Source organism: Melospiza melodia, unplaced genomic scaffold, assembly GCF_035770615.1.
Source record: "Melospiza melodia melodia isolate bMelMel2 unplaced genomic scaffold, bMelMel2.pri scaffold_34, whole genome shotgun sequence".
In the NCBI taxonomy this organism is placed as follows: domain Eukaryota; kingdom Metazoa; phylum Chordata; class Aves; order Passeriformes; family Passerellidae; genus Melospiza; species Melospiza melodia.
The window spans coordinates 4,462,834-4,534,605 of NW_026948659.1; the positions used below are offsets into that span (position 1 = coordinate 4,462,834).

Here is a 71,772-nt window from a genome sequence, read left to right on the forward strand (position 1 = left end):
TAGGATCATAAGTCCGTATACTCTCCTTTGGTGGTTTTCATTATAATGAATCTGACCTTTCTGAATGGAAGGGTGTCCTTCTTTGTGTGTAATATCTAATACAAAGGTAAAACTAATTAGGAATCATTTCAGGCATTGGCATTCATGACCATAGCACTCCAGGAAGGGGCCAAGTTAGAATCCATGTGTTTTTCAATACAACTATTGTTCTGGAAGCTTGAAACATCACTGAAGTGGACAACTGGGAAATGACTTTGTCCTGCCGCCTTATGGTGCTTCTGTTTTAAGAAATTCATGTGTGAAATTGTAACTAACCTGATGTCATTTGTATTTTTAGAGGAAAGAAGGGGTCATTAAGGGTAACTAAGTCCTATCCATAAGACATTCTATAAATCTTTAGATTATTGAGCCCCAAAGGATAAGTTAGCATGGTATACCATGATAAAGGTATCAACTTTATCAACATCATATGGACCACCCCTTATCTGGCCTTTGGACACTCAACTTTTCAACTACCTCATACAGACGTTCATACACACAGACAAGTGTACAAAAAGTTTTCTCATCTGACTCCACCAGATCACTGGTTCTGCAGAGCAGTCAGAAAGTACACATAGAGTCTAATGAGGAAACAGGGTACTTTGGAACAGTGCAGGCACCAGGTGCAAGGCAGGGCCTTACAAGCACACAGATCAGCATTTGTCAGCATCTGTCAACATGACTGACACCACTTATTTTATTATTCCTCTATTTTCCTATGTCTATTTCTCTCCAAACCACCTTAATCCCTCCCTTTTCCTTCTTTTTTTCTTCCCCTAACATTCCACATTAAGTCTAGTGAAATTCAAAAATGCTGCTTCCTTGCACCTCAGTATTAACCCTGTAACACTAGGCAGTAATACCAGTCATTCCGCAAAGCCTTTTGGAGAGCCACTCTGCTGACTCATGGTGATAAGTTTTCTTCCCAGATCATGAGGCTGAGGCTCTCCTGGAACAGCTGAGAATGTTTTTATTTATTTATTTGTAAATGTATTTTTAAAATTAATGTATTTTATTTATTTATTTAACATCTTTTACCATGGTCCACATGTTCCATATGGCATACCATGTCCCCTGCTACAGAAGACTCCAGTATCAGAGCTCTTACTTTCAAAATGAAAACAATACTGAATAAACTTCTGTCCTTCAGTGGAACCCAACTACTGACAGAGTCTTATGTGAATCTCTCCTGGTCACCTTGTTACAGTGATTGACAGGGGTGTTGGCCAACTAAATATCTCCCAAGGCTGCAGCCATCATTTGGCAATGTGGAACAGGTCTTGGACCACATAAGCCATGTTGTAAAACTCATCCCCTGGCTGCCCCACCTGGCTGGCCTCTTCCTTTGCTGACAGCTCTGCCTCCTGCCTGCCTCTGCCTGCCCACACAAAGCCTTGGCCTGACCCAGGCTCCTTCTGGGGAATGTGTTGCACCACAGCCCTGCCCTGGGAGGGTAATTCCTGTATCCTCATATCCAGTCTGGACCACTCCAGCTGCCATTTTTATTAATTCTTTCTTTTTCTGTCTTTTTTTGATGATGTCAAAAGGATCCACCATCTCTGAAACCAACCTTAAGACCCTCCCAGTGCTCTCCTCTGCTCCCCTCAGTCTCCACCCCACTGAGCACAGAGCTCCTCTGTCCCTGTACAGTGCTCATGTGCCTGAGGCCATGGGTGCCTGGACAAGAAGGACGGTTCTTTTCTACAGGAAGGAAATCACAGAGCCCAGTGGTTTGAAGGCAGATCTGAGGCACTCACCAGAGGCCAAGGCCAGCCAGACCTGTCTGTCCTTGCTGCTTTTGTCTAAAAGCAACCCTTGGATATTTGTGGAGTTTTGAAAGTGGAATTCCATTTCAGCCATGGGTACCTGGACCAGAATGACAGTTGTTCTCTACAGGAAGGAAAGGGCAGAGCCCCAGTGTTTTAAAGGCTTATTAGAGGCAGCTTCAAGCAGACGAAGGCCAGCCAGACCAGTTTGTCTTGGCATATTGTGGAGAGTATTATTAATAATTGGTTAGCTGAGAAAGGCCACACTGATATAATGCCACTGGTTAAGCTGAAGGAGAAAAGTCAGCAGTCAGTAAGCTGAAAGGAAGAGTAAGCAGCGACCTTGCTGCAACATGAGGATAGGGAGTAGAGATTAGTCCTGAATATATCCTAAGAATATGTAGAAAGTAACAAAAGTAGAACCATAGGAATGTAGAAGTAGGCGTAGGTGCTGATATGTAAGCTGACCAATCCTGAGCTCAACTTTTGCAATATGTATGAAGCTCATTATTAACTGTATTTAACCCGCCGTACTGATCAATAAAATTGAGCCTGTGATGATCAAACTGATGTCCTGGTTCCCTTCCATCGACATACTTGAAACCATAGCTTTGGAATATATATAAAGGAAACATGCTTATCTCACACCTTTACAAAAAAGAGAAAAGCAGCTTAAGAAAGGAAGATGAACATAAACTCGAGGATTTACATTTTTGACCATGGGAAGCTGGACATCATTGTTATGAGATTTATAGTCTCTGCAATCAAAAGGTGGACCCACATCTGGGGAGCTGGACTCCACTAGATGTGATCTGTCTTTCTTCTTTTGGAAACTGGACCACCACCATATGGGGATACTCCTTTTTGGCATACATCCTGAGAAAAACTAAATCACAATAGGGTATAGAATTACGACAAAAAATTTGGGAATAAAAACGGCTGATGAGTAAAAATTGGAATAGAAACTGCTGAGAAAGCTGATGAGTACCCCTATAAATAGCTGTAAGCCTCAACTATTTGTGTGCAGTTAGAGGGAAAACTTCCCCCATTGTACCCAGTGCTGTGTTGCTCATATTTACCATATTAAAAAATGAATTGATTGCTGCTTGAATATTGGACTAGTCAAGCTTCTCATGTATAACAGGCACAGGGCAGGGACAATGCAGGACAGCCTGGGCACAGGCTAGTGCAGCACCTGCAAAACAGCCCAGCCAGCTTGGGCAGCACTTTTGCCATGGCTGCTGGGCCTGGGCCTGAAGCAGGAGCAGGAGACAAGTGACCCTTGCAGGCCTGGGGCCTCATTGCCTCCTTGTCCCTGCTCAGCAGCCTGGCAGGGGCCGCCCCATGCTCCTGCCCTTGCCATTACACATCCCCACATGCCAGCGCCCATCCCGGCAAGAGCCCTGACCAAGGAGGGAGGGACAGCATCTGCCTGGCAAGAGTCTGGGCTCAGGCCTTGGCCCTTGGCATTCCTCAAACACATCCAGCTTTGCTCAGCACCAGAGACACCTTTGCCTTGTTTGTCCCCAGCTGTCATCACTGCCTCCAGTGTTCTGCTCTAACTAACCTGGGAACACTTTCTCAGTGGGACCCATTTAAACTTCAAGAAACTTCAGAGTTTATATTTAATTTTGAGTTCTTGAGAAGTTTTTTGAAGACTCTCTCAGGGACTGAGTCTGATGTAAAATACAGCAAAGCCCCAAGAGGCTCATTAAGTTCCTTGTGCTGTTTCTGTGCTGCTGAGCTTTACAGGAACAGCTCTTGCCAGGCCCAGCTCCTCTCCCAGCCCAGCAGGGCTGAGGGCGCTGCCTGCAGGCACTGAGGGGACAGGAGCCAGGCAGAGACAGGCTGAAGGCAATCAGGATTGGGAAGACATTGAGCTGAGACTTCACTTGGGGAAAGATCTTCACAGGCCTGGGCTGGGTGAGTGTGAGGGTGCAGGGCAATGTCCCCTGTGCTCCTGGAGGGATGTCCTGAAGCTGACCTAGGACAGGACGGATGTGACTGTAAGGATGCTCTGCTGCGGTTTCTGCTTTGGGGGAGGATGTGCTGCAGAGAATGTCTGCCCTGGGCACCGTCAGAGGGACAGGGCAGGACGGCTCCGGCTGCCAGGGATGGCTGCAGGGGGTGAAGCTGGGGCTGCAGCCAGGGCTGCTCAGAGCTCCAGCTCATGCCCAGGGTGACTTTTCATGAGCTCATTCAGGACAGGGTTTCCTGCTTGTGTCTCTGATTTCCTGAATCTGTGCTCCCACTTTTCCCTGGCTCAGCTTGGTAACAATAGAAAATTACCTGTGCAGGGTAGATCAGGGCCTGAGACACTTAAACCATCACCCTGAGGATTCCTGGGCACCTCAGCAAGTGCCTGCACCTGCTAGCCCCCAGATCCATGCAGCATCACCTTTCCATGGTGCCCAGGCTGGGGGAGCTGTTCTTTAATCCCTGCAGGGCCCAGCAGCTGCAGGGCAGGGCCGGCCCAGGGGCTGGGCTGGGCTCTGGCAGCTCTGGCAGGGAAGGAGCCCGGGGCCACAGGAGCAGCTGGGGCTGGGACAGCTCCAGCAGCAGAGCCGTGGGCAGGCAGGGAGGGAGGCAGTGCTGAGGGAAGCCCTGCTGCAGGGCAGATGTGGAACCTGCCGGGCCTGCCCTGCAGGGCAGACACTGCCCTGAGCAGCACAGCTCTTGTGTCCCCGCGCAGCCAGCACAGCCCTCAGCCCGGGGGCTCGGGGCCCTCAGTCCCTCCTGGGCCGGCAGAGCAGCCCCAGAGATGAAGGGCATCTCTGCAGCCGTGTGCCCATTCCCTGCTCTCTCTCTCCTTGCCTTGCCCAGGTGCTGCTGCCATTGCTGAGGGGCTCTCTGCAATGGCAGTTCCAGCTGCAGGGCCAGGCCCAGCCCTTGGGCTCCTCCTGTGCAGGTTGAGCACAGCAATGGGGTGTCCCAGCTCTCTGTGCCCGGGCAGCTCTGGGCAGGGCAGCCTGGGAGGCTGGCACTGAGCCCACTGTCCTGACTCTGGGAAAGGCAGGAGCCACTTTGTGTGCCAGGGATCCCTCTGCTCTCAGCTGTGTCTCCCGGCTGTCCAGGGTAACACATGAGTGGATTTCAGAAAGGTGCAAGTGCAGGGCAGCTGGAACAGGAGAGAGGGACAGAGCAGCTCCCCTCAGTCTGCACTAAGCCTCAGACAACCCTCCTGCCTCTCTGGACTCTCTGTTCTCCCAAGGTTCAGCAGAATCCCTCGTTCTGCCTTCTGTTATCCCCATCCCTTCACCCAGGCAGTTCTGCAGCCTTACAGGAAGATTCTTTATCCAAGCCTGAACACCAGGACTGGGCCCTGCTCTCACTGTTCCCCTGCACTGACTGGGGGTCAGGGCTGACTCCCAGGTGTCCTGCAGGCCAAGGTCCAGCTCCTCACACAGCATTGGCCAGAAGCAATCAGATCTCCAGCAACACTGGTGAAGGAAGATCTCCTAGACATACACAAGGGGGAGGTGCTTAGTGGAAAGAAAGAGGCTACGACAAAGAGTTTTGATTTTTCTGTGAGAAATTTCCCTTCCATTGCCCTGTCTTTCCTCCTTCTGTATGTTGAAATATGCAGACACAGCAAATGTTCAACAGCAGCTCCATCAGGCACTTCCATCTGCTGGCATTGGCAGACACGCGGCAGCTGCAGCTCCTGCACTTCTGCCTCTTGCTGGGCATCTCCCTGGCTGCCCTCCTGGGCAACGGCCTCATCATCAGTGCCGTAGCCTGCGGCCACCACCTGCACACGCCCATGTTCTTCTTCCTGCTCAACCTGGCCCTCAGCGACCTGGGCTCCATCTGCACCACTGTCCCCAAAGCCATGCACAATTCCCTCTGGGACACCAGGGACATCTCCTACAAAGGATGTGCTGCTCAGCTATTTCTGTTTGTATTTTTCATTTCTGCAGAATTTTCCCTCCTGACCGTCATGTGCTATGACCGCTACGTGTCCATCTGCAAACCCCTGCACTACGGGACCCTCCTGGGCAGCAGAGCTTGTGCCCACATGGCAGCAGCTGCCTGGGCCAGTGCCTTTCTCACTGCTCTACTGCAAACAGCCAACACATTTTCCCTGCCCCTGTGCCATGGCAATGCCCTGGGCCAGTTCTTCTGTGAGGTTCCCCAGATCCTCAAGCTCTCCTGCTCACACTCCACCTTAAGAAAAATTTGGATTTCATTGGTTGGTGCCTTTTTAGCTTTTGGCTGTTTTGTGTTCATTGTTTTCTCCTATGTGCAGATCTTCAGGGCTGTGCTGAGGATCCCCTCTGAGCAGGGACGGCACAAAGCCTTTTCCACCTGCCTCCCCCACCTGGCCGTGGTCTCCCTGTTCCTCAGCACTGCCACATTTGCCTACCTGAAGCCCCCCTCCATCTCCTCCCCATCTCTGGATCTGGCCCTGTCAGTTCTGTACTCAGTGGTGCCTCCAGCCCTGAACCCCATCATCTACAGCCTGAGGAACCAGGAGCTCAAGGCTGCGGTGTGGACACTGATGAGTAGATGGTTACAGAAACGTTAAGCTTCTGACCGGTTTCTGCAAATCTCATGTAATAATAGTCATCTTTGATACCACTTGGGTTTGTTTGTTTATATGTTCCTGTCTTTTGGTTTAGTGTTTTATTATTTACAACAAAGGAAGGTCAGTGTTTGTGCCATTTCTCATTTTGTTTCTCTCCACCTTCACGGTGGCCTCAGACTGTGTCAATGAGGTGCTACACTCTAATTGGCTTCAGACAGAATAAATGCTCTCCGAGCAGAGTTTTCACCAGAGTTCCCCCTTCTGTTCCCTTCTCTGGAGCTGCAGCAGCAATGTCTGTGTGCAGAGCTGGGGCAGATCAGGGCTGGCCCAGCAGCTGTGCCCAGCAGCAGCAGCACTTGGTGTTGCCAGTGCTGCTGCCGTGGCCCTGCCCCGCTGCCCTGGTGGCCCTGGTGTTGCTGCAGGACCTGAGTGCTCTCGGGGCCGGGCACAGCCCTGGGGGTGGCAGTGCCGGGGCTGCAGCAGGGACAGGCCATGGGCACTGCTGGGGCAGCGCTGACACTTCAGGCCAGGGCCTGGGGGCTCCAGGCTCCTTGCCCAGGCTCTCTCAAGAACATGCCCATGCCAATGCCCAGCACAGAAAAGCCCCGTGAGCAGCCCCAGGCTGGCTGTGGGCAGGCTGGGGGCAAACAGCATGGCTGGGGCTCTGCAAGGGCCCTGGGGCAGACGGGAAGGGGCAGCAGAGCAGGGGCTGATCCATCCCCAGTGCGCTGCACAGCCCAGGGCAGTGTCCCAGAGCGTCCTCATGGAGCTGCCAACAACATCCCCCCTCTGCAGCCCTGGCCTCTTCCCCAGCTCACACAAGTGCCCCATCCTTGCAGGCAGAGCCACGGCAGCACTGGCTCAGCAGCCCCTGTTTGCATTGCACAGAGCAGGGGGAGCACCCCCATGCTGTTGGTGTGGGGACATGAACCTGAGGGAGCACAAATGCCATCAGCCCCTGGGGCCAGCAAGGGCTGGGGGACACCAGGGAAACCACTCAGCTTTGGCCTGGCCTCTGCAGTCACCCAGAAAATTTGTTCCCATGGGTTGGGATTTTCCTGTCCCAGTGCAGACGCTGTTGCTCAGAGCCAGGGCTGCTTGCAGCCACCCCCAAACTGCCCTGAGCATTTCCTTGGCTTCACCTTCGCTTTCTTTCCCCTTTCCTAATCTAGATCACTTCTTCTTCCACCCCTGTACCCTCCCTTCAAACAACCCATCCCTGTTTACCCTTTCCATTCTGGCCACACTGCCCATTGCAGTTCCTGACTTCGCACAATGGGAACGTCCCTTGGGCAGCAGGATCATCCTACAGGTGCTGCAGGAATTGTCTGCAGGCTCCTGCAGTGCCTGCTGCTGCTTCCTTGCCAGAGGCACCCCAGGCCAGGGGGGCACATCTGGGCTGCTGTGTCTGGCTCTGGGGCTCCCTGTTCTGGGCAGTGAGGAGGGGCTGCAGCGGCTCTGCGGGTCTGACAGGATGGGCTTTGGGGCTGGCAGGAGAAGCTGAGGGACCTGGGCTGCTGGAGCTGCTGAAGAGGAGGCCCAGGGCTCCTCCTTCAACTGCTCCAAGGGTGGTTCCAGAGAGTCACAGAAACAGCAAGGTTGGAAAAGACCTTGGAGATCATTGAGTCCAACCTCTGCCCTGACACCTCCTTTTCTCTGTGAGCCTCCTCTTCTCCAGGATAAACAACCCCAGCTCCCTCAGCCGCTCCTGACAGGACTTGTGTTCCAGACCCCTCCCCAGCCTTGTTGCCCTTCTCTGGACACACTCCAGCCCCTCCATGGCCTTCCTAAATTGGGGGCCCAGAACTGGACACAGCACTCGAGGTGTGGCCTCACGAGTGCCGAGTGCAGGGGAAGAATCCCTGCCCTGCTCCTGCTGGCCACACCATTCCTGATCCAGGCCAGCAGCCATTGGCCTTCTTGCCCACCTGGGTACACTGCTGGCTCATGTCCAGCCTGCTGTCCATCAGTGCCCCCAGGTCCCTTTCTGCCTGGCCGCTGTCCAGCCACTCTGTCCCCAGCCTGTAGCACTGCAGGGGTTGTTGTGACCAAAGTGCAGGACCCGGCACTTGGACCTATTAAACTTCATCTTATTGGACTCTGTCCATCCATCCAACTGTTCCCGGTCTCTCTGCAGAGGCCTCCTACCTTCCAGCAGATGGACACACGCTCTCAGCTTGGTTTTATCTGCAGATTTACTACTGAAAGTCTCAACACTCTCATCCATATTGTCAGTAACAATATTGAGCAGAACTGGCTCCAGCAGAGACCCCTGAGGGACACCACAGGTGACTGCTTGCCAGCTGGATGCAGCAGCATTCACCACCACTCTCTGGTGTAACATTCACCGCCACTCAACTGGCCATCCAGCCAGTTGTAGGTGTTTAGTGCATGCCCCTCGTTCTTTCAGAGAATATTAATAAACTTAATAATTTCATGGTCAGTAGTGGTGTTCACAGAGGTCCTAGAAGAGGGAAGAGTAAAGGATCTGACTCCATGTTTCAGAAGACTAATTTATTACTTTATGATAGATATTATATTAAAACTATACAAAAAGAATAGAGGAACGGATTTCATCAGAAGGCTTGCAAGCAAAGGAGAAAGAATGGAATGATAACAAAATCCTGTGTCTGACCAGAGAGAGACAGCTGGACTGTGACTGGCCATTAATTAGAAACAATGACATGAAACCAATCACAGATCCACCTGTTGCATTCCACAGCAGCCGATAATGATTGTTTATATTTTGTACCTGAGGCCTCAGCTTCTCAGGAGCTAAATCCTGGCAAAGGGATTTTTCAGAAAATATCATGGCTACAATGGTCGCTGTGCCCCAAACAGCCACTGACCACCTCTGATCTGCCACCAGCCCTTCTCTGTTTGTGACCAGCAGGAGACAGAGCTTTCTTTGGCAGTGGGAATTGCAGGAAACCTCCCCAAAGTGCACCTTGGAAGGTTCCGGCTGGAGCTGAGGAGAAAGCAAAGTCCCTCGCAGGGCAGAATGTTGGTGCTGGAGGTGTGGCAGTGTGAGGTTGGGCCATGGCCGGGCTCTGTGTGCCAGGAGCCAGCAGCGCTGGGTGCAGGGAGCCCAGGGAGGGCCCAGCAACGCTGGGTGAGAAATGCTGGGGCACAGCAAGATGGGCGAGTGCAGCTAGCCAGGGCAGAAGAGCAGCACACCCAGGGGGCACAGCCTGCAGGACAGATGGCCAAGGGCTGGGCAGGGCTGGCAGGGCCACAGGCACCCAGGCCTTTGTGCCCTGGGCTCAGGCAGCGCCTCTGGAGGCCCCACAGGAGGAACTTTCCTGGCAGGGGCTGCACTTTGCTTCTCCCTCGGCCTCCCTGGGGAGACTGGCAGGGGCTGCAGGTTGATGCCATTTGTCCTTGCTGCCCCTCACATCCCCCTGGCCCACCAAGAGCCCCGAGGCAGCCGTGAGGGACAGGCCCTGCTGGCCCAGGCTGGGCTCAGGGCTTGGCCTTTCTGCTTCCTGCAGCCAAGCCAGGCCTTGCTCAGCATTGCAGTTCCCTGCTCAGAGCCTTGGGCTCCCTGCAATCCTGCCCTCAAGGATCTGCTCTCACCAGGCCCTGGGCAGCCTTGGGCACTCCCTGCCCTCCCTGGGGCCCAGCCATGCTCCAAGGCACTTGGAGTTTTGCTGCTGACTCCTTGAGCAGTTTCTTCATCCTTCTCTGCGTGCCTGAGGCTCCTGGACCCAGCCCCAAATCCAGCATGGGGCTGATTAAAATACAGAATGGCCTCAGGAGCTCTTTGTCTCCCTTCCATTGCCTTTGAGTCTCCAGGGCTTGTGCAGTGATTGGAGTCAGTTTAGAGTTCTCTTCAGGAGGAAGATGTCAAAATGCTCCTAATGATTTTTGTTTTTTTAATCACATCAGTATTTTTTTTATTTTTTAGTTATGAGAAGAGGGGATAGAAGCATTCCCCAAGTGATCTGGATGCTGAATGTCTCCTTAGGAAGTCTGGGCATGGAGAAGAATGAGCCCCTTGCAGGCTGAGCCTGTTTGGACAATCGGCTCCTAACCCCCAGCCTCACCATATTTGACAAACGCCCACCTGGGACTGACATCCCAAAAAAAAAGAAAAATTTTAGCATTTTTCGTTATAAATAAAATTTATTAATAACAGAATTATGATTATATTATTTTAATTTAGGATAGTCTTAGACAATATTTTAATTACCTAATTGGTATATTTATATTAAAATTGGATACATTTCTAGCAACCAAGAAAATTATTCATCATTGGTTCTAAGTAACACAATTCCTTCATGAATTAATTAAATAATTTCTATTGGATATTTATTTCTTTCTCTTTATGTGAATTAGTTATATTTGTAGTCTTTTTGTCATCATTTTTATCATCTTTTTCTCAGACAGGGTTGGGGGGGCATGCACTTCGGGGTCCCTGGTGACATTTCTGGGGCACATTTGGGGCAGTTTTGGGTGTGGGGAGGGAATTCAGAAGGAACTTGAGGGTGTGGGGCACACTTGGGGGAGCCAGGTGGGCACTTGGAGGGGCACTCAGGGATTCTGAGGGACAGTTCGGGGTCCGTGGCAGCACTTGGGGGTCCAGGGGGGCCCTTGGAGGTGAGGGAGGGGAGTTTGGGGCCGTTCGGGGTCCGGGCGGGCACTTGGAAGGACTCGAACGGGGCTCTTTGAGGCGCGGGGGGTGATGGGAGTTGTAGGCGCGGGTATCACACGGTTTAATGGAGCCGCGGAGCATCACGGGAGTTCTGGGCGCAGCTGCAATGGCTCTCGGTGGGGCGCTGGGCATGACGGGAGATGAAGTCCCGCCTGAAATAGCGCTGGTCGTGCGCCGCGGAGCATGATGGGAGCTGTAGTCCCGAAAGTGGTTGGAACAAAATGTTTGGGAGTCCAGGACGGCGCTTGGGGGACACCTTTGCGTCCGAGCCCCGACTTCAGATCCTCTGGGGGAACGTAAACGGCACGGGAGCCCTTGGGAGGAGCTCGGAGAGCTCCAACCGGGCTCTTCAGGGCGCGGGTCGCGGCCGGAGTTTTAGGCGCGGGACTGTGTTCTGGGGGCTCTGGGTACACGGGGGACGAGAGCAGATGAATTCCCAGAAGTGGCGGTACCGGGCATCTGTGGGGGTGGGAGCACTCAGGGGTTCAGGGGTGCTTATGGGAGTCCCGAATGGGCGCTGAGGGGACACTGAGGGATCCTGGAGTCTTTGGGGGACACTTATGGGACAGATGGGGACGGATCCCGGAGTTCTTTGGAGCTCGGGGCATGACGGGAGTTTTTCTCCCGGCTTCCATGGGGCTCAGTCGGGCCGCGGGGCATGACGGGAGTTGTAGGCAAAAAGAAAATTTGCTGCCCGTGTGAGCACCGCCCTCAAGCCCGGATCCCTGGCGTTGATTGGCTGCGGCAGGTGATTGGCGGGAGCTTCAGAAAATGGGATACAGTGGAGATGGGAACAGCCAATTCACCCTCCTCCAGTCCCTCCCAGTAAAGCCCAGTTCATCCCTAGTACAGACAAGTGTAACATCAGTGAAGCCCAGTTCTTCCCCAGTAGAACCCAGTACAATCCAGTACCCCTCCAATCCCTCCCAGTACAGCCCAGTCCATCCCAATACACCCAAGTTCATTCCCAGTCGTTCACAGTTCCTCAGTGTCATCCAAAGTACCCCAGTGTCCCCAGTCTTCCCTGCAATATCCCCAGTGTCCCCAGTTTCTCCCAGTATGCCCCAGTGTCACTCCAGTATGTTCCAGTGTCTCCCACAGCGTTCCCAGTGTTCCCCAGTATGTCCCAGTCCTCCCCAGTGTTTCCAAGGACAGTTTAATTTCTCTCGGTGGCCGTGGAAGCCAAACCCAGCAGTGGGGTCAGTGCAGTGCCCATGGCCACAGGCCCTTGCAGTGGCCCAGTGCAGCTTGGGCTGATGATCCACCCTCACAGCTGGCCCAGGGCAGCTCTGCAGTTCCTTTGGTGGCACCTGGGGCTGGCACACACCTGAGCAGTGTGTCTGTTTGCAGTGGGGAAACTCAGGAGTTTGAGACTGCTTCAAAAAATCCCAAAAAGTGAAAACCCCTCTTAGGCTGAGTGCAGCCAGCTCTGCAAGCACAGCAGGGCCCAGGGGAGTGAGGACAGACAGGATGGGGCTGGGCAATGTGGAGCAAGGTTGTCCACACTCAACCCAGAGCTGGTCAGAGCTCAAGGCACAGCTCCTGTGAGTAGGCCAGAGCTGCTGAGGAGAGACCCTGGGTCAATATCAATCACAGAATGCTGCATTCAACTCTGATGTAAACAGAAATAAAATAAAATACATCATTTTAAACAGGAATGCGTATTTTTTACAAGTTCTTTGAAATCTTTCTCCATAACTGGACTAGGAAAATTTTAATGATTCTCTCAGGGCTTTTGTGTTGTTTACATCAGACTCAGTCCCTGAGAGTGTCTTCAACAAACTTCTCAAGAACTCAAATTTAAATTTAGACTCCAAATTTTCTTAGAGTTTTAATGGGTCCCACTGAGGGACATGACAGGGAAAGTGTCCCCAGGTTCCAGTTAGAGCAGAACACTGGAGGCAGTGATGACAGCTGGGGACAAACAAGGCCAAGGTGTCGCTGGTGCTAAAGCAAAGCTGGGTGTGTTTGAGGAATGCAAAGAGCCCAGGCCTGAGCTCCAGCCCCTGGCCAGGCAGATGCTGTCCCTCCCTCCTTGCTCAGGGCTCTTGCCGGGATGGGCACTGGCATGTGGGGATGTGCAATGGCAAGGGCAGGAGCATGGGGCGGCCCCTGCCAGGCTGCTGAGCAGGGACAAGGAGGCAATGAGGCCCCAGGCCTGCAAGGGTCACTTGTCTCCTGCTCCTGCCTCAGGCCCAGGCCCAGCAGCCATGGCCAAAGTGCTGCCCAAGTTGGCTCTGGCAGGGCTGTCTTGCAGCTGCTGCCCATGCCTGTGCCCTGTGCAGCCCAGGCTGTCCCACGGTGTCCCTGCCCTGCGCCTCTGTCCCTGCAGGCTTTCGGCATCCCCCGGCTGCCCCACCTGGCTGGCCCCTTCCTTTGCTGACAGCTCTGCCTCCTGCCTGCCTCTTTCTGCCCACACAAAGCCTTGGGCTGACCCAGGCTCATTCTGGGGGACGTGCTGCACCACAGCCCTACCCTAGGAGAGAAACTCTGTCGTCTTTCTTTCTGTTCTGGGCCTCCCCAGGCGCCCTTGGCATTAGTTTGCCTTCTTCTGGCTGTTCTCTACTATGTCAAAAGAATCCACCATCTCTGACACCACCCTTCAGTCCCTCCAAGGGCTCTCCTCTGCTGTCCTCAGTCCCCACCCCACTGAGCACAGAGCTCCTCTGTCCCTGTACAGTTCTCATATGCTTGAGGCCATGGGTGCCTGGACAAGAAGGACAGTTCTTTTCTACAGGAAGGAAACTGCAGAGCCCCGGGGTTTTGAAGGCAGATCAGAGGCGCTCATCAGACTCTAAGGCAAGCCAGACCTGTCTGTCCTTGCTGCTTTTGTCTGAAAGCAACCTGTGGAGAGTTTGGTTCAAGCATGGCTTACAGAAAGAGGCCATGAAGGCATACAGTTGAGAGAAAATTAAAAGGTAGTTGTAAAGCAGTTCCCAGGCTTAGTTCTATAAACAATTAGGCTCTCTCAAGCATCACTTTATAAACAATAAGCTTCTCAGACAGTCTTCCCCTAACTAGTAAAACACTCTGTCCCTGGGCTCTCTGGGAAAAGATAGCTGCCTGGGAACAGATATGGAAGTTTTGGGAACCTTTCATATCACAGTGGGAACGCTAGTCCTATTTTTAATAAACAATCATAGGTATTGTAAAACAAAAGGAGTGGTTAGAGTTTTCTCTGTTAACCTATCGTGAGCTTGGATTTTTGCAATATGCATGAAGTTAATTAACACTGTTACATAAAGTGGCTGATCGATCAATTAATCGGAGTTCGATGCATCAATCAGATGGTCATCTCCCTTCACTTCAATAGCAACCCTTGGTGTTGATGGAAGGAGGCCAGGACATCAATTTGATCATCACAGGCCCAATTTTATTGATCAGTACAGCGGGTTAAATACAGTTAATAATGAGCTTCATACATATTTCAAAAGTTGATCTCAGGATTGGTCAGTTACATATCAGCACCTACGCCTACTTCTGCATTCCTATGGTTCTACTTTTGATACTTTCTACATATTCTCAGGATATATTCAGGAATAATCTCTACTCCCTATCCTCATGTTGCAGCAAGGTCACTGCTGACCTTTCCTTTCAGCTTGCTGACTGCTGACTTTCTTCCTTCAGCTGAACCAGCGGCATTATATCAGTATGGCCTTTCTCAGCTAACCAATTATTAATAAATCTCTCCACACCTTGGATATTTGGGGAGTTTTGGAGTGGAATTCAATTTCAGCCACGAGTGCCTACACCAGAATGACAGTTCTTCTCCACAGGATGGAAAGGGCAGAGCCCCAGTGTTTCAAAGGCTGATTAGAGGCAGCCCCAAGGAGGCCATGGCCAGCGAGACCTGTTTGTCTTGGCAGCTTTTGTCTGGGAGCAGTCCTTGGGTAGGTTGAGTTTGGGAGGCCAAATCCCAGTTTTGTCCATGGGCACCAGGACAAGAAGGAGTTCTTTTCCATAGGAAGGAATGTACAGAGTCCCAGTGTTTCACAGGCAGATGAGAGCTGGCCCTCAGGATACCAAGGGAACCTAGACAGTCCTGGCAGCTTTTGTCTGGGACCTATCCTTGGATATAAGGAATTTTGGGTGCAGATTCCCAGGCTATGGACACCTGCACTTGAAAGATGATTTTTCCATGGAAAGAAAATCTTGGCCCCCCAGCGTTTTGAAGGCAGATGAGAGGTGGCCCCCAAGATGCCAAGTCCACCCAGAGCTGTCTATTCTTGCAGGTTTCATACAGGAATCATTCTTTGATATAACTGAATTTGGACATAGAATCCCAATTTCAGCCATGAACACCTGGAGGAGGAGAGTTTTTTCCCAAAGGGAGGAAAGCACTGAAGTCCAGGGTTTTAGTGGCAGATGACAAGCAACACTCAACATGCCAAGGTCAGCTGCACCAGTCAAGCCAAGCCAACCAGAACTTTTCCATGTTCTTGGATCCTTTGGTCCCTGCAGCATCACAATGGCCTCTTGGTTCCATGAGGCCTTGCAGTGTCAAAATAGTTTCCTTGGTTCCATGGGACTCTGCAGAATGCCACAATGGCCCCTTGGTTCTATTGGGCTCCCCAGGATCACAATGGACCCTTGGTTCCTCAGGGCATGGCTGTGTCACACTGGCCTCTTGCTTCCATGGGGACCCATAGTTTCACACTGACCCCTTGGTGCCATGGGGATTCAGAGTGCCAGAATGGTCTCATTGATTCCATGAGTCCCCTCAGTGTCACAAAGAGCTCCTTTGTTCCACAAGGCCCTGCTGAGCCCCTTGACTCAATGAGGCCTCAAAGTGACATAATGGCCTCCAGGATTCCATGCAGCCCTGCAGTGTCACAAGGGCATCTTGGTCCCATGAAGCCCTAAAGTACGGAATGGCCCCTTGATTCCACTGGGTTCTTCACTGTCTGGTCAGTTCTCAGTTCCATGCGGCCCTGTAGTGTCACAATGGTCTCCTTGTTTCCCCAGAGTCGGAATGTCCCCGTGGTCTCATGGAGCCCCAATACGATCCCCTTGATTCCATGAGGCCCTGCTGTGCTGCAATGAGCCCTTAGTTAAATGAGGCCCTGCAGTGTCACAATTGCCCCTTGGTTCCAGTGGGTCCTGAAGTGCCACAATGGCCTCCATGGTTCCATGAGGCCTCAGAATGTCACAATGGACTTTTGACTCTAGAAGTTTCCATACTACAAACAACAGTCTCCTTGGCTTCACAGTGTCATAAGTGACCCTGGTTCCATGAGGTGTCTGGCCTCCCACAGCCTCTCAGAGACCTTCTCCCCGTCAAGGTCCCCAAGAGCCCTTCATGGCCTCTCAGAGCCCCTCATGGCCCCTAAAAATTCCTCATGGCCCCTCAGGACCCCTCTCAGCTCACGGCCTCTCATGGCCCCTTCACAGCCCCCACAGCCCCTCATAGCCCCTCATGGCCCTTCACAGCCCCAGGCCTGGAGCTCCTCCCAAAGAAGAAGGGGTTGGGCCCTACTTGTTCTCCTTTTATTTTGGTCCCTTCACAGCCACGAGTAAAGAAAGGCTAAAATGGAGCCTTTCCCCAGCCTTTCCCTCGGGGTTAACGGCAGACTGAAGCTCTGTGCAGGCACTGATTCGAGTGCCACCATCCCTGCAGCCGCCAGGCCTTTGCTGTCCCCCCGTGTCCGTTCCCTGTCCCTGAGTCCCGCCCGGCTCTGGCAGCAGCAGCAGCCGCAGCGCAGGGGGCGCCGGCCTGGCTCAGCTGGGGCTCCCGGCCTGGAGCAGCAGCAGCACTGGCCCCTTCCCACCTGCTCCTGCCTCGGCTCCCAAGGGCTTTTTCCAGCTCAATTCTGGACTAGAGCAGCAATCACCCACACACAGCCCTGACTCCTCAGGGCCCACCTGTGCTGCCCTGAGCCAGCCCTCAGAGAAAGAAAGGATCAGGTTCCAGCGCTGTTTTCAGCTTTGTTTTACTCACCCTGAGGTGACAGCAGGAGGCTGCTGTTGCCTTTGCCTTGGGAATTGGACACCATGGCTGTTCTTGCCATCCTTCTGCTTGCCACTTGAAATTTATCCGTAAAATTGCAGTTGCCTTTTTTGATCAGCTCTACCCAGAGTGCTTTCGTGATGGTGAATGTGGGAATCCTTAAAATCAGAGGGTTTTGGGAAAGCTGCAAAAGGAAGGCCTCAGAGACAGATGAACTGTGATTAGAGCTAAGTGGTAGCCATAAGATTTGTCAGCAGAAAAGCTATATTAGAAATAGAAAGTAAGGACAAATAGAACAATGGTTTTTGTATTAACGCTTGGTAGAATAACTCCCCGAGCTGCAGAAAAGTATATCTAGCAAGATATTGGGAGGTTCTAAGCTTGAGCTCTGTGCATTGTGTTTTAAGGCTCACAAGCATGTATTGTATTTGAAATAAGCCAGCATTGTTTTAACCAAAGGTATGTGTACTTATAGTGGTTGGATAGAACTACTGTCAATATGCTTTTGCTTTGTGGGATTGGTCAAAAAACTTTTAAAGTAAGTTGTAACATTGAGTTATTTGTCTGCTGCTAAGGACACGAGCTGCTAGCATCTTCCCATTGTCATAACTATGTAATGATACTGATGCTGGAAAATAAACAGCTCGAGACACGTTCCTCTGCAGTCCCGTCCTGTTGGTGATTTGTACATAGTCCCCGGCAGGCAATAGGTGAACTCAGGCTTTTGGACACAGGCATCATGATTGGGAGATCTTGAAATGCTCTCAAGTCACTGAGCACTAAGTCAAGGAGAATTAAAGCAGCCACACCGGCCACATATGCAGTGCTCAAACACAGCCCTGTTGCTACTGCTGCTGAAATAGAATCAACTGACAGAGGCCATCACAGAAATTGCCTCTGGAATGTCAAATCAAATGAAGAAATCCACCAGGAGGAAGAGAAACCAGAGGGTCTTGTCTGACTTCATTCTCTCTTCTCCCAAGCAGCAGCAGCAAATGGAGATGCGCAGAGGTATTTCCAGCTGCTGTTGATCCCAGCTGGAGCCCAGCCTGCTGCCCAGGCCCAGCGGGAAGCTGAGCCCAGCCCGGGGAGCTCCCGCAGTGTCGGGAGCTCAGCGCACGCGGGGCCAGGCCCAGAGCCCCGGGGAAGGCCGCCCATTGTGGGGCAGCAGCGCAGACGGAATGTCCTGCGGCCCAAACCTCCTGCTCCTGCCACACAGCGCCAGCGCTCTCCCCCTCCTCCTCCTCTCCCAGCACAGCACAAATTCCAGCTCGGAGGAGGCTGCCCCAGAGAGGCTCAGGGTCCTGCTTCAGCCTCAGTGTCCCTGCAGAGGAACAGGGCATCTTTCAGCCCTTCCACAAGCTCAGGTCTCTCATTTCATGGGGAAATCTGGGATGATAATGGACTTGTTAAGAAGGAGAAAAGTGGCATCAATGTGTAGAATAATGGCAAGAGGAGAAGTTGTAGTATTGCAGATCAGTAGAGATAGTGGTTGATTTGCTAACTGATGGCTGCTCCAATTTGTTTGAATTTTGTGGGCTACAACATCTAGAGCAGCTTGTTTCTCCGGTGAACAGGTTCGGGGACTGTTTGCCTCAGTGCCATACAGCCAAGATCGGAAGGGTTGCAGGTGATCATTGGTGATGCCAACAATATTACAAACCCATTGTAGATCTCCTAGGAGTTTCTAAGTATCATGCAAATTACTTATTTTTGCAGCAATTGTTACTTTTTAAGGCCTGATCTGAGCATCTGAGATGAGCCAACCTAAGTATTTCCAGGCTGCAGAACATTGTACATTTCAAGAGCTACAGTTAAACCTGGCAGCAAACAAGATGTCATTTATATAATGATAAATAAGTACACATGGCCAACGTTGTCATATAGGTTGAAGTGCCCAATCAACAAGGATTTGGCACATAGTAGGCGAGTTGTAAGAGCCGTAGGGGAAAACTTTCCATTCATAGCAATTGCAGGGGCTGCACGATTGACAGATGGCAAAGTCAGTGCAAATCTTTGTGTGTCATCAGGGTGTTAAGGAATTGTGAAGAAACACTCTTTTAAGTCTTTTATGACAATTTGCCAATTTTGAGGAATCATTGTGGGAGCAGGAAGGCCAGGTTGCAATGCTCCCATAGCTAGCATTTGTTCATTAATTTTTCGTAAATCATGCAATAGTTGCCATTTTCAAGATTTCTTTGGCATAAAGAAGATAGGAGTTTTCCATGGGCATGTGGAAGGTCAGATGTGGCCTGCTTTTAGTTGTTCTTGAATTAATTCTTCTGCAATGTGCAGCCATTCTGGAGTCATCGGCCACTGGTGTACCCATACCTGCTTTTCAGTTAGCCATGTGATTTTTAGTACGGGCAGCTGCTGTCCAGTGGCCGTGGAACAAAATGCTGATCAGTTGTCATGACAAGTCCTAATTGTGGTAAGACATCTCATCCACTTAAACCTGGAAATGTGTGTAGAAGTTGCATCACATATGGTTGAGTTACAACAGTTTGGCCATTTTCAAATTTCAGTGTAATTAAATATTTACTTTCTTTTGGTGCTTTTGCACCTCCTACTCCTACTACTTGAGTGACAGGAGACTACAGTTCCCATGTCTGAGGCCACATTTGTTGATTGATGATGGTGACATCTGCTCCAGAGTCTAATAACGGCTCTAAATTAATTTGCTGATTGCCTTTCTTTAATTGAATCTTTTGGTATGATCTCTGATTAAGATCTAATGTGAAGAACACTTCATGTCCAGTAGATCCAAAACCATTTTCTCCTCTTATTTTGGGTGTTTGGCCTTTCTGTAGGAGGATCTTGTAATAGTGAGGATCATATGTACAAACTTTTTCAAAGGGAAGTATTTTAGCAATTTTCCTACCTGTTGGATTTGTGACTGGTGGTTGTAATGCATAGGCCATGATTTGCACTTGTCCTGTAAAGTCTGCATCCACCACTCTCGGTAGTACGATTACTCCTTGTTTTCCTGTTGAAGATCTTCCAAGTAAGTGTCCTCCAAGTCCAGAAGTTCGACTATATAAAGGACCTTTTACATCAGTTGGAATTAGTGTCGCTTCTTTATTACTCAAAGTTACTGCTGCTGTGGTTGCTACGTCCACTCCGAGGCTTCCTCAGGTGGCTGGGATGTGCTGGTAAAAGAAATTCTTTTCTTCTGGGTCGCTGTCGCTGGAGTCTGAGCTTGCGTCTTCGCGCGCAGACCTGGCACGCTGCACTGCAAGTTTCCCAATTGTCCTCATCCACAAGCAGCTGTAGCATGAGTATCAGAATTGCATGTATGACACCAAACAGTTTTGGAGCAGTTTCATCGTATGTGTCCTGGTTCACTGCAGCGAAAGCAATTGTTGGTTTTGATATTATTGTTAATTTCATTTTTCATTTTAGTTTCCTTATCTCCCCTTCCAGATAGTGCTGCTGCAATTATATGCCCTTGCTCCTTTATTGCTCCTCTCATTGCTGCAGTGAATGCAGCTGCTTGATTATTTTGTTTTGCTTGGGTGGCTCTCACAAGTATTGCATCTATCGGACTTCCTAGAGGTAGTGTTGCTAGGATTGCTCTAGTTTTGGGATTAGCTCCTTTGAACGCAAGAGTGCAGAGCATTTGCCCTTGAAGTTCAGGTGGTAAATCTGAAGCATCTTTTATTGCTGCTGACAAGGATCTACAAACTGTCCATAGGGCTATGTTGCCCCCTGCCAGACAGTGGTGTAAGGTGCAGGCTTTCTCTTATCTGGTACAGACAAAAGGGCTCGATGAGATAAAGCTCGAGCAATCTGATGCATCTGTTGGGGTATTGTAGTTGAACTTGCGTGGTAGAATAAGGTCCTTGTCCTGGTAACATGTCTGCTTGCAATCCATAAAGGGTGTCTCCTACAACTTGATGTCTGTTTGCTTCTTCTACTGCTAATCTTTTCCATTCTCTCTCAAACATTAAATATTGAGATGATGTAAGTAGCAACGAGGCAACTTCAGAACAATCTGCAGGAGAAAGGACATCTGCTGTAAAAATAAATTGAATGATGTGACGAGCAGCTTCTGACAAGAGACTGTGAGTGGTAACAGTTTGTTTTGCTAGTTGCAGTAATTTCCAGTCATGTGGCTCCAAGTTGCCTTATTATTGTAACTAATACAGGACAGGCCAGAGTACTTGGTGTGTGCCATTCTCCATCTAAGATAGCATCACGAATAACTCCTGACCAGTGTTGCTGTATTAGATCTTTTTCTGGCTTGGGAGCCTGTGGAGGCAACACAAGCCCCCCAGGCACTCGTGGAGCAGTAGGAGTGATAGCATTGAAGTGAAAAGGGGTGTAGGTATAACTTCTGATTTTTTTCATGTTTTCTGTTTGTTTTTCTAATTGTTCTTGCCAGGTGGATAATTCTGCTATTTTCTTTAGTATTTCTTGAAGTAGATCATTAGGTTTTGATTTTTTTCATTTATGAGTTTGATTTCTTTCTTCTTCTTTGAATTAATCTGATGAGGTTTCAGGCAAGGAGGGATACAAAGGGGAGTGGCACGGAGAATGACATGAAGAACGAGAACAATACAGAGAACAATATTCTTTTATCTTTTTATCTTGCCTGTGAGCCGTAACTGTTCTTTTTGGTCTCACACCACTACTTGCTCTGAGTGATTTTTCTATCTGCTTTTCTCCTGCAAGAGGAGGATCGAGTACTTCTTTTTTGTTTTGGTAACCTGTAACAAATTCCTGTGGGGAAACTTCTTTTTGTGATACACTACCTATCACTTCTTGCAAAGTAGAGCAAACAGGAGCAGTAATTCCTTTCATCGGTCGAGTATTTCTGACCCCAAAGAAGGTCACAAGACCTCATGGTTCAGGAGATGTTGGGTTTTTTATCTCTTGTTGCCTTTTACTATCATCGCCTCCTAAATCTTCAGTGGCTGTAGGAGCCACGTTTTTCTTAGCTTTCATAGTTTCTAAAGTGTTAATAATAGATTTTCAGGCAGCTCCTAACCCCTTAGCTTCTTTTTCCATCTTTTCCTCCTTCTATTGTGCTATTCCAAAGATGGTTTCCTACCTCTTTCCACCCAGTTGTACTAAATAGCAGGGAAGGCTCAAGAAATATTTTTTCTTTTTCATGCCCATTTCACTAGGGCTTCTACTTCCGTTTCTTTTATGTCCTCACCTCTCTTAGAGAGGATACTTGTGAGCAATCTTCTTGCCGTGTCTAATTCCATTGCAGTCTTGCCTTGGCAGGAGCTTGTTCGGCTGCTCAAGCTCTGGACTCTGATCTCTGTGTTTGCCCACCAGGTCTCTCCTGCCTCCGACTCTTTGGCCCCCAAATCAGGTTCTTGCCTGATGCTTCAGTCTTCCACGTTTAGGCAAACCGCATTCAAGTGTCTCAGAGGGTCCCTGTTCGTGGCACCAGTATGAAGATGGTCCCATGGAGAGTTTTGGCCGAGTAATGACAACCACACCAATGTGGCTACACATCATCTTCCTTTATTTAGCAATTTTGTCATGTTTATGCTTCTATACACTTGTCTCACACCACCACTGCTTAGTGCTTATGGTTAAGTGCCTCAATTCACACATACATGTTACTTGTTGATTGCTTGCTACACTGTAAGTGTTTTAGCTAAGGTGTGCTAAATTAGCAGTTCTCATGTAGTGTTTGGCATCCGGCTTCGTCCTTGCACAAGTCTTACTCTTCCTTGTTGTATCTATTTGAGGACAGTACATGGTCTATCTTGCTCCGAGGATGGCCCATGGTCTTCAAAGTAACTCTGCAATCTGCAGGCCAGGTTGTCCAATTCCTGTAGGAGAATAGTATGCTCTAATTTTGCCAAGAATTCTTCTACAAGCCCACTTCCAAGTTTTTAAATCTAGGGCAGCCGCTTCCAACATGTCTAGTCCGTCGCTCTCACACCACAGACTTAAGACTAATAAAGCCCAGTCACCATATTTTTCAAATAGTTTCTTTTAAATAGGAGTCCATATTTGCAGAAGGGGGTCCTCCAGTTTGGAAGCCCCTGCTCCCATGCTGGTGGTGTCTTCCACTTACAAGAAGAAAACTAAGAAGAGGGAAAAAAAGAGGGTCCAGATCGATCACGGCTCTTTACTTCATTCTTTGCAGCTCAAAGGCTGTAGGAAACTCTTCCTGCTTGCCCTGCAGCGCTGGATGCTGCTCTTCACAGCTCAAAGGCTGTGGGCAGCTCCTCATGGCTGCCCCATCCATCTCCCCACTCTATCAGCAGCAGCTGTTATGATCACGTCGGGGTCACCAATGGGGTCACAATTTCAGAGACAGGTGACTTGACAGTCCCTGTTCATGCAGCAATAGGCAGCTTTATTGAGATCTCACTTCCTTATATAGATAAGAAGGCCCATGAAGTTAATCCTCATTGGGGGAGCTAGTTACTACTCAGCTAACCAGCCAATAGCAGCCTGAGTCTCCAATAGCCTGGGCCTGCTCTTACTGGTCAAATTACATAAGCAAGGTAATTATATAATAAATCACTTATTTCAGTTATAAAGTTGATATTATTTATACTGTGAGGCCTACAGGCCAGCTGTAAAGTATCAGAGAGGAATAGCTCATAAATATGGAATTGGTGTGTGTCATAAAACCTCTGTTCACATGACGCTTGGGGTACTCGAATGGAGGAAGGATCCTCCAAGTGATCAGTGCTGCAATAAAGAATGGATGCTTTTTGATAGTCAAACTATGTTAGAAAGTTTCTTTTTGGCCGATTTCAGTATTAGTTCCACACGGCCCCGTAGTTTCACAGTGGCCCCTTGGTTCTGAAGTGTCACAATGGCGTCAGTCCCACAAGGCCCCGCAATGTCCAAAGAGTCCCTGTAATTCCATGGGGCCCTGAAGTGCTACAATGGCCCCTTGGCTCCATGAGGCCCTGCAGTGTCACCCTGGGGCAGGAGGCCAGGAGGGATTCATTCCCCACACGCTGCAGCTCCCTGGGCCAGCTGGCATCGACACCTTCTCCCAGGCCAGCACTGCTGGGCACAGCCAGGGCCGGGCCACACTGCAGCTACCAGCAAACTACGGGGGGGGCTGCGAGGCCAAAACCCAAGTCCCAGACAGTTTGTCACTCTTCCTGTCTGTATTTGACCAAGAAATGTCCCATTGTGGGGTCCCCCTTCCTGCAGTCACTGCAGCACTGGGACCATCCCTGGAGCTCTGAGCGAGAGAAATGGCCAGCGCTGCACCTCTGCACTGACTCGGGGATGGTGGGAAATGCTCTGTGCAGGGACTGGAACAATGGAAAAAGGAAAACTGGCAGTGCAGAGGGAAACTGAGCTGGGCTGCTGGACTGGGGCAAGATATCTCTGTCCGAGGGAGAAGTTGGCTGTGAAAGTCCCTCGTGTGGATGCTCATGTGCCCAAGAGTCAGGCACTGAAGAGCATCACAACAACGGACAGGAGGATGGGGCTGCCAGGATTAAAGTGTTCCAAGGGGGTCTGGACTGGCCACACAAGGGTGAGTTATTTCTGGACACCTCGAGTCATCAGGGAAGAGATGCAACTTCCAGATGAGCTCGTGAGCGAGGGGTGGATTTAACTATGGACACCATCTCCAGGTTATCCCCGACTGTGAAACGTGGGCTGAGATCAAGCAGGGCCAGGCAGGCAAGTAAAGCCCCTGTGGTGTGGGGGACAATGGTGGGAATATAAATCTGGGGAGACACGTGGTCTTTGCAATGGGAGTAGTAAATTGGAGAGCACCATTCCTAAACCACAACAGCCCTGTCAGAGCCAGCCCTGTCCCTGCCCTGCCCCAGCTCTGCTGCCCCACAGCTGCTGGATCAGGAAGGGCAGAGCCATGGGGCAGGGAAATGCACAGGGCCTCCTCCTGGGAGTGACCTTCCATCCTGGAACTCAGACCCCAAGGCAGAACCCCCCATCCTCACCTGGGAGGTCACAATCAGAGTCTCTGCCATTGTCCAACTTGGTGAATATTTCACACTGAGATGTTGGTTCTTCCTTTCAGTTTCTTTCTTTTGGGGCTTTTAATGGCTCCTTCATAAACACGGCAATTCATGTCCCTGATATGGCAATTCTTTCCTTTTTAAGGAAATGTTGGGAATTAGGCCAGATTAAAATGCTGGCATGGTGTGCATAGGTACTTGCAGCCCTGTGGAGAAGCAGTTGGGAAATCAGAATCAAAGAATTGTAAAATGGTTTGAGTTAGAAGAGACCTAAAAGAGTCTCTGGTAAAACTCCCATTCCATTACCCAGGGACACATTCCCTCGTTCGGGTTGTACAAAGCCCCTGACCTTAAACACTTCCAGGGATGGGGCTTCTATTCTACGGGCAACCAGTGCCAGTGTCCTGCCAGCATCATCATAAAATATTTCACCTTACATAAAATCTAAATCTGCCCTCAGTCAGTTTGAAGAAACAGCGTATTATTTTGTATTATATTCCCCAGTACAATCTCTGGGCAAAAAGGTACACAGCCATTCCTGGACTTAAATCATATCTCCAAGGCTGAGCAACTTTGAGAGGGCCCAGAGATCTCCCAGGATGTGCTTTGGAGGCCCCAAGAACTTGATCACGATGTGGGAGCAGGAAGTCCAGGGTTCAAAAGTGTGGAGACTGAGGACAGAACAAGAACAGCCTGTGATGACTACAGAGGTGGATTCAAATATAATGGACCTCTCCTTCATAGTGGAAATGAGCCCCAGTTAGAAATATTGTCACCAAGTGCAGCTGTGACGACCCAGATAGGAAATGAGGAGAGATGAATTTCCATTTCAGCAGGGCTGTGGCATAACACATCACCAGAATGAGCCTGGGTCAGCCCTAGCCTTTGTGTGGGCAGGCAGAGGCAGGCAGGAGGCAGAGCTGTCAGCAAAGGAAGGGGCCTGCCAGGTGGGGCAGCCAGGGGATGTCGACAGCCTGCAGGGACAGAGGCGCAGGGCAGGGACACCGTGGGACAGCCTGGGCTGCACAGGGCACAGGGATGGGCAGCAGCTGCAAGACAGCCCTGCCAGAGCCAACTTGGGCAGCACTTTGGCCATGGCTGCTGGGCCTGGGCCTGAGGCAGGAGCAGGAGACAAGTGACCCTTGCAGGCCCGGGGCCTCATTGCCTCCTTGTCCCTGCTCAGCAGCCTGGCAGGGGCCGCCCCATGCTCCTGCCCTTGCCATTGCACATCCCCACATGCCAGTGCCCATCCCGGCAAGAGCCCTGAGCAAGGAGGGAGGGACAGCATCTGCCTGGCCAGGGGCTGGGGCTCAGGCCTTGGCCCTTGGCATTCCTCAAACACATCCAGCTTTGCTCAGCACCAGAGACACCTTGGCCTTGTTTGTCCCCGGCTGTCATCACTGCCTCCAGTGTTCTGCTGTAACTGGAACCTGGGGACACTTTCTCAGTCGTGTTCCTCAGTGGGACCCATTAAAACTTGAAGAAACTTTGTGTTTTTAATTTAATTTTGAGTTCTTGAGAAGTTTTTTGAAGACCCTCTCAGGGACTGAGTCTGATGTAAACAACAGCAAAGCCCTGAGAGGGTCATTGAAATTTTCCTAGTCCCGTTATGGACAAAGATTTCAAAGAACTTGTCAGAAATACACATTCCTATTTTAAATGATGTATTTTATTTTATTTCTCTTTAGATCAGAGATGACTGCAGCACTCTGTGATTGATATTGACCCATGGTTTCTCCTCAGCAGCTCTGGCCTGCTCACAGAAGCTGTGTCTTAAGCTCTGACCCAGTGTGGACAAACTTTGTGAGATGCAATGTTGTGTTTCGTGTCAGGTATAAACAGGCGATGTGTATATTTGTGAATATGAATTTTGTGGACCCCGACAATGGGAGATGTGGAGAGCATTATTAATAATTGGTTAGCTGAGAAAGGCCACACTGATATAATGCCACTGGTTAAACTGAAGGAGAAATGTCAGCAGTCAGCAAGCTAAAAGGAAGAGTCAGCAGCGACCTTGCTGCAACATGAGGATAGGTAGTTGAGATTAGTCCTGAATACATCCTAAGAATATGTAGAAAGTATCAAAAGTAGAACCATAGGAATGTAGAAGTAGGCGTAGGTGCTGATATGTAAGCTGACCAATCCTGAGCTCAACTTTTGCAATATGTATGAAGCTCATTATTAACTGTATTTAACCCGCCGTACTGATCAATAAAATTGAGCCTGTGATGATCAAACTGATGTCCTGGTTCCCTTCCGTCGACAAATGGTGGAGAATGCGGGCATAACCGAATCTCTGCCCTTTTTCTCGGATTAAAAGAAAAAGGGATTACGCCACGGTCCGGAAGTTGGGTTTGGGTCCCAGCAGCCGGGACGGTGCCGGAATTTGAAGCACCCTTAAGGTTCACAACTGTGACTTAAGCCAATACGTGTCCGCCGGAGCCTGGAGAGCTGCAACAGCGCGCACTGATTAATAGGTATGGATAGGCAAGCGGCATATGATTTATTTACCGCCTATTTAGAGCGGCGTGGGATAAAAGGGATAGATTTAAAAAAGGAGTTACCAGGGTTATTAGCTTATGGCCATGCTAAGGGTATCTTTTCTAATCCTCATACAGTTCATGAGTTATCAGAGTGGAGAAAGTTTGGGGAAATATTGTGGGATACAGTACTAGACGATGATAAGTCAGCAAAGAAATTCGGGAAGTTATGGCGGGTGGTGTATAACACGTTACTTCAGCAGGTCTCTGAGAGAAAGGCAGCAGAAAGGGCAACAGAAGCTCATAAGAGGAATATAGGGTATGGTCGTGAAGATGATCCCCTGGCACCCTCTGTAACTAAAGTACTTATGCCTAAGAGTCCCCAGCAAAGTGGTGTGGAGGATTTCTCTATAGGCGCAGTGGAACCGTCTGCACCTTTTCTGTCAGAGGGGGAGGGCGAGTCGGATGGTGGGGGTAAGAGCAAACCAGCTTTGCCTCCGCCACCAGCTTCAGGCGGGTCGGATGGTGGGGGTGGGAGCAAGCCAGCTTCGCCTCCGCCGCCAGCCTTGCCTCCGCCGCTTTCCCTCAGTGAGCCGGCTCCGGTTACAGCTTCGGTTGGGGGGCTGATTGCCCCCCGCAGGCCGGCTCAGCTTGAGTCGGCTCCGGTTTCACTGTCAGCTCCAGCGGGGGAGGGGGGGCAGTTTCCCCTGCTTCCCCCGCACGAGCCAGCCTCTGCTCCACTGCCCCCCCCGCACGAAAACTCGGTGTCTGCACCGAAGCGCCAGCAGCATAGCACCCTTAAAGGGCCAGATCCCATCCCAGGGGCACACCGTGATCCATGGGGGGAGATGGCTAAACAGAGGAGGGAAGCTTGGGCTGCTTTGGCGAAAGAAGTAATGCAAATGGGGGATGGTGAGGCGGTGGGAATAGCTTCTAGTCTTGCATGTCCAGTTACATACACACCACAGTATGATGCACAGGGGAACCTTACGCATAATATAGCAGAATATACTCCCTTAGATTGGAAGCTGTTAACTCAGCTACGTTCTACGGTTAGTCAGTTTGGAGTAAAAAGTGAACCTGTTAAGCAAATGTTAGATTATCTTTTTAATACTCAGGTTTTATGTCCTAATGATTTAAGAGGAATAGTTCGGTTGATATTTACTCAGCATCAGCAGTTATTGTTTAATGCACATTGGCACGCGTTGGTAAATGAATCGGTTGCTGTACAACGAGCCCAGGGAGACCCATTACATGGGGTGACAGTAGAGGAGCTGATGGGCTTAGGGGCATATTTGCGTACAGAGGCACAGATGATATAGGGAGCTGATAAACTTAGAGAGTGTATGAGGTTGGTGCGTGCTGCAATAGATATGGTTAAAGAGCCAGGAGGGTTACCGGCTTATATGGGTATTAAGCAAGGAAGGGAAGAATCATTTGGAAATTTTATTGATAGAGCAGCTACTGCTATAGATCGGGCTGGTGTTGCAGGGCACTCTTGAAGCAGGTGTGCTTTGCAAAATAGCAATCCAGCAACCCAAAGAGTGTTAGCTACTTTAGGGGCAAATTGGACTATCGAGGAAGCATTAGAGTGAATGGCATTAATGCCAACAGCTTCATAGGCATTTATAGCAGAAGCCTTAAAGGAATTAGGATTAGGGTTGCAAAAGCATAGTCTACTCAAAATCAGGTGTTAGCTGCTCTTGCTCCTCTCCAAAGCGGCTCACTGGCAGTCACGTAAAGAGGCTCGAGACCATTCATCAAGTGCTACCGATGCGGCAATGAGGGACAGACACAAGTTGCCGCCGTGACATCGGAGACACCAGCTGCTGCCGTGACATCGCTGCTACCTCCTGTCTGCAACCCGCAACAACCGGGAGCCTCGCTTGGACTTATCAGCAGCAGTAGATGTCACACTAATGACGAACCGGCCTGAGAGGATACCCACTGGAGTAAAGGGTCCTCTTATACTAAATGGACAAACATGTGGAGCATTATTGCTGGGACGTTCCTCTATAACTATGTTGGGATTATTTGTTTTGCCTGGTGTTATCGATGCGGACTTTACAGGGGAAATACAAATTATGGCTTACACCCTGTATCCTCCGATTAAAATTACAAAAGGACAACGCATTGCACAATTGGTACCACTGTCACAAATGACATCAGGAATACAACCATTTACTGGACAAGCACGGGATGGAAAAGGTTTTGGCTCTACTGGTGTTACACTTTTAACTGTGGATTTACAAAATAGACCAAAACAAAAGGTTGAAATTACCTATGGGCATCAAAGCATAACCCTTTATGGATTATTGGATACAGGAGCAGATACTAGCATCATTTCTCCAGAAGCCTGGCCACAACATTGGCCTCTATTTCCTTCATCAAACATGCTCACAGGAGTAGGAGGATTTACATTGGCAAGCAGGTCGCCGTCTTTGTCTGTGTGCATTGAGAATCAACAAATATCTGCTGTGTTTTCAATTGTTCAACTGCCTCCTACAGTTTCCTGTGTAATTGGAAGGGACATTTTAACACAATTGGGAGTGGTGTTAACTAATCAGCACCCTTTGGGGTAATTGCCATTGCTTGGACTTTCCCCATTCCACTCACCTGGAAAACGGATACACCGGTGGTGGTTAAGCAATGGCCATTAAAAGGGGAGAGTCTTATGCATGCCCATGAATTGGTACAGGAACAATATACAAAGGGACACCTGCGACTGTCCACAAGCCCTTGGAATACACCTATTTTTGTAATCAAAAAGAAATCAGGGAAATATCGTTTGATACATGATTTGAGGGCTGTAAATGACCAAATGGAACCAATGGGGGCCTTACAGCCTGGTCTTCCAAATCCAGCTATGATTCCAGAACACTGGCCACTTTTAATTATTGACCTAAAGGATTGTTTTTTCACTATTGGCCTGCATCCTGATGACATGAAGAGATTTGCTTTTACTTTACCAGCAATAAATCGTGGGGAACCAGATAAAAGATTTGAATGGACATCTCTTCTGCAGGGCATGCGCAACTCCCCCACTTTATGTCAGCTTTATGTTGATGCTGCATTACAGCCACTACGTCGTAAATGGCCAGCAACTATAATATATCATTACATGGACGATATTTTGTTTGCACAGCAACAGCCATTCTCCTCTTTACAGATTGACACCATTAAAAATACTCTTGCTGCATATTCACTTGTTATTGCTGCAGAGAAAATTCAGACTACAAAGCCCTGGAAATATTTGGGATGGACTTTGACGGATCAAAAAGTGATACCACAAAAATTAGAATTACAATTGGACATTAAAACTCTACATGATGCACAGAAGTTGCTGGGAGACTTACAGTGGCTGAAGCCTATTGTGGGAATACCAAATCACTTATTAGAAGCCCTACAGCCTTTGTTAAAAGGCGTGGACCCTACTACTCCTGTACACCTGACAAAGGAGCATCATCTTGCCTTGCAGCAAATTAGTAACTGTGTACAGCAAGGGTATGTGTCTCGTCGACAACTCGACCACCCCATTGACCTTACTATCTGGAATAGCCCTTGCCACTTGCTTGGTGCTCTCTCTCAGTTGCAAAAGAAAACGGGGGAGATACGGGTGTTGGAATGGTTGTCACCACCACTACAGCATAAGAAAACAATATCTTCAAAAATTGAACAATTGGCTGCATTAATCAAAAAGGGGCGTCTCAGAATTCTTGAAGTGGATGGTAGAGAACCTGCTACTATTAGATTACCTATGGAAAAAGAAACCTTGGACTGGTACTTGATAAATTCAAAGAATTTACAAGAAGCATTATTGATGTCACCTGCTAAAGTAGAGACTAGTAAATTAGTGCCTAGAGTTTTGCAATGGATGACAGAATGGAACTGGATCACTCGACCTTTAAGAGAAGAAAACCCCATAGAAGGAGCTATTACAGTTTTTACAGATGCAGGAAAGAAATCAAGGCGTGCTGCTGTTACCTGGCAAGAAAAAGGACAATGGAAGCATCAACTCCTCACAGCAGACCCTGCAGATAGCTTACAAACTTTGGAATTGTTAGCAGTAGTATGGGCGGTGTCCAACTTACAGGAGCCTTTAAATGTGGTCACAGACTCTATGTATGTTGCAGGAGTAGTCAAACGAATAGAGGAAGCAGCAATTAAGGAAGTGAATAATAAACGATTGTATGAGTTACTGATACAGTTAAGGAAAGCTTTATGGGAAAGAGCAAACGGTACCCTTAAGCAGTATATTGAAAAACATCAAGATTTGACAGACCCACAAGCATGTTTGGCTAAGCCTCTGGTGGATCGCCTTACGGAGGAGGACAAGGAGCGACTGGGGAAGAAACTGCTTCTAGTCCTACGACCACTACTGTTTCAATTGAAGGGGTACTCGGAAGCGGTGGACAGAGCACTGACACGTCACTACCGGACGGCCCAGGAGTTGATTGGTTTCATTGACTCATTATCAACTTTTCATTTAACAGATCCAGCGAAACTACATTGCCTTGACTGTCACAATTCACATTGTGCTGCCTGGATAGCTCTACGTTGTGGGGGTTGTAAAAGAACTTTTTGGATAGAACAATCATTATTACGGGATTTGTGGTGTCATACTTGTGAACACGAGCATACGTGGGGAAAAAGCTGGCAAGATGAATTAAGGAGACAAACGGGGCAAACGCATATATAGCTTTAAATCTTTATGAGTCTCCTGAACAGAAGGTTCTTGCTTATTATCGATGGGAAATACAATGTATTGTGAATAGAATTAAGGTTCAAAGTAAATCACGTATAGTTTCTATAAGGTGTAGGAAATTAGTGCCTTTAACACAGCATTCAGTTGTAGGACCCTTCCAAAGGGATCCTGATAGAGCATTAGATTGCTGCATTGATAAGTTGAAAAAATTAAGTTTGAAAGTGGCAGGACCAGTGAAATTAGGAGCAGCAAGATTGAAGACAGATAAGAAAAAGAAGGCAAAAAAGGGAACGGTCTCATTTGAATAGGGGTATCAGTGATTGCTAATTAATTTTCTATGATTAGAACAATTTTACTGTTGTGGGACCCTCGGGAGGATATAGTTGTTGAGGAGGATAACGAACAAGAACTACGATTACGAAATAAGATACACCTTGTGTTAAAGAAAGACCTTGAGCTGTTAGCCTCATATAGTAAAAAGGCTGAAGAGGCTTTGCGATCACCACCATTGAATTGCTTGCTTTGGGTTGAAGATACAGAATTTTATACTGGTCCTTACTTACATTCGCTTCCTTGTTATGTTTGCAAAAAGGATAAAGATAAATGCTATGCATGGGTAGCTTTGCATTGTGCAGATTGTAATCGGGTTTATTGGTATTCACAGAAGTCATTGGGATATTTATGGTGTACATCTTGTTTTGGAAAGTGGATTCGAAATCATATCTGGGTTAGAGCTCTTGAACAAAGTACTGGCCTGCCAGGACAGACAGGATTACAGCTCTTTGAGAGTGCAGAACAAGTGGCTGTAGCATATCTTAGGTGGAAGTTACAGGAAAACCTTAGAATATTTGAAATTACTAGAGCCTCACGTATCATAGCAGCTCGCTGCAAAGCTGATTTGCCTTCAAACTTACCTCGTGCTATACTTGTGAGCAAGGATGCTGATTTAGAATTAGATCAGTATATTCGAGAATTGACTCAGCCTTACAATAGACAATCTAGCAAACCAGGGAAAAGACAGCGAAGAAAGAAAAAACAACGTAAGCAGAAGGAAGAAAAGGAGGAGCAAAGCAAGCAGAAAGAAAAATGAGGTTTGTTTTTGTTATACTGCTCAATGCTGTAGCAAGTGAAGCAGTAGGAGTAACACACTTTAGTCAACCAAGGGAAAATTTATGGGTAACGCTTGCTAATCAAACTAACCAATCATCACTTTGTCTTAGTCTTGGAGGAGTCACTAACCCATTTCGAACATGCCTGGTGGGACTTCCGGTGTGGTCTCCTGGAGAATTTTGTAGTTTGATAAACAATCAAACCTTATGTATGTCTAACATGTCAAACATCACATTGCCGGTGCAACAAGGGTATACTGCAGGTCAGAGTGATGGCTATCGTCAATGCTTACTAATCCAATCACTTAACACCTCTTTGCATTCTCCTCCTGAAGAATTGGATCTTTTTGGAAGTACAAATGCCAGCATATCTAACACTACAGCTGGTGGATGGTTTAGCTTCAAACTTTTGGGTGCTCAGAATTTAAACCGACCTAAAGAAACATGGGCCACCCTAGATTCATCCCTGAATGTGAGTGAATTCTCTCCACAGCATTACAGTCAATGTAATGGCACAAATATCACAGCACCAATGAAATTACCCACAGGAATATTTTTGATTTGTGGAGACAGGGCATGGAATGGTATACCAGCTAAACCACAGGGTGGACCCTGTTTTTTGGGAAAATTGTCACTGTTTCATCCTAATGTGTCCTTGCTAATGCAGCTGAGTCAAAATTCAAACAGGAGAAAACGTAGCATACATGACTTAGACTGCAGCAAGATAGGAGATCCACGGTTTTGGGGCACATTCAAACAGGTGGTGGTTTCAACTATCTTACCAGGAGGATCTGCCAATAAAGCCATGAATTTGGCAAAACAATTAGGATGCTGGGCAAAGAATGAGCTGAACAAGACATCACAAATTCTAGACATGTTAACTGCAGATGTGCAAAGTGTTAACCATGCTGTTTTGCAGAATAGAGCTGCTGTAGATTTTTTGCTCTTGGCACAAGGGCATGGATGTGAAGAGTTCGAGGGAATGTGTTGCATGAATCTTTCTGATCATTCAGTGTCCATTCACACTAAGATAAAAGAATTACAACAGGGACTTCACAAACTTAAGGAAGAAGATGGTTTAGGAATTGACGAATGGCTTAAAGGCCTGGGACTCGGACCGTGGCTGAGGAACCTTGTGATCTATGCTATAGGATTGCTGGGTGTAATCTTACTGTTTTTGCTCATTTTGACTTGTATCTTTAACTGTATCCAAAACATGGTCAGCCGTACAATAGCAAAAACATGGCAAACTAATCTCCTTGCACAAGAAGAAAACGGGGGAAATGTGGAGAGCATTATTAATAATTGGTTAGCTGAGAAAGGCCACACTGATATAATGCCACTGGTTAAACTGAAGGAGAAATGTCAGCAGTCAGCAAGCTAAAAGGAAGAGTCAGCAGCGACCTTGCTGCAACATGAGGATAGGGAGTTGAGATTAGTCCTGAATACATCCTAAGAATATGTAGAAAGTATCAAAAGTAGAACCATAGGAATGTAGAAGTAGGCGTAGGTGCTGATATGTAAGCTGACCAATCCTGAGCTCAACTTTTGCAATATGTATGAAGCTCATTATTAACTGTATTTAACCCGCCGTACTGATCAATAAAATTGAGCCTGTGATGATCAAACTGATGTCCTGGTTCCCTTCTGTCGACAGGGAGAGTTGTGAATTCTAATAATAACTGAGGAAAATAAAGCATAGAAAAAGGCCTTTTAACCTATCTTTTTTTTGCAATTACCCTGGTTGATTTAGGAGCATTGGAATTAAGGTGTTAAAAATGTTGCTTTTTGCTTGCATTTCATCCATAAAAAGCTCTGCAAGAATAACCTTTTGAAGTCTAATTTTAGAATATTACTGGTATCCTTGAAACTGTAGCTTTGGAATATATATAAAGGAAATATGCTTATCTCAGGCCTTATTGAAGCAGAGAAAAACTGCTTGAGAAAGGAAGATGAACATCAACTCAAGGATTCATGGTTTTGAACAAAGGGAAGCTGGACATCACTGTTATGAGATTTATAGTCTCTGCAACTAAAATATGGACACACATCTGGGGAGCTGGACCCCACCAGATGGGAGTCGTCTTTCTTCTTTTGGAAACTGGACCGTCACCATCTGGGGATAACCCTTTGAAAATACATCCTGAGAAATTAAAATCACAATAGTGTATAGAATTGTGACGTAAAAATTTGGAATAAAAATTGCTGATGAGTAAAAGATTGGAAATAGAAACTGCTGGAAAAACCCTGATAGGTACCCCTATAAATACCTGTAACACTCAATTATCATTGTGCAGTTGGAGGGAAAACTTCCCCCACTGTACCCAGCGCTGTATTGCTCATACTTTACCATATTAAAAAATAAATTGATTGCTGCTTGAATATTGACCTAGTCAAGCTTCTTATTCTTAACAGATTTGGTGCATTGGTTGGGAATTTCCAAATCCATTTAGGGAGACTCCTGATCTCAGGGAGGCGCCCCACCTTGGAGGCTTCTGCCTCCAGTGGCCCTGAGTGACGGGGGAATCTCTCAGGGAAGAGGAAATCCATAAGGTAAATTATGAGCAAAGAATTTTGAGCTCCCAGAGTAGACTGCAGTAAATTCACCTGTAAAAACTCATGCACGAAGACCCAGGCTAGAAAAGGAGGCTGTAAGTGTCACTTGGGTAGGTGGGATAAGAACGGGTGTAGGTGTGTAAGAGTGTGAATGGTGTGTGTATGAGACGTGATCTAGTCACGACACGAGTGAGGAGTTCTTCTAACCTCGGTTTTGCTACCCCACAAGGGGGGTGGCAGGTGAAGGAACGAAGCGTGGGGAAAAGGATTCTCTGTATGTAAAAGGTCGGGGGTGGTGAGATAAGATAATGATTAAGGAGAGGAATTTGTTTTCTTTTCCCGGCAGAGAATCAGAGGCGGGAGGCGTTAGAAGGGACTCGTTATTAAGGAAATTCCTGACAAGAAAGGACTAAGGTCTGAACGAGTGAGATCAGAGCCAGTGAGGGTACACCCGTTCAGTGGAAAAATGGGTCAATGCCAGAGCAAATACCCAGGAGCTGGTATAAACCAGCAGGAAATAGAGGTACTGAAGGTACTGGAAAAAGAGGGAGCATTTTGCCAGATATACCCCAGGACAGCCCCCTTGGGGTAATGTTAAAATTGTGGGACAAATGTGAATCCAGGAGAGGAAAAAGTAAAGAGAAAATGATACAATATTGTATGGTAGAATGGACTAAGGAAATGATACAACCTGATAATTTATACTGGCCAATGCATGGGTCATCTGAAGGGTGGATCTGTAAGGCCTTGAATGCCTATGTAAATAAAAAGGACCCTATTAACCAAGAAGAAAGCGATTATGCTGCTTTATGGCATGGGTCTTGGCCTACTCCTCTGTATGCATTAAAAACCAAAAAGGAAAAGAATCAGTGGGACTCCTTAAACAACCTTCCCCCACCCCTTATCTACCAGAGGTGCCTCATCCAGCACCTAACCCGGCACCCTTTGCACCCATTCCAGCACGCTTCACACCTAATCCAGCCCCCCTAGCACCTAATCCAGACCCCCTAGCACCTAATCCAGCACCCTTTGAACCCAATCCAGCACCCCTCGCACCCAATCCAGCACCCCTGCACCTAAACCAGGACCCCTTGCATCACAAGCCCCAGTGGCTCCGCTGCCACTGCCACAAGACCCGGTGGCTCCGCTCCCGGTACACGATTCACCACCAGCACACAGAAAGAGAAGCCAGGAAAGGGCACGAGCAGAAAGCAGTGGGGATAGCAATAAAGAAGGGAAGGGGGGGCAGCTGTACCCCTTGAGGGAAGTACCATTAGTAGGAACTCAAGGGAGACCAGTCATTGGGTATGTGTCAGCACCCCTGAACACCAGGGATGTAAGGGCTTTTAAAAAAGAAATGGGAAGGTTACTTGAAGATCCTCTGGGGGTGTCTGAAAGGTTAGATCAGTTTCTAGGACCCAGTATTTACACCTGGACAGAGATTCAGTCAATTTTAAGTACTTTTATTGACAGCAGAGGAGAGACAGCTGATAAGACAGGCTGGCATGAGAATTTGGGATAGGGACCACCAGCAGGGACCTTTAGGAGAAATGAAATGGCCCCTGGCAGCCCCTAAATGGGACCATAACAATGATCAGGATAGGCAGAATATGGTGGATCTCAAGAATATTCAGGGGATTCGAGAAGCAGTCCCCAGAGGGCAAAATATTAGCAAGACCCTGGATGAATGTCAGGGGAAAGATCAGTCACCCACAGATTGGTTAGAAAGAATAAAGAAGAGTATACAAATGTATTCGGAATCAGATCCTGATACAGCAGTGGGGGAAGCATTAATCAAAACTCAGTTTGTGGCAAAATCATGGGAGGATATTAGAAGGAAACTTGAAAAGTTAGACGGCTGGCAGGAGAGAGGTTTGCAAGAATTGTTAAGGGAAGCACAGAGAGTTTATGTCCACAGAGATGAAGAAAAGGCGAAAGCTAAAGCTAATGTTTTTGTGGCTGCATTAAAAGAGGTTCAGAACACTGGTGCATCTTCAGGGAATGCTAAAACCACAAGAAAAATAACAGGTGAGGGTTCTAAAAGACCAACCTGCTTTTACTGTGGTATGAAGGAGATGTTAAAAGGAGATGCAAGAAGCGGGAGGCAGATCAAAAACTGTTTGTAGAAGATTAGCGGTGTCAGGGGCTCTATTTATTAGGGACCAGGCCATCACAAGAGCCCTTGATAAAATTAAAAGTAGGTCCCCAAGGTGAAGAATACACCTTTTTAGTAGATACGGGTGCAGAAAGATCAACAGTGCAAAGATTACCAAAAGGATGCAAAATCAGCGGGAAAACAGCTCAAGTAATTGGAGCAAAAGGGAAGGCCTTTAAAGTTCCCATTATTGAAGAAGTACTAATTGAATCAAAGGGGAAAGTGGATATTAGAGATCTATTACTAGTCTCAGAAGCAGAATGCAATCTTTTGGGGAGGGACCTGATTCTTTCGTTAAAAATTTGTATTCAACCCCAAAATGATCAACTAATGGTACAGCTGTACAAACTGACGGACCAGAATGAGAGTAAAATATGTCCTGATGTCTGGTCCACTCCTGGGGAGATCGGTAAATTGGATATAGAACCCTTAAAAATCACCATTGTAAATCCTGAGTTTCCTGTAAGGGTGACACAATACCCTATTCCACTAGATGGCAGGCGAGGGCTGAAGCCAGTAATTGAAGAACTCTTAGGGCAGGGCAAGTTAGAAGAATGCATGTCACCCCACAACACCCCCATAATCCCTGTGAAGAAAAGTGACGGCAGCTACCGTCTAGTTCAAGACCAAAGGGCTGTCAGTCAACGAACAGCCACAAGGTTTCCTGTAGTAGCTAACCCGTATACATTACTAAGTCAGATTTCCTCTGACTATACCTGGTATAGTGCAGTGGATTTGAAAGATGCCTTTTGGTCCTGTCCTTTAGAGGAGGGATGCAGGGACTATTTTGCCTTTTAGCAGCAAGATCCAGATACAGGGAGAAAACAATAATTAAGGTGGGTGGTATTTCCACAGGGCTTTACAGAATCCCACAATATTTCAGCCAGGCTTTAGAAAGAATTTTACAAGATTTTGAAAGACCAGAAGGAACTAAACTAATACAATATGTAGATGATCTGTTAATTGCAGGAGAGAATCAGGAGCAAGTGAGAGAAGCAACAATCAGTCTGTTGAATTTCTTGGGAAAGAAAGGCCTAAAGGTTTCAAGGGCAAAGTTACACTTTGCTGAAGAGGAAGTGAAATATCTAGGTCACTGGCTGAGTAAAAGAACAAAGAAATTAGATCCTGAGAGAACATCAGGAATACTGAGTCTGCCTTCCCCTAATACCAAAAGGGAAGTACCACAACTCTTAGGGTTATTGGAATATTGCAGACAATGGATAGATAGATAAAGTCAAAAGGTGAAATTTTTGTATGAAAACCTAACAGCCAATACAGTGAAATGGAACCAGGAGGATGAAAAACAATGTAAGAGTTTGAAAGATGCTCTAATTCAAGCCCCAGTACTCAGCCTACCTAACTTCGAGAAACCTTTTCAATTATTTGTAAATACTGCTGAGCAAACTGCTTATGTAGTCCTTACCCAGCACTGGGGAGGAGACAAAAAGCCGGTGGGGTATTATTCAAGTTACTGGACCCTGTTAGTCGAAGATAGCCAATATGTTTACAAGCTATAGTAGCAACAGCTCTTTTGGTACAAGAAGCAAAGAAAGTTACATTTGGAGCTCCTTTAGTAATATATATACCCCCACAATGTTAGAAGCATATTGCATCAAAAAGCAGAGAAGTGGCTCACTGATAGCTGGGTTTTAAAGTATGAAGCTATCTTGATACATTCCCCTGAATTGGAACTTAAAGTCACTCCTGCTCAGAACCCTGCTCAATTTCTCTATGGGGAGCCAGCTGAAGAGCTTGTGTGGAATTACAAACCAAAGTCAGACCAGATTTGAATGAGATGGAGCTATCTAGTGAGGAAAAGTATTTTATCGATGGCTCGTCAAGTGTAATAGAAGGGAAAAGAAATTCAGAATACACTATTGTAGAAGGAGAAAATATGTCTGCAAAGAAAGAGGAAAAATAAGTTCTAGCTGGTCGGCTCAAGGTTGTGAATTATTTGCTTTATACTGAGCTTTAGAACTTTTAAAAGATGAGGTGGGGACTATTTACACAGACTCAAAACATGCTTTTGGAATTGTACACACATTTGGAAAAATCTGAATGGAAAGAGGTTTGATAAACACTCAAGGGAAGAAACTGATCCATCAGGAGTTAATAATCAGAGTGCTTGAAGCCCTGAAAAGACCTAACAGAAGAGCTGTAGTACATGTAAGAGGTCATCAACGAGGGTCAAGCTGCTTAGTGAGAGGAAACAACACAGCTGAACAAGCTGCAAAGGAGGCAGATTGTAAATTAAAATAAATATCCAGCTGAACACTATAGTGGAAATTCAAGAGGAGCTGCCAAAAGGCTATAGTACTCAAGAGGAGGAATCTATAAAAAGATTAAAAGCTAAGAAAGAGCTGGGAAAATGAGTACTACCAGATGGGAGAGAGATTTTACCTAAAGCTTACGCTAGAAGGATTCTAAGCCAGTTACACCAGCGTACTCATTGGGGAACAAGACCCTTATGTGGTCATTTGTTAAAATATTATGGATGTATTGGAATTTTTGAGATAGCAAAACAACACAGGGGTGTTTGACTTGTCAAAAAGTTAACAAAAGGATAATGAGACAAGCTTCAACCGGCGGTAGAAAAATAGCCTACCAACCATTGTAAAGGGTTCAGGTGGATTATACTGAATTACCAAGGGTGGGCAGATGGAAATGCTTTTTAGTATTAGTAGATCAACTAACTCATTGGGTGGAGGTCTACTCAGCTGCCCGACCCACGGCGAAGTTTAAAAAAAAATAAAAATTGTTGGAACAAATTATTCCCCGATTTGGGGTTATCAGGGCCATTGATTCTGATCAGGGCTCCCACTTTACTTCCAGCATCATAAATAGAGTAACACAAGCCATGGGTATTTCCTGGGAATATCACACCCCTTGGCACCCCCATAGCTCTGGGAGGGTGGAAAGAATGAACCAAACTATAAAACAGCAATTAAAAAAATTGATGATTGAGACCCAAATGTCATGGGCAAAATGTTTACCTTTAGGATTACTTAATATAAGGACGCTTCCAAATGCATATACGGGACTTTCTGCATATGAGATGCTTTATGGAATGCCCCATTCTCAGGAAGTACCCCAAACATCAGTAGTCATAGCCGATATGACTATTCAAAAATACATCCAGAAGATGGGACAACATGTCCAGAACTAAGGGAGAAAGGGGTAATTGCTCAATCAGCCCCTCTCAGATTTAGCATGCATCAAATAAAATCGGGTGACTGGGTGCTGATTAAAAGCTAGAAAGAAGAAAGTTTGTCTCCTAGGTGGGAAGGTCCCTATTTAACTCAGCTGACCACTGATACAGCTGTCCGAACTGCGGAAAAAGGCTGGACCCACACGTCGTGGGTCAAAGGACCAGCAGAACCACTGACAGAGACGGAATCCCAGTGGAGAATTGCATCTACACCCGGAGAACTGAAAATGAACTTAAAAAGGGACTGATGTATGTGAGGAAAATGCTCCTACCTTAATTAGAAGAAGCAAAGTGTGACAAGGGCAATTGGATACATTATGAATATCAAATTAAAGCAAAAGAGTGGCAGAAAGCCAAGTATTGCTGGAAGAAAGGGAGGCACATACACCAACCCTATTGTAGTCACATATCCCCCGAACTTAGGGGCCAATTGGCCTATATTAAAAAGAATCAGGCCACAACCACAATAAACAGAGATCTGAAGGCTCATGAGGCAAAAGGCAAAAATGAAACAAAAGATATCAGTGACTAAATCCCAAGGTATAAACTCTGCTACAGAGAAGATCTACATCTCAGCCCTTGGATGCAACCCAAGAGGCCTTGAGAGAGGTAGAGAGTTAGACCCTCTGAGGATTATTTTCACTGCATTGATCATTGCATCCCAGGCAATGGGCCTTAATAGCCTCACTCCTGAACTCCACATAATCCATAAGCTGCAGGATCAGAGCCTATTGCTCCGGCTGTCTGTGACAAATGCAATCATACTGTCTGGATCAGAGGAAAAATGGAATCAATGTTCATGGCACATTCCCATGTTCGTGAAGTGTGCTATGACCATAACCAATTAAAGATGTGCACTATGGGTGGCAAAATATACTGGGTTGGAGAAATTTTAAAACACGGACTGAAGGTTTCTCCCAAGGATTGGCCTGTATTAATCAACCTTCTCAAAGATGATGATGAACGAATTTGTCTGCGATACGCCAAATTCTTTTGTTTAGCAAAGGACAGAGAAGGAAGAGACCCAGAGAGTAGAATTAAACAAATTACTCAAAAACTACAAAAGCAAGAATCAGAAGCAAAAATGTAAAGAGTAGAACAAGAAAAGCTAAATAAATTTAGTGAACAATACAAACAGTTAGAACAGCAGGATAGTGATTGGGGTTTTCTGACTTCAAATAGGAACCTTTTTGTAGATCTAATGCAAGAAATTGCCACAGAATTAGAGTTAGCCAATTGTTGGATTTGTGGGGGATAGAAATCAGCTGAAAAAATGGCCATGGAGAGGTGAGAGTCTAGCTCCAGAGCAATTTCTAAAATAGAGCCATACTCAAATTTCCAAAAGATTGAAACGGCCTGAAGGATGCTTTTTAAATCATCGAATAATTGGAACAGTTTGCATCAGCAGAGAGGGGAGAAAATATACTGAAGTGGTAGGGTATACTCCCTGCACATCTACTTTAGCAGTAAATTCAAACAATAACACTAGAACTTGGCAGCCGACACCTCCTGCTGGATAGTGGAGCCTAATTAAGGAGAAAAATCGCAAATGGAACAACCAGATAAAGTTGTGCTGGCATAAAAGTCCTGGAGCTAACCCTTACCAATCCCTGGAGACCCTAAGAATTTACTGGGAAAAACCTGAGGCTGTAAATGACCATAGAGAGCCCCAAATTGTATATATTGGATTTATGGGCAAAAAGCTTATACAACCCTCCTTCTTTTTACTACCAAGTCCAAGAGTAACCTGTTAGGAGCACCCTTAGATGAAAACCTTAACAGGGAAAAAAGAGAATTGAAACTTGAGTTTCCAAGGGCAGGAGGGGACCAAAAACGGGGAGAAGAAGTGTGGCTAGCAGAAAGAGTAATAGATTATTATGGGCCAGCCACTTGGGCTCAAGATGGAAGCTGGCAATATATGACCTTGATTTACCAATTGAACCGATTGATTAGACTACAGACAGTGGTAGAAATAGTCTCAAATAACTCCTCGGAGGCCCTGGACTTGTTAAGCAGGCAGCACACTCAGGTGCAGGCTTTTGTGTATCAGAACAGAATAGCACTGGACTATTTGCTGGCCAAAGAAGGAGGAGTGCGTGGAAAATTCAATGAGTCCGAGTGCTGCTTTGAGATTAATGATTATGGAGAAATCATCAGAGGTTTAGCAGCAGAGATCAAAAGGCTGGCTCATGTCCCAGTCCAAAAATGGAATTCCATCCTTCAAGCCTCATGGTGGGACCAGATGCTTGGAGGAGGAGCTTGGTGGAAGAAAATAGGGTTCATGATATTGTGTTCATTAGCTGGGTTATTGTTTCTACCTTGCCTTATTCAATATTTTATCCGACTAATCCACTCAGTCATTCAAAGCATGCAGATTGCTGTGGTAGACCTGGAATTGGCTACAGGTGAGGTTGGCAAACTTGAGACAACAGCTAAGATATCCAAAATAATGAGATTAAAGACAGAAGACAAAAAGGGAAAAGCTTCCACAGTTTTGGCCAGATTTGAAGCCCAGACATGAATGAGAAAGATAAATAAAAATTTATACAAGTAGGGGGAGGACTGTGAGATACAAAGCTGCGTTTCGTGTCAGGTACATACAGGCAATGTGTGTATTTGTGATTGCAATATGGAGACCAACAATGGGACAGTTGCGAATTCTAATAATAACTGAGGAAAGTAAAGCATGAAAGAAGACCTTTGAACCTATCTTTTGTTTGCAATTAGCCTTGGTTGATTGAGGAGCATTTGAATTAAAGTGTTAAGGAAGTTGCTCTTTGCTGGTAGTTAATCCTTAAAGAGTTCTGCAATAATAACCTTTTGAAGTGTAATTTTAGAATGTTGCTTGTATACTTGAAACCATAGTTTTGGAATATATATAAAGGAAACATGCTTATCTCACACCTTAACAAAAAAGAGAAAAGCAGCTCAAGAAAGGAAGATGAACATAAAATTGAGGGGTTACAATTTTGACCAAGGGAAGCTGGACATCATTGTTATGAGATTTATAGCCTCTGCAATCAAAAGGTGGACCCACATCTGGGGAGGTGGACTCCACTAGATGGGATCTGTCTTTTTTCTTTTGGAAACTGGACCACCACTATATGGGGATACTCCTTTTTGGCATACATCCCAAGAAAAACTAAATCACAATAGTGTATAGAATTGTGACAAAAAATTTGGGAATAAAAACCGCTGATGAGTAAAAATTGGAATAGAAACTGCTGAGAAAGCTGATGAGTACCCCTATAAATACCTGTAAGCCTCAACTATTTGTATGCAGGTAGAGGGAAAACTTCCCCCATTGTACCCAGAGCTGCATATTTACCACATTGTACCCATTGCTCATATTTACCATATTAAAAAATGAATTGACTGCTGCTTGAATATTGGCCTAGTCAAGCTTCTCATGTATAACAGGCACAGCGCAGGGACAATGCAGGACAGCCTGGGCACAGGCATGTGCAGCAGCTGCAAAACAGCCCTGCCAGAGCCAATTTGGGCAGCACTTTGGCCATGGCTGCTGGGCCTGGGCCTGAAGCAGGAGCAGGAGACAAGTGACCCTTGCAGGCCTGGGGCCTCATTGCCTCCTTGTCCCTGCTCAGCAGCCTGGCAGGGGCCGCCCCATGCTCCTGCCCTTGCCATTGCACATCCCCACATGCCAGTGCCCATCCCGGCAAGAGCCCTGAGCAAGGAGGGAGGGACAGCATCTGCCTGGCCAGGGGCTGGGGCTCAGGCCTTGGCCCTTTGCATTCCTCAAACACATCCAGCTTTGCTCAGCACCAGCGACACCTTGGCCTTGTTTGTCCCCAGCTGTCATCACTGCCTCCAGTGTTCTGCTCTAACTAACCTGGGAACACTTTCTCAGTGGGACCATTTAAACTTCAAGAAACTTCAGAGTTTATATTTAATTTTGAATTCTTGAGAAGTTTTTTGAAGACTCTCTCAGGGACTGAGTCTGATGTAAACAGCAGCAAAGCCCCAAGAGGCTCATTAAACTCCTTGTGCTGTCTCTGTGCTGCTGAGCTTTAAAGGAACAGCTCTTCCCAGGGCCAGCTCCTCTCCCAGCCCAGCCGGGCTGAAGGCGCTGCCTACAGGCACTGAGGGGACAGGAGCCAGGCAGAGACAGGCTGAAGGCAATCAGGATTGGGAAGAGATAGAGCTGAGACTTCACTTGGGGAAAGATTTTCACAGCCCTGGGCTGGGTGAGTGTGTGGGTGCAGGGCAATGTCCCCTGTGCTCCTGGAGGGATGTCCCGAAGCTGACCCAGGACAGGACTGATGTGACTGTAAGGATGCTCTGCTGCTGTTTCTGCTTTGGGGGAGGCTGTGCTGCAGAGTAGGGCTGCCCAGGGCACCGTCAGAGGGACAGGGCAGGACGGCTCCTGCTGCCAGGGACGGCTGCAGGGGGTGAAGCTGGGGCTGCAGCCAGGGCTGCCCAGAGCTCCAGCTCATGCCCAGGGTGACTTTTCATGAGCTCATTCAGGACAGGAGTTTCCTGCTTGGGTCTCTGCTTTCCTGAATCTGTGCTCCCACTTTTCCCTGCCTCAGCTTGTTGGCAATAGAAAATTAACTGTGCAGGGTAGATCAGGGCCTGAGACACTTAAACCATCACCTTGAGGATTCCTGGGACCTCAGCAAGTGACTGCACCTGCCCAGCCTCCAGATCCATGCAGCATCAACTTTCCATGGAGCCCAGGCTGGGGAAGCTGTTCTTTAATCCCTGCAGGGCCCAGCAGCTGCAGGGCAGGGCTGGCCCAGGGGCTGGGCTGGGCTCTGGCAGCTCTGGAAGGGAAGGAGCCCGGGGCCACAGGAACAGCTGGGGCTGGGACAGCTCCTGCAGCAGAGCCGTGGGCAGGCAGGGAGGGAGGCAGTGCTGAGGGAAGCCCTGCTGCAGGGCAGATGTGGCACCTGCCGGGCCTGCCCTGCAGGGCAGACACTGCCCTGAGCAGCACAGCTCTTGTGTCCCCTCGCAGCCAGCACAGCCCTCAGCCCTCATCTCGGGGCCCTCAGTCCCTCCTTGGCTGGCAGAGCAGCCCCAGAGATGAAGGGCATCTCTGCGGCCATGTGCCCATTCCCTGCTGACCAGGGCCTGAGGGCCACTGTCCTGCCCTGCTGCTGCCTGGCAGGGGCTGGGCAGGGCTGGCCAGGGAAAGGCTTTTCCTCAGGCCCGGCTCTCTCTCTCTCCTTGCCTTGCCCAGGTGCTGCTGGCATTGCTGAGGGGCTCTCTGCAATGGCAGTTCCAGCTGCAAGGCCAGGCCCAGCCCTTGGGCTCCTCCTGTGCAGGCTGAGCACAGCAATGGGGTGTCCCAGCTCCCTGTGCCTGGGCAGCTCTGGGCAGGGCAGCCTGGGAGGCTGGCAATGAGCCCACTCTCCTGACTCTGGGAAAGGCAGGAGCCACTTTGTGTGCCCGGGATCCCTCTGCTCTCAGCTGTGTCTCCCGGCTGTCCAGGGTAACACGGGATTGGATTTCAGAAAGGTGCAAGCGCAGGTCAGCTGGAACAGGAGAGAGAGACAGAGCAGCTCTCCTCAGTCTGCACTAAGCCTCAGACAACCCTCCTGTCTCACTGGACTCTCTGTTCTCCCCAGGTGCAGCAGAATCACCCGTTCTTCATTCCGTTATCCCCATCACTTCACCCAGGCAGTTCTGTAGCCTTACCGGAAGATTCTTTATCCAAGCCTGAACACCAGGACTGGGCCCTGCTCTCACTGTTCCCCTGCATTGACTGGGGGTCAGGGCCGATTCCCAGGTGTCCTGCAGGCCAAGGTCCAGCTCCTCACACAGCATTGGCCAGCAGCAATCAGGGCTCCAGCAACAATGGTGAAGGGAAGATCTCCTAGACATACACAAGGGGGAGGTGCTTAGTGGAAAGAAAGAGGCTACGACAAAGAGTTTTGATTTTTCTGTGAGAAATTTCCCCTCCATTGCCCTGTCTTTCCTCCTTCTGTACGTTGAAATGTGCAGACACAGCAAATGTCCAACAGCAGCTCCATCAGGCACTTCCTCCTGCTGGCATTGGCAGACACGCGGCAGCTGCAGCTCCTGCACTTCTGCCTCTTGCTGGGCATCTCCCTGGCTGCCCTCCTGGGCAACGGCCTCATCATCAGTGCCGTAGCCTGCGGCCACCACCTGCACACGCCCATGTTCTTCTTCCTGCTCAACCTGGCCCTCAGCGACCTGGGCTCCATCTGCACCACTGTCCCCAAAGCCATGCACAATTCCCTCTGGGACAACTGGGACATCTCCTACTCAGGATGTGCTGTTCAGCTATTTCTGTTTGTCTTCTTCATTACAGCAGAGGTTTCCATTCTCACAGTCATGAGCTATGACCGCTACGTGTCCATCTGCAAACCCCTGCACTACGGGACCCTCCTGGGCAGCAGAGCTTGTGCCCACATGGCAGCAGCTGCCTGGGCCAGTGCCTTTCTCAATGCTCTGCTGCACACAGCCAATACATTTTCCCTGCCCCTGTGCCACGGCAATGCCCTGGGCCAGTTCTTCTGTGATGTTCCCCAGATTCTCAAACTCTCCTGCTCATACTCCTACCTCAGGGAACTTGGGCTTCTTGCTGTTAGTGCCTTTTTATTATTTGCCTGTTTTGGGTTCATTGTTTTCTCCTATGTGCAGATCTTCAAGGCTGTGCTGAGGATCCCCTCTGAGCAGGGACGGCACAAAGCCTTTTCCACCTGCCTCCCTCACCTGGCCGTGGTCTCCCTGTTCTTCAGCACTGCAGCCTTTGCCTACCTTAAGCCCCATCCCTCCATGTCCTCCCCCTCCCTGGATCTGGGAGTGTCAATTCTGTACTCGTTGGTGCCTCCAGTCCTGAACCCCCTCATCTACAGCCTGAGGAACCAGGAGGTCAAGGATGCCCTGAGGAAAATGATGACTGGATGGTTTCAGAAGCATTAAACTGTCTCTTTTCTGTTGCAGAGCCTTTAGAATGTAACTCTTTACAATCTCAGACTTTTACTCTATTTGACCATTTTTTTTTCAGTAACTTCTTGAATACTGTTGTTTTTTCTGCAAAATATTGTAGTAATATTGTTTGCATTTCTGCATTAATATCTATATTATTTGAAGCACAAACACTTACAAGCGGTCTGTTCCCTGTGCATTTAAATAAAAACAAGTGCCTGCCCCAATCTGTTTATCCAGGATTCTTCCTCAGCTCTTCTCTGTCCCTGCAAGAGCAGTGACTGTGAGCAGAGGTGGCAGGAAGAGAGTCCCAGCACAGCAGCACAGCCAGGGACAATGGCCCTGCCTCTTCCCCGATCTGCTCTGCCCAACTCCACCCTGTCCTTGCCAGCCCTGCTGTGGCTGTAAGGCCGGAGTGCTCTGGCAGCTTGGTCACTGTCCTGCTGCGTGTCCCTGCTGTGGCCACAGGCAGGGCCAGGCCATGGGCACTGCTGGGACACAGCTGGGCTCCAGCACAGCACCTCCAGCAGCAAAGTGCATCTCCTGAGGGCAGGGCAGGGAGGCTTTGCTCCCCTCCAGAGCTCTGTCAGCAATGTGCTCCAGGAATGCCCTGTCACAGCAAAGCCCAGGGCCTGGGGCAGGGGGGAGTGTGCAGGGGGGGCTCACAGCAGTGTCCTGGCACAGCCAGAGCTCCTGGCATGGACCTGGGGCAGCAGCAGAGCAGGGCCTGGGCTGTGTCTCTGTTCTGGGACAGCCTGGGAAGGTGCCCCAGGGCAATTGTCCCACACCAGTCCCTGCAACCACCATTGCCAGCACTGGCCTCTCCCCACCTGAGGGAGGTTGTTTGTCCCTGCATGGAGGGACACCAAGTGACCAGACCAGCAGGTGCCAAGCAAGCCACAAGAAAAGGCAGGAAAAACTTATGCATCAGAAGAAAGGCAATTCAATAGCAAAAAACCCAAACCCAACCAAAAACAACCAAAGCAAGACCCACCCCCAACAACACAAAAACCCCACAAACAAACCAACCACAAAAAGAAAAGACCATAAATAGAAGAAAAGCAAATCTCCTATCAGCAGAAAATGTTTTACCACCCTGTGGCGTGAGAGGATTCTGTATTTGCAGCTGCTTTTTTCAAAGAAAAATATCTTAAAAAAAATATTCCCTACCACTCTTGCCCTCCCGCTTCTCTAACTTGATTTCTGATCATGGTGTGACATGGAATGGAACATTCCTTGGGTCAGTCCAGCCCAGCTGTCCCATCCCTGTCCCCCAGGAACACTTGCCCACCCCAGGCCCATAGGTTGGGGGGGTTGCAGACGCCTCATGTGGGGCGAGCACTGAGACAAGGACAGGAGAACAGAACAACATTTACTCTTGTCAAGGACAGTAGAACAGAACAGCCTTGAAGAAACTAATTGAGGATGTACCTCTGGCAAGCAGAAGTCACACAAAATGCAAGCAGGATGCCAGCTCAGCTCTGCAAGGCTGACAAAGCAGAAGTTATGCAAAACAATAATATTGCCATACTCAAAAGGGGGAGGGTCAAGGAACAGCCACCTAAAAGGACATTGGATGTTGAAGACAAAACCCAAAGAACCATGAAAGGATTTGAGATAAGTGGGTTAAACTATGTCAAATAAACTCAAAGGAACTGGAGATAGCTGATGGATACATAATCAGTGTGTGTATTAAAACCTCTGTTCAATCAATGCTTAATGCACTCCAATGGAGGAAGGATGGCCCAAGTGACCACCATACTGTAATAAAGAATACGTGCTTTCAAATACTCAAAACTGTTCAGAAGTTTCTATCCAGTGGATTTCAGTATCAGTGGTGTCCTTGACTCCCTTATGCCCCACAGTTTCACAATGACTCCTTGGTTCCATAAGGCCCTGCTGTAGAACAATGGACCCTTGGTTCCATTGGGTTCCGTACTGCCAAAATGGCCTCCTTGATTCTGCAGTGCCACAATGCTCTCCTTGATTCCACGAGGCCTTGGTGTGTCACAACAGCTCCTTGGTTCCATCAACTGCCACAGGGTCACCCTGGTCTCTTGGATCTGCAGGGTCACAATGGACGATTGGTCACAAGCAGCCCTGCAGTGTCACCATGAATATTTGGCTCCATGGAGACACAGAGTGTCACAATGGCCCCATGGCTCCACGAAGTTCCACAGTATCACCATGGTCTCCTTGGATCCGCAGTATCTCCATGGACCATTGGTTCCATGTGGCCCTGCTGTGTCACAGTGGTTCCTTGGTTCCACTGTAAAGCTCCACTGCAAAGCAATGGAATCTTGGTCCTGTGAGGTTCTGTACTGTCAACAATGGTCTCCTTGGTTCTGGACTCTAACAATGGACCCTTGGTTCCATGAGATTCCATGATATCACAATGGTCTCCTTGGTCCCACGAGGTTCCATGATGTCTCAATGGACTCCTCGTGGTTCCACAAGGCCTTTCTTTGTCACAATAGACCCATGGTTCCATGAGCTTCCATGGTGTCACCATGGTCTCCTCAGATCCACATTGTCACAATGGACAATTGGCTCCATGGCCCTCCTGTGTCACAATAAACCCTCAGTGCCATGAGGTTCTGTGGTGTCACAATGGTCTGCCTGGTTCAACGAGGCCCTGGAGTGTCACAATGGCTGCTTAGCTCCATGAGTTCCACAGCATCACACCACAACAATGGTCTCCTTGTTTCTACAGTGTCACAATAGATCCTGGTTCCATGAGGTCCCTAAATGTCACTGGTCTCCTGGGTTCCATGTGGCCCTGCTGTATCAACACAGCCCCTTGGTTCCATGAGTTTCTGTACTGTCAGCAATGGTTCCTTTGTTCCAATGAGGCCCTGCTGTGTCACAATGGACCCTGGGTTCCATGAAGTTCTTCAGTATCACAATGGTCCCTTGGATCCATGAGGTCCCAGAGTGTCACCATGATGTCATTGGATCCACGCTGCCAAAATGGGACATTGTTGCAGCCGGAATAGCTGCTAATGAAGCCCAGGGTAGGGAAGCAAAAAGGGCCTTTGCATGGTACCCACAGATGTTTAATTCCGCCGTGCGGTGAGATGTTCAGGGTCACAAGGCAGGACTCCTGGGGGGAGTCCAGGTTTCTTTATCTCGAGAGGAAGGGGTTGATCAGTGCCATGGGGGCAGTACAAAGATGGGGCCAATGGGGCAATGGGGAGGGAGGGGCTGAGGGACGGAGAACAAGAGGAAGGAGCCAATGGGGTCGAACAGCTTTTGAGGGAAGCTTCTTGTGTCTCCCTAACCCAGGGAATGCCTCTCAGGGCCTCTACAGCTGCAAAGTGTCAAAATGGCCCCTTGGTTCTTTTGGGGTCCTCAGAATCCCAGTGACACCATGGCTGCATGAGGCCCAGCTGTGTCACACTGGCCCCTTGCTTCTATTGGGCCCCACAGTGTCACAATTGTCCTCCTTAGTTCCATGAGGCCTTTCACTGTCACAATGGACCTCTGGTTCCATGAGTCCCACATTGTTCCATGAATCCTTAGTTCCATGGCGATGTCACATCCTTAGTTCCTGTAGTGTCACAATGGGCCCATGGTTCCATGGCGCCACACAGTGCCACAACTGCCCAACGGGGCCTCATAGTGTTACAATGGACTCCTTGGTTCCATGGAGACACAAAGTGCCCAAATGGCCCTTTGGTTTCAGAAGGCCTCAAGGTGTAGAAATGGCCCCCATGGTTTCCTGCAGCCATGCTGTGTCACAATGGACCAGTGGTTCCATGATGCTCCAGAGTGTCACAATGTTGTCCTTGATTCTGAAGTTTAAGAATCTCCCCTTGGTCCCATGGAGCCGCACAGTGTCACTATTGTGCCCTTGGTTGAATGAGGCTTTGCTGTTTCACAATGCTCCTTTGGTTCCATGAGGCCCCATGCGTCATAATGGTCTCCATGGTTCCATGAGGCATTCCTGTGTCACACTGGACTCTTGGAGGAGGAATCATGTTTTGGTCGTGGATGCTTGAATGAGAAGGGCAGTTCTTTACCATTTGAAGAAAAGCCCAGAGCCCCAGTGTTTCAGGTGTACATGAGCAGAGTCTCAACATGCCAAGGGCAGTTGGACCAGTCAGACCAAGCCAAACAGACCTGTTCCCTGTTACGTTGTTTCCATGGGGCCCTGCAGTGTCACAGTGGTGGTGTCATACTGGATCCTTGCTTCCATCAGGCCCTGATGTGTCACTCTGGCCTCTTGTTTCCATGGGGCTCCGGTGTCACAATGGTCCCTGGCTTCCATGAAGCCTTGCAGTGTCACAGGGGTCTCCTTGGTGCTGCAGTATCAAAATGGACCCTTGGTTCCATGGGGACTCACAATGTCAGAGGGGTCTCTTTGGTTCCCTGAGGCCCTGCAGAGCCCCTTGATCCAATGAGGCCTCCAAGTGTCATCATGGCCTCGAGGATTCCATGAGGCCCCACAATATCCAAGTGGACATTGGTTCCATGGGGTCCCGCACTCTTCCATGGATCCTTAGTTCCATGGGGCCGGGGAGTGTCACAATGGACCCCTTGGTTCCATGGTGCCACATGGCGTGACAACGGCCCCTTGGCCTGCCAGGACTGCAGAGTGTCACAGTGGTTCCATGGTTTCATGAGGCCTTGTAGCGTCACAATGGTCTCCATGATTCCAGAAGGCCTTGCAGTGTCACAACAGATCATTGGTTTCATTGAGCCCCACAGTGTCACTATGGTCCCCTTGGCTCCACAAGGCTCTCAAGTGCCACAATGGCCCTTTGGTTCCACAAGGCCTCCAAGTGATAAAATGGCCTCCATGGTTCCACGAGGCCTTGCTATGTCACAATGGACCTTTGGTTCCATGAGCCCACACAGTTTAACAAGGGACCCTTGGTTCCATCAGGCCTTGCTGTGTCACAATGGACTTGAGCTCTCACACTGCTAGCAGCAGTCTCCTTGGTTCTGCAGTCTCACCATGGACCCTTTGTTCCATGGGGTTCCACAGTAGAACACGGTCACCTTGGTTCCGTGAGGTTCTGCAGTGTCACAATGGACCCATGGTTCCACCAGGCCTTGCTGTGTCACAATGTCCCCTTGGTTCCAAGAGGTTTCTCAGGGTCACAATGGTCTCCTTGGATCCTCAGTATCACAATAGACCATTGGTTCAATGTGGCCCCAGTGTGCCAAAACGGATTTTGGTTCCATGGGGTTCTGCTCTGTCACAATGGACCCTTTGTTCCATGGGGTTCCACAGTGTCACAGCAGACTCCTTGGGTCTGTCAGCCTCTGCTGTCGCCAAATGTCCAAAATATCAGAATAAGGCTCCTTAACACTAAGTTGGTCTTTATTAGGGCATCCTTTATTCAGGTCTTAGGTGCAACATGGGATAACTTCTAAACGTACATGGACATGAGATTCTCCCAGGATGTTGCTTATATACAGTCCCTGCATGTGAATTACAATTTACTCACTTCCATAAAACCCACCCCAAGTTCCCAGATTCACTCCTTGTTCTCTATCCCTGCACCCATAGGCAAGGGGTCTTCGTTTTCTCTTCCAACCATCCTTGCTGGGAAAGCATTCCTTGTTCCTGTGCTCAAAGCTCACAGGCTGGGTAAAAATCGAATGAACCCTTTTGGTATCAGCCCCAGGCTTTGTGTGGGCAGGCAGAGGCAGGCAGGAGGCAGAGCTGTCAGCAAAGGAAGGGCCCAGCCAGGTGGGGCAGCCGGGGGATGCCGACAGCCTGCAGGGACAGAGGCACAGGGCAGGGACACCGTGGGACAGCCTGGGCTTTACAAGGCACAGGCATGGGCAGCAGCTGCAAGACAGCCCTGCCAGAGCCAACTTGGGCAGCACTTTGGCCATGGCTGCTGGGCCTGGGCCTGAGGCAGGAGCAGGAGACAAGTGACCCTTGCAGGCCTGGGGCCTCATTGCCTCCTTGTCCCTGCTCAGCAGCCTGGCAGGGGCCGCCCCATGCTCCTGCCCTTGCCATTGCACATCCCCACATGCCAGTGCCCATCCCGGCAAGAGCCCTGAGCAAGGAGGGAGGGACAGCATCTGCCTGGCCAGGGGCTGGGGCTCAGGCCTTGGCCCTTTGCATTCCTCAAACACATCCAGCTTTGCTCAGCACCAGCGACACCTTGGCCTTGTTTGTCTCCAGCTGTCATCACTGCCTCCAGTGTTCTGCTCTAACTGGAACCTGGGGACACTTTCTCAGTCATGTCCCTCAGTGGAACCCATTAAAACTTCAAGGAACTTTGGAGTATAAATTTAAGTTTGAGTTCTTGAGAAGTTTTTTGGAGACACTCTCAGGGACTGAATCTGATGTAAACAACATGAAAGCCCAGAGAGGTCATTAAAATTTTCCTAGTCCAATTATGGAGAAAGATTTCAAGGACCTTGTAAGAAATAAACATTCCTATTTTAAAGGATGTATTTTATTTTATTTCTCTTTAGAGCAGAGTTGGTTGCTTAATTCTGTGATTGATATTGACCCAGGGTCTCTCCTCAGCAGCTCTGGCCTGCTCACAGAACCTGTGCCTTGAGCTCTGACCCAGTGTGGACAACCTTGCTCCACATTGCCCAGCCACATCCTGTCTGTCCTCACTCCCCTGGGCCCTGCTGTGCTTGCAGAGCTGGCTGCACTCAGCCTGAGAGGGGTTTTCACTTTTTGGGGATTTTTTGAAGCAGTCTCAAACTCCTGAGTTTCCCCACTGCAAAAGGACACACTGCTCAGGGGTGTGCCAGCCCCAGGTGCCACCAAAGCCACTGCAGAGCTGCCCTGGGCCAGCTCTGAGGGTGGATCATCAGCCCAAGCTGCACTGGGCCCCTGCAAGGGGCTGTGGCCATGGGCACTGCACTGACCCCACTGCTGGTTTTGGCTGCCACGGCCACCAAGAGAAGTTAAACTGTCCTTGGAAACACTGGGGAGGACTGGGACATACTGGGGAACACTGGGAACGCTGTGGGAGACACTGGGACATACTGGGAGTGACACTGGGGGATACTGGGAGAACCTGGTGACGCTGGGGATATTGCAGGGAAGACTGGGGGACCCTGGGTCATCCTGTGGATGACATTGGGAGGAACTGGGAACAACTGGCAATGAACCCGGTTGTGTTGGGATAGATTGGGCTGCACTGGGAGGAACTGGAGGGGCACTGGGGTTGAACTGGGTTCTACTTGGGATGAAATGGACTTTACTGGGGTCATACTGGTCTGTACTGGGAATGAACTGGGCTGTAGTGGAAGGGACTGGAGGAGGGTGATTTGGCTGTTCCCACCTACAACGCATCCCATTTGCCGAGGCTCCCGCCCATCAGCAGATCCAGCTAATCAGCACCTGGGATGCGGGTCTTGGGGCGGTGCCTAAATGGGCACCATATTTCTTTTTGCCTACATCTCCCATCATGCCCCACGGCCGAAAGGAGACCCATAGAAGCAGGGACTACAACTCCCGTAATGCCCTTTGCTCCAAAAAACACCGGGAATCGCCCCCATCTGTCCCATAAGTGTCCCCCAGACCCTCCAGGATCCCTCAGTGCCCCCTCAGCGCCCATTCGGGACCCCCCAAAAGCTTCCCCGGATCCCCTGAGTGCTCCCAACCCCACAGATGCCCGGTACAGCCACTTCTGGGAATTCATCTCCTCTCATCCCCCGCGGCCCCAGAGCCCCTCAGAACACAGTCCCGCGCCTAAAACTCCTGCTGTGACCCGTGCCCTAAAGAGCCCGGTTAGAGATCCCAGACCTCCTCCCAAGGGCTCTGAAGACGTTTACGTTCCCTTCGAGGGCCTCAAGTCGCGGCTCGGACACAAGTTTCCCCGCAAGAGCCTTCTCTGCACTCCACATATTGTGTTCGAGCCACTTTCGGGACTTCAGCTCCCATCATGCTCCGCGGCGAACATCCGGCGCTATTCCAGCAGGGACGTTTTCTCCCGTCGTGCCCCGCACCCCACCGAGAGCCATTGCAGCTGCGCCTCGAACTCCCGTGATGCTCCGCGGCCCCGTTAGACCGTGGGATACCCGCGCCTACAACTCCCATCATCCCCCGCGCCCCAGAGAGCCCCGTTCGAGTCACCCAAGGGCCTGTCCGGTCCCCGAAAGGCTCCAAATTTCCCTCCCTGACCTCCAAGGGCCCCCCTGGACCACCAAGTGCTGCCCCGGACCCTGAACTGTCCCTCAGAATCCCTGAGTGCCCCTCCAAGTGCCCACCCGGCTTCCCCAAGTGTCCTGCAGACCCTCAAGTTCTTTCTGAATTCCCTCCCCAGACCCAAAACTGCCCCAAATGTGTTCCCAAATCCTCTCCATGGACTCCAAGGTGCCCTCACCCTCCCTCCCCCCGGCCCCGTATTGTAAAAAGAATTTTAAGCAGATGGCAAAAAGAGTACAAATTTATCTAATTACCAGAAAGAGGAATTAATAAATTACTGCTAGAACTTAATTAATTAATGAAGGTGGGGAAAACTACAATTACTTGTTTTTAAAATTTTAAAAGTTTAATACTAATATAATGGTTATCAAAATAGTAATACAATTTGAGTAATAATAATTTGGACAATTTGAATTGGGATAATATGAGACAATAAAGAGAAAGAGTTAGGGACATCCAGGTACCTTTTCCTAGGCAGCACCAGCCCAGTAAAGGACACCCGTTATCAAAGGATTAACCCTTAAACCAATAGCCCGTTGCATAGTCATAGACTTCACACATGATGCATAAATTCCAGTCAAATACAGGATTCTGTCTGGTCATCATCAAATTCTTCCTTCTAATCTGAACAGCGCCTTTGAGGCGGGAAGAAGTTTATTTCTTCTTATAAGAGGGCAATAAATTATTTTTCTCCTTAAGTTTTAGGCATCCTGGGGCTGCTATCTGCTGTGAGTGCCTCATTCCGTTCTTAAAAATCCCACTAACATAGTTCCTATTTTAACTACAAAAGCTACCTTTTAATTACAGGACTACATTTAGTATTAAAATGTTAATACAGCACTACTAACCAAGAAATCAAAGTACATGTGGTAAATATCTGCATAGAGCCATATAATATGCACTTTTAATAAAGGGAATTGTCTTACTTAGAAACATTGAGCATTAATTTTCTCGGCTAATAAAAATGCCTTGATTTTTTCTATATAAATATAAAGACTAGTTAATAAAAACCAATAGTGTAGTTATAAATATAAACACATATAATAAATATATAAATAATAAAATATTAACATTAAATAATGCAGTACAGAATAAAAATTAATAAATTGCATGAACATTTTTGGATGTTTTGGGATCTCAGTGAGGTTGCGGGTGCGGGTCAGGTTGTCCAAACCGGTTCAGCCTGCAATGGGCTCATTCTTCTCCATGCCCAGACCTCCTAGAGAACCAATCAGCATCAAGATCACTTGGGGAACGCTTCTGTCACCTCTTCAATGAACTGAAAAATAATACAATGCACCCTTGATTAAAAAACAATCAGGAGGTGCATTTTGGAATCTCCTTCCCGAAGACAACTCCAAACTGACTCCAATCACTGCACAAGCCCTGGAGACTCAAAGACAATGGAAGGGAGACAAAGAGCTCCTGAGGCCTTTCTGTATTTTAATCAGCCCCACGCTGGATTTGGGGCTGGCTTCAGGAGCCTCAGGCATGCAGAGAAGGATGGAGAAGCTGCTCAAGGAGTCAGCAGCAAAACTCCAAGTGCCTTGGAGCATGGCTGGGCCCCAGGGAGCGCAGGGAGTGCCCAAGGCTGCCCAGGGCCTGGTGAGAGCAGATCCTTGAGGGCAGGATTGCAGGGAGCCCAAGGCTCTGAGCAGGGAACTGCAATGCTGAGCAAGGCCTGGCTTGGCTGCAGGAAGCAGAAAGGCCAAGCCCTGAGCCCAGCCTGGGCCAGCAAGGCCTGTCCCTCACGGCTGCCTCGGGGCTCTTGGTGGGCCAGGGGGATGTGAGGGGCAGCAAGGACAAATGGCATCAACCTGCAGCCCCTGCCAGCTGTGATAAATGGGGCAAGGACACCAGCTCCTTTAAAAGGCCTTTATTAAAGTCGGCTCTGGGTGGGGAACACGAGGGGTTGCGCACACCGCCACTGCTCCACTGGACGATGCTGAGGAGGAGGAGTGCAGCTTTGTCTTTCGGCACAGCTGGGGCTTCCGTCCTCACGAGAGTCCTTGGGAAGGTGATGTTGGCTCGTACTCCAGGGGTATCTTTCAAGCTGGGTACTATCAAAATTATGGTGACAGGACGGAATCCAGCTCTGGTCTAGAGTGGGTGACTTAGTGTGGTTCTGGTGGGTTAAAGTCAAAGTTTATGCGCTGGTTTGTTGTTTTGAGAGGGTTCATATAGTTCCCACAGCCTCTCATTTAAATTCCGGTGCAAGTCCTCCGGGGAGCAGGGGAGCAGGGGAAGTGGTTCCCCACAGGAATGGATACAAATCCCGGGTGAGAGGGAAAGGGGTACAAATACAGAGTATGACGGGGAGAGATACAAATACAAGGTAAAATAGTAACATCTAACAGCGGCAACTAAAGGCAAGTCTTAGAATTCTAACATTCAGTGTTTAGCAGCACACTAACATGGGGTACAAATAGAGAGTATGACGAGGAGAGATACAAATACAGGGTAATATAGCAACATTTAATAACAGCAACTAAAGTGAAGTCCTAGAACTGTAACATTCAATGTTTAACAACAGACCAACATTTCAAATTAAGACCTTATCAACTTCATAAACATCAACTACCAATTACTACTCTGAAAAAGAGCTGTCATCTCCAGGATTTTAATTCCTCACAGTATCCCCCCTCTTTCTTTTTAATTGAGTTTAAGCGCACATCAATATATAATTTCTGTTTTGTGGTATAAAACTTCCTTAACTTCTGATACTGGTCATAAACACTTTTAGCTGTTTTATGTTCTCCTTCTTGAATTTCAATCATCACTATTTTGGTTTTGGATTGAGCAGTTGTTTCTGAAAACTGTGTACTAGCCTGAATTGTAGATGATATAATCTTATTTAAACATGGGAGTAGGCAAGGTAAGACTATTAAACTTATTAATGCTGCCACTGCTGTAAAGATTACTTTCTTCCACCATTTCCCTTTAAAAGACCAAAAATCATCCCACCAACTGGTGCCTATTAGGGGAGTCCACTCCTGATTTCCCACATATGCTATTTTTCGTATTTCTGTAGAGATGTTTCTTATTACCTCACTTCTATCATCAATTTTCAGGCAGCACTCTGATGAATTAAATTTTCCACATATCCCTCTTTCATCAGCTACTAAGTAATCAACTGCAAGTCGAATTTGGTAGATGACAGTTCTAATTTGGGCCAGTTGGTAATTGATATGGCCATGGACAAGTGATGTTCTGTTGGGCACTACTTCTAGTACTGCCTGGAGTCGAATGATCCTACTGAGCATGTAAATTGGAGTACGATATCCCCAGGATCCATCCTGGGCCCAAGTTGCAGGTCCATATGTGTTAATTATCTCTTCTGCTGTCCAGATTGTTCCCTTCCAGGTTTGTTTTCTCCCCAGGTCAATTATATTCCTCTTTTTCTGGTTAGACTTTCTCAAATTGTCATACAATGGAACCCCTAAACTTGACCTGGATTACTTTGGCAATAGAAAAAAAGCAGGTTTGAAGACACCTATAGTGCAGCTTCCCATCCAGTCTCCTGGAAGAGTAGTATAGTCTGTGTTGCCACAAATCCAAAATAGATGATCGGGGGCTTTCCAAAAGATGTCGTGGACTTCCCAAGGGTATTCTTAATATTTACATATTTGTCTTATTCCCAAAAGGGGTTTACCCCTTTTTCTGCACATTTGTACAGCCTATAGCCTTCAGGATAAATGCACCCCTTTTCCTTTTTCCCAGTGGACCATTATTGATTTGGCTCTTGGGGAATCCATCTAGCATTTAAGTCTTCAATCTTTAGATACCTCTTGCATGCCATCTTTCCCACTGGGCTATTATATCTCTTCCCTGTCCTTATTATGCATTCTTCCCCAATTACTGTAGATTTTAATTCCCATTGTTCCTTCCTTCTTTGTCCTAAAATGTGAGGTTTCTGTCCTGAATGTTCCCACCTTAGAATTTCAAATGGTCCTAAACTAATTCCCTCCCATGGCCAAATTTCTGTCATTTTAGTACTCCCACAGACCCAGCAGTTGGTTAGATTTAGTTCCTTACTAATTCTTTCAACTAGGTCTAGGAATAGGTTCTTCCCTAAGTGCATTTCTATTTCATCCGTTTTGGTGGTTACTGTTAATTGTCTTTCCTGTATTAGATCTTTCAGTCCTTCCTGATTACTTTCATGCTCAAAACAAAACCAAGTTTTTCCTACAGGGCATTCTCCAAGTAAGCGTTGCCTAAATGAGGCAGTGCTTCTGGCAATCCAATAGACTTTCCCGTCCTCTTGACAGGTAAATAACTGGGAGTAGTTAAAAAATAAGGATTTACATTGGTGTGAACCCTTATCAGTGACCCAAGGTTCTCCCCATCGTGTAGGGGGTGATAGTACATGGATTTTCCTTACTCCCCATACTTTACATAAACAGGAATAACACCAGTCCTCCCAAGAGTCCGGTATGAACCATTGCCATGATCTCAACTGGCCGTGCCTCTTAGGATTGGGGAACTTTCTCCCTTCTCTTTCCTCCCACTTTCTATCAATTTAATAGCTCCTGAGGAATGTTCTGTAGGAGAGTAGATTTGAAACCCCCAGGGTTTTCCTTGGAGAAAAACAGATTATTCGAACTCTATTGAAACTTTTGAACTTAACTATCATACTAAGATTTAATTCTTATAACTCTTCATCTTGTAACCTTGAACAGTTTTAAAGAGATGGAGGAACCCATTCTCTATATTCAAGATAATATATGAAATCTTTACACCAAACAGTTAACAAAATGTTCACTCTAATCTCTAATCCAATAATAGCATAATATACTCCAAAATAAATGAAGGCTCCAACACAAACTAAAAATTCTACATTCATAAGTCAACAACAATAACAATAAATAATAATGACTTGAATAAAAAGTACAACATTTTTAATATATTAGTCTCTTTTGCTTTTATCAGTCTTTCTAAGCAACCTTTGGTCTCTTTCTAAAGGTAACTTTGAGATTGTCCGAGTTCGGGATTGCAACCCACGTGGAAGCGTCTTTAGCTGGTGCTGTTGGATCCAGTCTGCTGTTTGGGGGGGTGGTACCGGTCCTTTGACTGGAGTGATGTGAGTCCAGCCTCTTTCTCATGTCCTTTCTGCAGTGTGTGTCATGAGTAATACCTGGAAGGATCCTTCAAATTTTGGAGTTAGTGGGGTATTGCTCCATGACTTCATTAGTACCCAATCTCCCGGACTTATTTGGTGCACATCTGTATCAAGGAGGGAAGTTTGGGGAAGATATCCTCTTTTTCTCAGACTCTCTAGGGTCTTTCCAATGGTTTCTATTTACTTTCGGTTAGCTGTTTCCCCTTCTAAATAGTCCCCACTACTATATGGAGTCATTAAAAATGGGAGTGCAAACATCATTTCATAGGGCGGAACCCCTGTATCTGATCAGGGTCCTGTCCTGATCCTTAAAAGGGCAAGGGGTAGACATTTGAGCCAGTTCATCTACATTTCTGCAATTAATTTTGTTAATATATTTGTGAGGGTTTTATTCATTCTTTCTACCCTCCCAGAGCTCTGGGGATGCCATGGGGTATGTAATCTCTGTTTTATTCCTAAAGCCTCAATTATTTTATGTAATGCTTGCGCGATAAAGTGTGGTCCCCTATCTGAATCAATATTGTTCACCAACCCGTATCAGGGATTGATGTTAGAATTCTAAGATAATCTTGGCTACTATTTCCGCTTCTCCAGTCTCTTTTCTAGTTGGAAAGGCTTGTACCCAATGAGTGAGGTGGTCAACTATTACCAATAGGTGTTTGCAACTCTGTACAGCCGGCATTTCAGTAAAGTCTATTTGAATGTTTTGGAATGGTCTTTGGGCTAATTCTTTCCCCCCTTGCATGGTCTGCCTCATCACTTTTTGATTTAATTTTTGGCAAATTATGCACCCCTGAGTTACTGCTTTTGCTACCTCATGTATTCCGATACATAAGTTTTCTCTTAAATAGTGATCACATAACCCTTGGACTCCCCCAAAGGGTTAATTCCTGTATCTCTGTTAACATTTTCTGGGCTAGGGCTTTATTTATAAATTTATGCCCATCTGGTGTCAACTACTCCCCTTGGTTCCCCCGATGCATTTTTAATTCTTTTATTGCTTTTAGTTCTTTCTCACTGAATACTAGTTTTCCTTTCCTTTCTGCGCCTAACAGTTTGTTTAACCTGAGTAATTTCACTGGCTCCGCTGGGTTTAATGCTGCCTCCTTAGCCACTTGGTCAGCTAACTGATTCCCTTTTTCCTCGATGGTATCCCCTTTCTGATACCTTAACATGTACCACTGCGATCTCTGCAGGTTTAGGTAGAGATTCTTATATTGATCTTATCAGTTCTGTGTGTACTAAGTTTTTTCCTTTGGAGTTCAGATACCCATGATCCTCCCCAATCTTTCCAAATGTATGAACGATCCCAAAGGCATACCATGAGTCAGTGTAAATTGTCCCTTGGCCCCCATCCAATAAGTCAAGTCCCTTCTTTAAGGCATAGATTTCAATACACTGAGCTGACCAATTAGAAGGCAGTTTGCCTTTCTCGGTAAATCTCATGTCTTCCTTTTCTGTAGTTTCAATTATTGCATATCCAAACATCCTTTTTCCCTCCACTACTCTTCAAGACCCATCAGTAAATAATTTTGTTCCATAAGGTAGAGGTATCTTTTCTAGATCTTCCCTAACTTTTGTCTGAAAGTCCACTAGTTCCAAGCAGTTATGCTCTAGTTCTAATAATGGCTCTCCAGAGAGAAACTGCACTGGATTTAGAGTTTTAGAGGTTACCAGCTCTAGGTTACCAGCATCTATTAAGCTTATTTCATACTTTAATACTCGGGAGTCAGTAAGCCACTTCTGGGCTCTTTGGCCTTAAAATTGTTTTTAGATCATGTGGTGTATGGATTCTTATTTTACATTGCAGGGTGAGTTTTTGAGTCTCTTCAATTAAGGTGGTTGCTGCAGCAACTGCTTGAATACAGGTGGGCCACCTCCTAGCTACCGGGTCTAGCAGTTTGGAGATGTAAGCTATTGGTTTCTTACACCCTCCCCACTCTTGGGCTACCACCCCATATGCAATTCCTTTTTCAGTATTTACAAATAGGTCAAGATCTTTTTCCAGATTGGGCAAACTTAGGACAGGTGCTGAGGTTTGTTTGTCTTTCAAATTATTTCAAAAAAATTTCATTTTTTGTCATCCTCATTTCTCCATTCTATTGGGTCAGCATTTACTAATTTGTCATATAAAAATTTTACACTTTGGGTATATTGGTCTAACCCTACCTTACAGTACCCAAATAAGCCTAATAGTTTTCTGACATCTCTCTTAGTTTTTGGTGCTGGTAAGGATAGTATGCCTGAAATTCTTTCAGGACTTCATTTCTTATATCCTTTCCCAATTATGTGTCCCAGATAAGTAACTTCCACTTCCACAAATTGCAATTTTTTCTGAGATACTTTTAAACCCTTTGCTCTTAGGAAATTTCAAAGGCGTATACTTGTTACCCTGACATTAATCTGTTCCTCTCCAGATACTAATAAGTAATCTACATATTGTAGAATTTGTACTTCTTTCTCAGGCTTGAATTGTTCTAAAAGCCCTTCTAAGGCTTGCCCAAAGAGTTCTGGGGACTCGGGAAATACTTGGGGTAGGCATGTCCGCCTTAATTGTTGTTACCTCCTCTTCTCTGGATGTTCCCACTCAAACACTAAACAATCCTTACATTCCTCAGCAAGAGGACATACCCAAAGTGCATCTTTTAAATCTCTAATAGTAAACGAGGCATGCTCCCTTGGGATCTGACTCAAGATGGTGTAGGGATTTGGGACCACTGGATGCCTGGTTATAGTTCTCTTATTTTGTTTCCTTAAGTCTTGAACCAATTGGTATTTTCCATCTGCCTTCTTGATTGCTAAAATAGGGGTGTTGTGGGGAGACATACGCGGCTCCAGGATACCTTCCTCTAATAGCTGCTCAATCAGAGGGGTCAGTCCCTTTTTTTCCTCAATAGACCTTGGGTATTGCTTTACTTGAACGGGAGGAATTCCTTTTTTGCATTTCAATTCTTATTGGTGGGATGTCTAGATAGCCCCTCTTTCCTTCTCCTGCTCAAACCTCTGGGTTTATCTGCTCTGTATCTCCTGATGTCAGTTTCATGATCTGGACTATCATTCTCCCATCCTTTGGGTAATCCCCACTCCTAATGAGAGTTGTAGGCCCCTTCCTAGTAAATTACTTTCTAGATTAGGTAAATAGATCAAGTCAGCCACACATTGCCTTCCGTTTCCTTTAATTTCTACGTTTTCAGCTATGGAGGCTCTAAATGGTTTTCCCTCTGCTCCCATCACCTCACAGACCTTTCTCCCAGTCGTCACTTCTGCAGGTAATTCTTTTATACTTGAACTATCTGCTCCGGTATCAACTAAAAATTCAAATTCCTCACTTTGGGGACCGACTTCAAAGTTTACCAGAGGCTCTTCTTGATGGTACATTGGGTCCCCTAGCATGTAAAGCCCCTGACACCCCTTGTTGTCATCCCTCAGGAGTCTCTCAAGAGCCTCTTGTTCTTTTACCATTGCCTCATCCAAAGAGAGTTTATTGCAATCCCTTCTTATGTGTCCGATCTCTCCACAATAATAACATTTCCTGTTGCTCAGTGGTGCCCCTGGTCTCTTGTTTGTATCCACCCATGGAGGTAGTATAGGTTTATCTTTGGGTGTTTCAAAGGAGGACTTTCGTCCATTTTCACTGATTCTCGATGGTTGTCCCTGCTGATCTCTTTACCCCTAGACTTTCCCCGGCTACAGCTACCATGATTCTAGCTTTAGCTTTAGTTTTCTCTTCTTCTCTCCTTAAATATATCTGTAAAGCTTCCTTTAACAGTTCATTTATTCCCTTCTCCTGCCAGTCATCCATTTTCTCTAACTTTCTCCGTATGTCCAGCCACGATTTTGTAAGAAACTGCACTTTTAGAAGTACTTGGCCTTCAGAGCTATCAGGATCTCTATTGGAATATAATTAGAAGTTCGTCTTTAATCTGTTAAGGCCAGGTAGCTGGGGTTTCATCCATTTCTTGCATGTTATCAAAAGCTAGTTTTGTGTTATAACTTTAGGGAACTGATTCCTTTATTCCTCTAACCATCAGGGACCTATACTCTTCCATGTTCCTTCTATCTTCCTCTTCATTAGGGTCCCACTCAGGGTCCTGTAAGGGTAATTTCTGGTCACTGGGATCTCCTGAACAATTTTCTCACTCCCAGATGCGCATTCCTGTGGCCCTAATCATCCTTACTTCTTCAGCGCTGAACAAAATTTTAAAAATAGAGTTCAGCTCTCCCCAGGTGTAAATGTTGGGGCCTAGAAATTGGTCTACTGTGTTCGATATACCTACCGCATCCTCCACTAAGTTCCCTAACTCCTTTTGAAAGCCTCGAATTTCAGTGGCTGTTAATGGGTCATTCACAAACCCAAGTCCCCCACGTATCCCACCCATGGGGACTTCTCTAAGAGGAAAAAGCTTCTCCGCTGTGGTAGATAGGGACAGGCGTTTGGAAGATTACGCGATGTAATGGAAAGGCAGGACCCCCTGTTCCCCTAAGATAAGAGATAACCCTAGTAAATAGCCTCCTAACAGTAGTGTCAGTAACTTTCCATTCCACACCCAGTAACTTTCCACCCCTAATAACTTTCCACTCCTTACTAACCATAGATAGTAGAGGCAGACCCCCCAGTGACGTAGAGAGTCCCTTAGACTATAAAACCCCACGAGAAGAGTTAATAAACACCCTTGGACCGTCTACCACATTGGTATTTGCGTGCTCACTGGCCCGAGCGACTCTGGAGAGTGAATCGCCGTGCTGTTGCTCAGAACCAGGTCGCCTTGCCTTATATCAGAAGGCAACAACTGATGCTGACACCCGGGAGCCGATCAGCGCCCAGGGATTCGCCTGGACAGAGGATGGCGGCTGCACAGCTGGCCTAGTGCAGCGGGGGGGATGCCCCCAGACCAGCGTGGACCATGGAATCCAAAGCGAAGGTCGTAAGTCAGACTCATGAGCAATGGGGAATTAAATGTGAGCTCAGGAATTTTAATCTTGCTATTGCAAGGCTCCTAGAGCTGGGGACGATTGAACGTCCGGTAAATATATTATATTCGGAAGTGTGCAAGAAGTGCACTGCCGCCTCACCAGAGGACACTAAGTCCTCAGGCAGTGGTGAAAGCCTAAAAGCGTGGGGGAAAGTAGAAGAGGCCCTAAGCAAGGCGTTAGAAGGACAGGAGACGTGGAAAGCCTCGCGTACATGTTTATTAGCTACACCAAAGCTGGGGGGAGGAGCTGCGACGCAAACCGCCTCTGAGAGCGATCTGATGGAAGGCAGGGGCCGGTCGCATTCCACCCCTCCCCAAGCCCGAGCCCAGACCCCCCGGAGCCCCCAGGATTACATTCCTCTTCATTACCCTCAGAGGCGAAGGGTCCTGTACTGGCAGAGTGCCTACGCCAGCAATGCAACTCAGCCACCAAGGACATCTTAAGATCACTGCCACAGGGGTCTAATGCAGCTGCCATGATCAGACATGTTGCAAAGGAGGAGGATCTAGCTCCCATTCAAGTAGCAGTTCACACTGCAATAACCAGTGTGATGGCATGCCTTAAGTGTGGCCAGGCAGGCCACTTGGCAGTAAACTGCCCCCAGCCAAGACGCTCATCAGCAGCTGCTCCACCACACCAAGGGGGACTTGGGGGACCGTGCTGGGCATGTGGAAGGAAGGGGCATTTAGCTAAGGAATGCAGATCCAGGCCTCAGGGAAACGGGAGAGGGAGGGGCAGCCGGGCCGTGTCCAGCCTCCTCCCACCTGGAACATGCAGCGGCCCAGCTACAGCAACCCCCAGTGGGGCAGGGGACCCTCATACCCTATGCCCCCACAGGGAGCAGTCAGTTTTGCATTCCCGCCAACAGCACAATGGCAGAGCTGTGCAACACCGCCAGTAATACTTTCTCAACCCCCACCGCCACAAGCCGCGCCGGAGCCACAGGACCAGCAGGGGACGCCCCAGAGCATGACCACTGGGTGGCCTTGGCCATGAAAATAGGGAAGGAACCCCTGATGGTGTGGGGGACATGCCGCCTTTATGGCAGTCAGGATCCCCACGTCATAGGGTTTCAGTTCTGGGCGGACACGGGATCAGACTGCACGATTTTTCCCCAAGCGCATTGGCCCGGACATTGGCAATTCAAAGAAGTCCCTCCAGTAAATGGAGAGGGAGGGCAGTCCCGGGCATGGAAAAGCACCCAGCTGGTGGCTATAACACTTTACACGAAAAAGGGACCAGAACAGACAGTCACGATTTATCCCTACATCCTGCAAAATTCTCCACCCCTGTTAGGAAGGGACGTTCTTTCAATGCTCGGATTCAAGATTACAAATTTATCCTGAGGGCCACTGCCATACACCCTCTGCTGCCAATAAAATTGACTTGGAAATCATCAGACCCCGTATGGGTCGAGCAGCGGCCCCTGACAGAGCCTCGAGCGGCAGCCTTGCTGGACCTGGTGGACCGCAAACTGCGAAAGGGTCACATAGAACCCTCCATCAGCCTATATAACACCTCTGTATTGGTGATCCCCAAAAGGTCTGGGGAAGGTTATTGCCTCGTCCACAACCTGAGAGAAGTGAACAAAACAATCCGACCCATGGGTCCAGTCCAGACACTGCTACCCACGAACTCAGCCATCTCCGCAGGGCAGCCATGCGCAGTGCTGGACATCAAGGACTGTTTCTTTTCAATACGCCTGCACCCTGAGGACAGAGAACGATTCGCCTTTTCGGTGGCATTCTGAAACGGCGAGCAGCCCAACCTTCACTTCCAACGGCGAGTATTGTCACAGAGCCTAGTGGACAGCCCTGTCATATGCCAAATCACCGTGGACAAAGCACTGATGCCAGTCCGACACTCCTACCCCACCGCGACCATCATTCAGTACATGGACAACATCCTAGTCGCTGCGCCATTGGCAAGCCACGTAGATCACCTGGTGTCCACAATCACGGAAACCCTTCAAGCCAACAGCTTCAAGATCACGAGCGCAAAGATCAAGAGAGGACCCTGCGTGACCTTCCTGGGAGTAGAGATCACAAGCTCCTATGTGACCCCCCCCAAGGTGAAGGTCCATTGAGACATCAAAACACTCCACGACGTGCAACGCCTGGTGGGATCGCTGCAGTGGCTTTGCAACATCGTCCTAATTCCTCCCGAGGTCATGGACCCTCTATCTGACCTCCTGAAAGGAAAGCACCCGTGGGAACCCAAGGAGCTGACACCGTAAGCAAGGAGCCCCTCGACTTCATCGAAAGCCAGATGTCCACTGGCACATTTGCCAGGTGGAACCCAGCCGTGCCAATGGACCTATACGTCCACTTTACACCGAAGCGGGGAGTGGGAGCACTGGCTCAAGAACCTTCTGAAAAGTCCCAGCCAATCCAATGGGTGGTCCTCGGAAGACCCGCTCGTGCATTTTCCCCGGGAATCGAATGCATCGTGAACCTCATCATGAAAGGCAGGAAACTCGCCTTGAAACACCTAGGGACTGAGCCGACAAGCATCCACCTTCCGTTTCGCAAGAAGCTGACCACGGAGTCAGCCACAATATCAGAGTACCTAGCCCTTGCTCTCACTGGCTTTGGAGGAGAAAACTCCTACTCCTCCAGACCACCCTGGACTCAGCTGCTGACCGTAGTCGACATGGACATGCCGCTAAAGGTCAAGGACTGACCGCAGCCAGGACCAAAGGTCTTCACAGATGCTTCCGCCATGACTTCAACCGCAGCAGCAGTGTGGCAGGCAGGAGAACAATGGCATTGCATCAAAGCGTGTGACCCCACACTGTCAGTGCAACAACTGGCGGCAGCAGCACTGGTCTTGGCGTCTGGACTCTTCCAAGATGAACACCTCAACATCGTAACGGACTCTATATTCGTGGCAAGGCTCTGCCTAGCCATGGCAGGACCAGGTGTGTCAACATCTGCAGCAGCCCTAATGCTGGAAGAAACACTCTCCTCGCGACAAGGCACCGTGTCAGTCATCCACATCAACAGCCACAACCCAGTCAAAGGTTACTTCCAGATTGGCAACGACAAAGTGGACGTCGCAGCAAAAGGCGTATGGACATTGCAGGAAGCTCGTCAACTGCACGAGTCGCTCCACATCGGAGCCAAAGCACTGGCGAAGAGATGCGAAATCCCGACAGCGGACACAAAACATGTGGTAGTCACCTGCCCTCACTGCCAGAAGTCAACCCAATGGACCTGTAGGGTCAACCCGAGAGGTCTCAAGCCTTCAGAGATCTGGCAGTCGGACTTCACCTTGTGTCAACTGCTGAAGCCCCAGCATGGCTTGCAGTGACAGTGGACACTTATAGCAGAACGATCATAGCCACACAGCACCACAAAACTAACTCCAAGGCCACAGTTCAGCACTGGCTGACAGCCATTGCTTGGCTTGGTACCCCCAAGCAGATTAAAACTGACAACGGTTCCAATTTCACCTCCAAACCAGTGCAAGAATTTGCCTCAAATGGGGCATCACATTAGTGCAAGGCATCCCGTATAACAGTACCGGGCAGGCCATAGTTGAGAGAGCAAATCAGATCCTGAAATCCAAGATAGAAGTATTGGCGAAAGCAGAGGGCTTTGCCAATTCCGTTCCCCCAGAAGATCAGGCGCGTATACTGGCAACCGCTTTGCTAGCACTGAACCAATTCCCTAGGGGAGATGAAACAAACAGTCCCATTCAAAAACACTGGGCCACCCGAGCGCTAGAGGAGGGCCGCAGGTGGTAATCAGAAACGAGCTAGGCGAAAGGGAACGGGGCTGGAGGCTGATGCTCACGGGGCGAGGGTAGGCAGCTGTCAAAAAGGACGGCAAAATCAGGTGGTGTCCACTTAAGTCAATCAAGCCCGACCTTCACAACGAGCAGAATGAGACTGACGAGAATTGCGAGTTTCTATTTACAGGACATGCTCGTGGGACGTCCTGGTGACGCGTACATCCCCATTCCAGAGGAAAGTGACAGACCACCAAGCCGCCAGGCAGCGCCCGAGAGACCCGCACGGGTGAGACCCAAGCATCAACGGTGTTTCTGTGTGATTTTGCTGTTGGGGCTTGTCACCAGAGGGCAAGCCAGTCCAGACCACTACCCCCATCGGCCATTCAGGTGGGTCATGCGACACCTTAGTAGCGACAAAGTGCTCAAAGAAATCACCACACCGAACACCCCATCCTTCGTGCTCCGCATTACTGACCTGTTTCCAGGACAAGCAAAGGTGGACCCCTATTCCCCACACGCCACACACATGTACCTATCCTACTGGTGCCCAGCTTCAAACCCAGGAAAAAGCTACTGCAATCACCCAGGGAATATTGTGGGCACTGGGGCTTCAAAACCATTGTTACAGATGCCAGACCCTCAGGGCCTGGGTGGGATCCACAAGAGCCCGAAAAATTCTTACAGTTCACCTGGGCACCCACCGGCTGCAAAACACCCGTCCTCCTCCAGGGAAGTTGCTCTCAAAACCACCATAAAGTCCCTAAAATTTCGGAAATGCACTGGCTACAACATGACGGTTTTGCAGACAGGTCACCCTAGTTGGGCCATAGGCAGAACGTGGACAGTAGTTCTTCAAGGGTCGAAAGGGAGAGTGAATGTGCGAATTATCAGGCTCCAACCGTCGGCACCCCAAGCGGTCGGACCCAACAAAGTGATTAAAAGTGCGCAGAAAGGGAGATACACAACCTATCCCAAAGCCTTGCCCACAAAGGTCACCTGTTGGCGGAAGGGAACCAGGACATCAATTTGATCATCACAGGCTCGATTTTATTGATCAGTACGGCGGGTTAAATACAGTTAATAATGAGCTTCATACATATTGCAAAAGTTGAGGTCAGGATTGGTCAGCTTACATATCAGCATCTACGCCTACTTCTACATTCCTATGGTTCTACTTTTGATACTTTCTACATATTCTTAGGATATATTCAGGACTAATCTCAACTCCCTATCCTCATGTTGCAGCAAGGTCACTGCTGACTTTTCCCTTCAGCTTGCTGACTGCTGACTTTTCTCCTTCAGCTTAACCAGTGGCATTATGTCAGCGTGGCCTTTCTCAGCTAACCAATTATTAATAATACTCTCCACATTTCCCCCGTTTTCTTCTTGTGCAAGGAGATTAGTTTGCCATGTTTTTGCTACTGTACGGCTGACCATGTTTTGAATACAATTAAAGATACAAGGCAAAATAAGCGAAAACAGTAAAATTACACCCAGCAGTCCTATAGCATAGATCACAAGGTTCCTCAGCCACGGTCCAATTCCTAAGCCTTTAAGCCATTTGTCATTTCCTAAACCGTCTTCTTCTTTAAGTTTGTGAAGTCCCTGTTGCAGTTCTTTTATCTTAGTGTGAATGGACACTGAATGATCAGACAGATTCATGCAACACATTCCCTCGGACTCTTCACATCCATATCCTTGTGCTAAGAGCAAAAAATCTACAGCAGCTCTACTTTGCAAAACAGCATGGTTAACACTTTGCACATCTGCAGTTAACATGTCTAGAATTTGCGATGTCTTGTTCAGCTCATCCCTTGCCCAGCATC

The 71,772-nt window shown here is 48.0% G+C and overlaps 2 protein-coding genes across 2 annotated transcripts; both read left to right on the forward strand.

Moving 5' to 3' along the window:
- Positions 1–5,781: 5,781 nt before the first annotated feature.
- On the forward strand, positions 5,782–22,291 carry LOC134434308 (olfactory receptor 14J1-like; the record flags this gene model as incomplete). Its single annotated transcript, XM_063182984.1, has 3 exons — positions 5,782–6,234; positions 22,064–22,115; positions 22,221–22,291. Coding segments are annotated over 3 exons (576 nt in total), but the record flags the coding sequence as incomplete, so codon positions are not given.
- A 24,751-nt stretch (positions 22,292–47,042) lies between these two features.
- Positions 47,043–47,986, forward strand: LOC134434311 (olfactory receptor 14J1-like). The gene has a single exon (XM_063182988.1). It carries the CDS (start codon positions 47,043–47,045, stop codon positions 47,976–47,978), a length of 936 nt encoding a protein of 311 aa, XP_063039058.1. The 3' UTR covers positions 47,979–47,986.
- Positions 47,987–71,772: the final 23,786 nt, after the last annotated feature.

Coding starts and splice junctions, on each gene's coding strand:
- LOC134434311 (XM_063182988.1), top strand. CDS start 47,043: ATGTCCAACAGCAGCTCCATCAGGCACTTCCTCCTGCTGGCATTGGCA.